At 35.0% G+C, this 72089-nt stretch overlaps 3 protein-coding genes across 4 annotated transcripts in view; 2 read left to right on the forward strand and 1 right to left on the reverse strand.

Annotated features, from left to right (window-relative positions):
- Window positions 1–8811: 8811 nt before the first annotated feature.
- LOC121419217 (protein DEFECTIVE IN EXINE FORMATION 1-like) lies at window positions 8812–49368 on the reverse strand. Its single transcript, XM_041613576.1, has 13 exons — window positions 49336–49368; window positions 46406–46631; window positions 45600–45707; window positions 33516–33617; window positions 30316–30443; window positions 15960–16068; window positions 15046–15228; window positions 14199–14395; window positions 13507–13633; window positions 11968–12252; window positions 11129–11251; window positions 10100–10260; window positions 8812–9062 (listed from the first exon to the last, which is right to left on the reverse strand). Exons 2-13 carry the CDS (start codon window positions 46475–46477, stop codon window positions 8924–8926), a joined length of 1734 nt encoding a protein of 577 aa, XP_041469510.1. The 5' UTR covers window positions 46478–46631; window positions 49336–49368; the 3' UTR covers window positions 8812–8923.
- A 367-nt stretch (window positions 49369–49735) lies between these two features.
- On the forward strand, window positions 49736–60091 carry LOC121419216. Of its 2 annotated transcripts, none has more exons than XM_041613575.1 (2): window positions 49736–49942; window positions 55594–60091. In XM_041613575.1, the coding sequence occupies exon 2, from the start codon at window positions 55598–55600 to the stop codon at window positions 57113–57115; it is 1518 nt and encodes a 505-aa protein (XP_041469509.1). In that variant the 5' UTR covers window positions 49736–49942; window positions 55594–55597; the 3' UTR covers window positions 57116–60091. The 2 variants fall into 2 exon arrangements, with proteins under 2 accessions (XP_041469509.1, XP_041469508.1); XM_041613574.1 differs by lacking the exon at window positions 49736–49942 and adding an exon at window positions 55254–55455.
- Window positions 60092–67235: 7144 nt separating this feature from the next.
- LOC121419218 (aarF domain-containing protein kinase 1-like) overlaps window positions 67236–72089 on the forward strand; it is a 16034-nt gene continuing 11180 nt past the window's right edge. The window contains exon 1 of the mRNA XM_041613577.1: window positions 67236–67251. The gene's annotated coding sequence lies outside the window, so the exon portion shown is untranslated. The remainder of the gene's footprint in view (window positions 67252–72089) is intronic.

The following is a 72089-nucleotide window of genomic DNA, read 5'->3' on the forward strand; positions in this document are numbered from 1 at the left end:
ATGTGACAGTTGATGTTCAAGTGTATTGCTCGCACTTAGCATCCACTTAACGAGCTACTTATACCCCCTGCGGAGGCCGAGATGAAGGGGGTGTCAGACCTTTTACTTCAAATTTATTTAGTGACTCACACTACATGTTGCATGATACGAGGGTCACATAGGTCACTCTCACTTTACTTTTCTCATTATCTACAAATAGTGCATTCATGACAGTGTCTTTATATAATTGTATTGATGAGATTACTAGAATTTAAACAAATTACTGTTGTTTGATATTAATGTTTTCAATAAACGAGATTACTTGAGGTTTTAAGTTATATTAAGTATGTGAAGTCACATGTGTTTAATTCTAATTGGGCGTGGATGCTTTGTTCGATGATAAATCATAGCCAAAAGCACAAAGAATGATTTGATTCAACTTTAAGTCCTCATAACCCCTTTCTTTTGTACCCCCTTCTCCTTTCTGTCCTTCTCTTTCTTTCATATTTCTTTCTCGTTTTTTCTATACATCATAGAAATATCGTTTGCTACATTCCTCGAGGGCAAGTGAGAAAAAACTGGTTACATGTTAGCTATCTTCTTAGAAACTTCACATCTCAACAAGATAGGGGGTGTGACAGTTGTCTATCATGTCGTTCCCATGGCAACATCAAAGTACAACGATGTGATGAGAAGCAGAGTCATTTTGAAATATCCCTTTTTCGATCTTCTTTCTTTGATGATTGTACTCTCGCTTCGGACAGCAATGAATATATTAAAGAATGCCGGTGGTTGTGTGCAAGCTCGCTAACTTACATTTGGCTGCAAGCACTTAGATCGCTGAGAAGTGATGAAAATACGAAGATGGTGAAGAGAAAATAAACAAAAGTAGGGCTGGATCTCATACTAACTTGAGTAGTAGCAAACATCACATGCTGACTGAACGCCTCCATCTACTTGAAGCTGTCCGATACAATCTTAACAAGATTTATTAGTTTCTTCTTTCCTGTCTATATGGTGTAGGCCTACTTTTTTCCACTTCGCGTTTGAAAGGTTCTAACTTTTAATTTTCGCTCCCCTTAATTCTTCTCTCTTATACATTTCTTTTCGTTGTTGTCTAGTTTTTATTATTTTATCATTCCTAAGATTTGAAAGTGAAAGCTTTCACAATCGAACGATTTTGTAAGAGAGTAAGACAAAACATAACTATTCTGTATACTTATTTCCAAGAAAAAATATTAATTATCATCAATATCATAAGTTATCATTAACATCTTTGTCGTATTGAATTATATAACTATACTTATCATTGTTATCATCATTTTATAACAATACTTATCGTATATCGATGTAATTATAATCATTGACCTTGGGGGAACATTGAATATATTACCCGCAATATTAGCCCGAGTCTTTAGACGAGGGCAATATGGTTCTGCGGGCAATATATTTGATGTTCCCCTCAGGCAAGTCAATATCATCATTACACCATCATTATCATTGTCAATATTATCAATATCATTATCATCACCATCATCATCATCTCCTTCTTCATTATTATGTATTTATTTATTCATTCATTCGTTAAATAATTAATTTATTTATTCATTCATTCATTTGTTTATTTATTCATTTATTTATTTAGTTATTCATTCACTTATTGATGCACTCATAAGTCGTTTTATTGCATCATAGTATCACTCGCGGCCAACAAGCCGAATTTAACCCATTATACCTCTTTCCCACTGTCGTGCATCCGTTACGATTGACATTTCGAAGCTGATCGGAAAACATTTGAGCTGTCTAATTTTTTTCTCTACAATCACAACGATTGCCATGAGAGACTTCAAGATCTGGTAAGATCTGCCACGATCAATATGATTATTCTACAACTTTAGATCACAGTTTCAATCGTTGCAAGAATTGAGAGAGTGGGTACTAGGTATCACATAAAACACTTCAATATGCAATTTAAAAAAAACATTCACAAAAAATTTACTTCTTAAGAAACGATAAAAACAACAAATAGAAATGTTGTTTATCATGGTGGAGACGCATGTCTTAAATTATGACATGCATCTTCATCACGACAAACAAATAGTGGAAATACATTTAAAATACATGCTGCCAAATAACATTCAGAATACTGATCAACCAGGAAGAAGCTCGGTAGAAAGGGAGAAAGAGAACTGAGATTGAGAAAGAGAACAGAAAGGATAGCTATAGTGGCGATAGAGAAGATAGAAAGAGAGAGATATAGTGTGTGTGTGTGTGTGGGTGGGTGTGTGTGTGGGTGTGTGAGGTCTGGTGGGGTGTGTGAGGGTGGGTGTGGGTGTGTGTGTGTGAGTAAGTGAAAATGTGAATACTCATACTAAGCATGCTAAGAACCAGGCAGATCGTTTTAAATACGTATACATAACTGGAATGAAATGGCCGCGTCGAAATAAAACAAATCAAATTACAAATATATACATGGCTTTAGTGATACAAGGCATTAGAAATTTACTTTTTAAAATTGTACATGGTAAAATAACCATTAAATCAAAAATTCATATATGAGTGGCAAGATTCTTATTATTTCCATTATTATTATTATAAACACCATCATAAGCACAATGATCATCATCATTCTAACCATTGTCATCATCATAATCACAATCATATCAATGTTATTACTCTCATCGATATTAATATTGCATTCATCTATAACCATTCTTCTTCAACAAACTGATCTTTGGCAGTGTTGCTGATAGCGCTCTGTCTACGAGTCGACCCCCACGACGCCATCATCCTCGGCCACTACGGGCGGCGTGAAAACCACTCCACACCTGCCTATACCAGCTGCTCAGATATTATATGAACAAAAATGGATAAAAGGTGGTCAAATTATAGCTCGCTTCTTCGCACTGTTTAAAGGAATTAACATGCATATAATTAGGGACCAGTAAGTTTATAATACTTAAAATCTTCTTTTATGGAAGTACTTGTATGGGATTGATGGCAAGTTAAAATCATAACACTAAAATCTTCTGAATTTTGGAGGCTGTTCAGATTTGCTTGGCACGATTGAAATAAAGAAACTCAAATCTTCTTATAATATGGGAGTTATGCTAGTCCAGATTTAGTTAGCAACCAGTGAAGTTCATTTTGTGTTAATCTTCTTAAATGCATAGAAATTACAAGCTCTTGTGATAGTACCAGCAGATAAGATACTTTAGTGAATCTGCATCGTTAAGGACGCAAAGTTGATATGTTAACCATAGGCTCAGCTGAAATGCGTTTAATTCCTTGGTTTTCAGGAGAAAACAAATGGTTAAGATTTCCGGCTTTGCATCTTCTTTGTTTCAAGGCCCTATTGGTTGCACATTTGCAGGCCAGCGACCCATTCTCGAGGTGAAGGCACAATTGGAACGTATTTTTTGAAAGGAAAGTTTTGAGTTTAGATGACAGAAAACAACCGATAAAAATGTTCATTTAGATATTCTCCTAAAAGAAAACTCAAAATTGTCACGGTTATATGGAAACAAAAGATAGGATATGCACGCGCAAGTGTTATATAGGCGCTTTTGATATCCAATGTATGTTTTTAAATGTAAACGTTACAATCACTTTCTCTTAGTTCGAAGTCTCCAGCTACACTTGTTAATTTTCTAACGGAAAAATCAAGAAATCAAGAAACAACAAAAACAACAGGCATTTATATAGGGTCATCTATCTATACAGAAAAAAGATAATTCGAGACGCACTAATTTCAAACTCGAGCTGCCTTCCAGCGCTCAGTGTGCATTCAAGGTATTAATCCTGCCATGTACCCATTCACCTGACTGAAACAATGAAAATATATAAAACAGTAAACTAATAACACTAAAAATACAATGATATTACAAGTAAGAAATGACAACACACACTCATTAATTCAAATCATGAAGGGAATATAGATGAGCTATGACAATTAAGATGTGTCATGACTCGAGAGGAATAGGAATGTAGTATTTGTTTGTTGTTGTTGTGATTATTCTTAAAACGGTGATGGTTGTAGTCATACGGAAGTGATATCGCTCCATCTTTGATTACTTCTTATAGAAGATATATGAAATGATCATCACTCGACTATAGTAACGAGAATGACAACACGTTGCCATTCAATTATAGCCAGGTGTAGATGGTGAATGTTGATAGTCAACGTCTGGAACAGAGCAAGCAAGATAGAGGAATACTGGCGTATGATAGGAGGGGCGGTAAGGGAGACCGAGTTGTCGATATGGTGCGTTGTTCCGGATAATTTGCATGTGAGCTAAGCGAGCGAGCAAAAAAATCTGGCGTGTGACAAAGTCAAAGCATTCAGATGTCAATAGAAATGTCGATGAAATTTATCATGTTTAAAAGAAAAGAAAAGTAAAAATACAAATGATTTATCTAAAATATACCACTTTTGTAACGGGGGGAGCAGCCTATTGAAACCCTAACCAGTGCGCCATTGTGTGGCGAATGATGCTTGGAGAATTCACTCGGAAACAAAATGAAATATGATGATGAGGCGCATTTTGCAACTCTATCGTATCAGTTTATGTATTTTATTTCTAATTCGATTTATGATTTTTCAATGTTTTTGTGAATGCATAATAACAAGCGCGTGGGCAGGATAGGGGGCTTAGGTGTTACTAGCTGCATCTTTTGTCTCTTCGTCTTTCCCAAGATGACACTCTATAACAAAGAAGAAACCCTCGTGACACCAGTAGAGAAGATTTAAAGATCATAGCAGGAGTAGTATTCATGGTTATAAGAGATTGTTCAGGTCTTAACGGTTTAGGAGAAAGTGGCTAAAATGGCAAGATGTAGCTTTCTTTACACATCGAGACCCCTAAGTTCTTTTGTGATATAGATTATCATCTTGTAATCCATGCAGATTAGTAACAGGTTGTTACATCGCAAATCTTCTTCCATCGTTTTCAGCCCATTTTAAAAACCCATCAAGATGACAGAAACATAAAAGGTAAGTCAACTCATACCAAAGAGAAAGAAAAGGAATAAGAGTCTTTTTTAAATATCGTCCCTTTTCAATGATTATCCTCTGCGCTATGTTTCTTTTCATGAAATATTTGCTCGTTAACAAAAGATTCTTTGGTTTTTCGTTATTCAAACATTCACCGCAATTGCACCAATATGGCATCGGGTATTCACCACAACCATTTACCTTTGAAGAATGCATCTGCTTAAATTTTGGAAAAAGTTTGACAGCATAGATTTTCAGTAGTCCAACCGCACCCAAAGCCTTGAAAAGCGGATTGTAATGAGCCAGATTTTTTTTTAATCTTGGTATGATTACAATATTTCTCATAAGGTTTCAATTTTTAAGCCCTCTTTTGATTCATAGTAAAATCGGACAAAGGATTAAGGCAACACGATTTGATAAGGCAAATTAATATATACGCTAAGAGGAATTGGATATACAGATACAGGAGTGGTTAAATGAAGAGTACAACCAACTTGGTTGATACCTCGTTCACACTGTCGTGTGATCCTTTACGAAAGCCTCGATTGGCCTTTCGTAAATGATCGCGAACATTTTTGGACCATTCAAAATTCTTCTACGATCAATACGATTGCCACGACTGATCTGTATGATCTGATAAGATCACTACGATTGCTCCACGAGTAAGACCACTGTTTGAACCGTGGCGCAAATCGTGACTGTGAGAACTATGTATCACCAACTGTAAATATTACCACGATCTTTAATGGCTCTCAAGTAATTTTAATGAAATGTTGAATATTTACAAAAAAAAAGAATGATACTACTCCTTACTACGCACTGACTACGGATCAGAAGAAAACATACAATGGCTAACAAGTCTGTAATAACGAAAGTGGGGTATTCGAGAAAAAAAAATGAACTGCAATAGGGAAGTTTTAAATTCCCAAAACTTTCATGAGATTTATGGTTGGGAATTGTAGACATTTGATCAAGAGATTAATAATTCGTGGCATGACCCTTAAGGGCACACATGAGTAATACAGACCCCCATTCACTCACGTGTTATATCATAGCTCATCAAAAAATCATTAAAAATCAATCCCTCGATAGATTTTGCTTTAATTCACTGACATTAGTCACAATTAACAGTGCATTAAGACTTGATATGTTAATCAGGTACTTGACCAGCTCAATCAAAAGTTAAATGGCCTGAAATAAGACTAACCATAATTTCGGCCAGTTCATCGCCAGAAAAACCAGAACTGCATTGTGGGTAATAATGATTAAAATGAAATACAAAAATGCAGTCTAGCCTTCCCACACGCCTTGATTATGAAAGAGTATGAACATAGCATTATGTCTATCGTTTTTCTTTTGTTATACAAACATTTGATCTATTTTTAATGAATTATTTTAATCAACAAAGTCATGTGATCTTTACTTACGCCTGTCCGGCATGCATTGCGCGCAGATGAATTACACTCGTGTGCCCTTAAGATATCCCGCGGTTATATCATTTTAGGCGTTTGAACTTTTCGACGATCGATTGTACAGATTTTCCGCGGGTTTTACTCGAGATAAAATGATTGAAAATATAAAAGTACATGGATGGTAGCTCCAATTATCATTCACGGAATGCCATATAATTTAATATACTGGTATGATTGGAGTAATGTTGTTCTCACCCATATTCACCATTTTATTTTAACGTAAACCCAGGGAACTTTGTTCTGAAAATTAATACTATAAGACTTTGATATATCACCTCTATTAAGCATCATCTTTATTGATTTTGAGGGAATACTGTGTGTAACAAATGAATTAATATTTGTGTAAGCACTCTGAAGAATATAAGCTTTGTTCGCCTATCGTGTGTACAGGAAACGGCGGTATACGATGTTCGTAACGATACAGCTTTCGACTACAGATGGCGCAGGTACGATTTCAAGTGGGATTGGATAAACCATGATCGGGAACAATAGAATAGAATTTGACTGGGCGCACAACACGGGTTATGTGTTCATAATTTGAATCTTGAAGCAGAAAAATTACAATCTTTCTTCACACCTATGCTCCCGATTTTACTGAAATCGAATGTTCATTAGTGATAAACTTTCCTCCAAGACTGCAAAACAGTCAAGTCAAGTAAAATCACAATAAATTTCTCCAACATCACACAATCTGACATCCCCCATCAACAATCAAAACGCACACATGCAACCTGACGCAAATACACAAATGTATCCACAGACTCATACCACGCCCATACAAACTGATCGAAATAAAACCAGTGCGATTAAAAAAAAAGGTTAGAATACCACTAACACTGCAATGAGAGAAACAGAATTGGAATATTTAAAACTTATATATTAATCATCTGAATTAAATCAGAAGGGAAAACATGACAGTTGTATTGCAATGAAGCAATTCAATATAACAGAGAACAAACACTACAAATGAAAGTGACTTATTTTAGACGCCAATCTTCTGTATTATATCTGCAATTAGAGGAATCCACAAGTGAGAATGAAGGGCTGGTATAATTATTCCAAACTATTCATATTCTCTTTGTTTCTTTTTTTTATACCATACTCAGAATACAATCCCAAAACCACACACACAAACTACATTAAGAAATTATGTCATATTTGATTTTTTCTATAACTGAGTTTATTATTTTTTGGGGCAAGGGTAGGGAATTGTTAACTTGAATAAATGTGTTATCAAACAAATCAGGCTTTCAAATAAAACAAACAAAAGTCCTTTATACAAAATTGCAATTTTTATTTCAAAATACATTGCACTCAACATAAAACAAAAATGTATGAAATATTCAATTATATTAAAAAACTGCAAAATCCATACTTCATGGGTATTAGTGCTTTACAATAAATATAATACTGTTCTCGTTCATATCATTCAGAGTCTACACCAGGATATAGTATGTTTCACTATGTAAATCTGCTGGATTTGTTTATATAGAAATTGAAAACTACATTTTTGGACACCTTATTGTATAAGGAATACGAATAACAATGTTTACATTTGCACTGATCCCTACATGGCCGACATCTTGGATTTTACAAAATAGTCACCAAAATAGGGTTTTCAATGATATCTCAGCTCTTGTTAAATAACCTAGAATCATATTTAGGCATCTAAACCACAATTTCCAAGGTCAAGGAATCTAGTGGTATCAAATTCATCAACCTAATTTGTGAGAGATAATCTTACTCAATTATTTCCAATAAACCCTCAATATGGGAATTCTGGTTTCAAGCTTCTTTAAACATTCTCAGAATATTGTTATAAATGAATACCCCATTCAACCAGTTCAAGCTATTTACTATCGGTGGAACTTTATAGATAAAGCCTGATAATTACTTCTTGCAATAATCAGTAAATGTTTGTTAAGATATCATACACTATGTCAAGAGCACTGCTGATAATGCTAGTTTCTTGTTTTGTATTCATTAGGGGGAAACCAAGGCCAACAAACACACAAGCTGAATGGAGGACTGACGTCTAAAATTGATTGCAATAATTATTACGGAAATCAATCACAAAATTAATTGTAAAATCAATAGTTGTGTTTTTGTGTTGTAAGGCTTCATTATCCTGCATTATTTACTTGTGTCATTTATTCAAGGAATTCAAGGATAATTTTTTTGTATAATGTACTATATATTTTTCTTACTTCAATGTTATTAAGGCATCCAAATCACACTGGAAATGGTAGTGAAGCTACTTAATTAGCCATACTGGACAAAAACATATGTAAATTAAACATATATCTTGTCTGAAAATTCTTCATTTCATCTTCATAAAATAATTTCATCTTCATAAAATGATTTCATCTTCATAAAATGATTTCATCTGGTACAGTATATTTCAGAAACCATCTCAATAAACCTACAATGTACTAGATAATTATACAATGAAATCAACTTATACTAGGTAGACTGACTGTTACCTCTCCTTGGATATATGAGATGTTGGAAGAAGATCTACTTCTGGATATCCATAGAGGATGAGAAGAAGAATCGCCATGGCAATGGTTGGAATCACCAGTAACCATTGGATGTCATCAGTAACCTTGGTATTAAAACTAAATTGACAGAAGAATTGCAAAGTAGAAGAAAAACAAAATCAATATTGATGAGCATTAACATGAAGAGTGGAGTGACAGTTATAACAAACAAGAAAGGAAAAGATATCTTGCTTATTTTTGTAAGTGAGCTTTTCTTAATAGTCTTATGACATCATAACAAACTTGAAAGAACATACTTTGTCTCCTTTCACCCTTTTTCACATAAACTAGTTTAGTTTGACTGCACTTGCTGAATGAAGAATTTATCCACTGTTGCCAACCTCATATCAATCCATGTGTTCAAAATCAGAATTAGTTTCTTTGGTTTATTTGACTACCTCAGGCAAAAAGAAAACAAAATTTGCCAGGGTTCTATTTTGCACAAATATGTAAAAGAGACTTAGTAAGAGATCCTTGGTTAAGTGCTAAAGCAGACATTGTGCATGCAATATATTTCTAACCTCAAAAAATTGTTGAATCTTAAGCCCAGCACACATTATGCAATGTGGATGCACTATGATCCCATTGCAACAAGCTGCAAATCGCATCTCAGTGCAATTGCATCACAGGCCAGCACACACATTGCAACAACTCTGCGAACTCCATGGCACCTCCTCTTTTATGCATACGTTGTCAGCGCTGCAGCAGCGCAGCACATCAATTTGGTTGTGACGTCTACGGCAAATCTGATTCGCTCAAATTATCAAAGTCGCAGAAGAATCACAGGAAGATTTGACATGTCAAATGTATGAGATTAGGTCTGTTATTCTTCTGCAACAATTTCAGCGCATTGCAGGTTGGTACACACTGTGATTCTGTTGCAATCAGATCTTAATGCAATCACACTGCACAGTGTGGGCTGGGCTTAAGAGAAAAGTAACCTGTTTAAACTAAAACAAGGACTATACTCTAAGGCTTGACAAAATTAAATCACTCTGGATATTCCAATTGAAATTGATTCAATTAGCATGAATAGGCTACATATTGGGATTACCAAAACGTATTTTCTAGTATGTGACTATTTTACAGACATAATCTGAAAATGAGAATCCTACCTGACAGGGAATGAGTCAACAAAGATGTGACCATGTTGGTTGATCAAATGAATTTCAACTAATACTGTAGTAGGATGATTAGGTGTTGCTACATTGAGGGAATATAAACCAGGCTGAGAATAGGTTGTACCAGGATGAAGGCAAATTGAACCAGCAAAAACCTACAAAATAAAGATAAATCACAGTTACAACATTTACCGTATTTACACGCTTCATCAGCTTTTTTGTTATGTGTAAACGCGATTAACTTGCATCGGCTCTCGGTGCAGAATCAGCAATTTGCAACACCAAAGTAGTAGGTTCAGAACCGCGAGCAAATGCAGAATTGGCTTTTTCTACGTGTAAACAGAAAGCCAATTCTGCATCGTCAATTGGTGCGCATTTCATTTACTTTACCATTGTGACGTACTTGTACGTGCACGGATCTAGCGTTGTCTTTATTATGACGTATAATGTTGGTGCGCAGATCATTTCAGACTTTTGCCACGCGAGCCAATTCTGCACCTTGAGCTGTGACAGCGTGTAAACGCGGTGCAAGATAAACCAAAAGCCGGTGCACGTGTAAACACGGTAATTATCACAAATTCATTTTCATGTCTAACATAACATTCTAAAATGTTCAGATCTCTTTCTTTGTACAATGAAACTTGAAAGTGCCATTCACTGTTTTATTTTTTTATATTTTATTGTGTTTTTTTTGGGGGGGGGAGATATTATTATGTGCAAATCTAAAGGATTGATAAACACAAGATATCATCAGAGAAACCATCAAGACAGACAGTTAACACTTTCATATTCAATTTGCATGAGTATTTTCAAAATGTACACGAGGGAGAAATATCCTCAAAGTATTTTCATATTTGATTAAAAGATTTGAGAATTGGTGTCTCAAAATATCAATATGAAGTGAATGTGTCAACAAAGTAAGAATAGATTTTATCAGTTATTTCAATGTCTCCCCTTAGAAACATTACATTTACCCTAACAAATCAACGATCTACCGTATATGATGAAAAAATATCAAATTACCTGAATTACATATGAATTATCTCCACTTGATTTGTTTTCATCTTCGATGTGAAAATCTATGATGAAACTTGTACCACTGATGTAAGATTTCTGCTTAGTCTCTCTCCTCACAAATACACCATACTAAAATAAAGAAATGTGTTAAAAGATGTGCTTATTTACTTCCGTTTCATTATCTATTAACTCATTATGTCTTCCTTTATTAAATAACTTATTGTAAATAATGAATGAATATACTTCTTTCTTTCTTTATTCATTTGATTATTCATTCATAACACCTAAAATTGTACAGCTTATTCTGCATCACAAGTCCTGCATTTTAGAACTGGTGTTTTCAAACCAAAGAAAATTTACAACATTCCTCCTTGTTTACCAATTGTGGTTAAGAAATTCATTCATTCCGTGTTGATTTCAAGTACATATCTTCATTATAGCCATGTACATTACACCACACTTGTACATTACGCACCTGCTTGGGTTAATTTCAGTATGACATTTCCTGTGTAATTAACTACATGCCAATCAAGTTGTATAATAACCCATCTCCCTCTTCTATCACTTTCAGAAAAGATTAAGATTTGATAAAACTGTTCTGCTTTTGTACAACTACATGTTATGCAAGAGCAACTGTATTGACACTTTTTTCTTTTAAAAATAACTCAAATTGGAATAAGTTTTGATTGGATACTACAGAATAGTGCTTGGCTAACAGAAAATGAACGACATCTTCAAGATTAAATATTAAGTTTCTTAGTTTTTAAGAATGGTGAGATATATGAATGATAATAGATATTCAAGTTACATGAAAAACAATATCCAAGCCAAGAACCATGCGTTACCTTTGCCTCTTTGTACGCAAATTTGTCATCACTTGTTGTATCCATCCATGTGAGGTCTTCCAGACCCTCGCTATCTATCTCTTGGTTTTGGGTAGACAGGAGCATGATACTACCATGGGTGGTGGCAGCTATCATCTCTACACCAGGCATTGATGGAATCATGTCTGCCATATGTACAGAGGTCAGTGAACTTTCACCAAGTGCAATAGTCTCAATACATGGACCTTCTTCACCATTATGTGATGGGGATATAATGTACAAGTTGCCATCATATCCTACAGTTATCTGTATAGATTAGAAGAAAGAAAAACATTAAAAATTCTTAATCAATAAAATCAGTGTTCCATTTAAAAAAAATCATAGTGTTGATCAATAAATAAAAAAAGTGTAAATTATACTTGAAAAGCAATTCTAAGCAAGGAAGTAATTTTTCCCCAATTTTGAGTTTTACGTAATGTGCTCAAAATAAATCATCATGAGGCAAATCTTTATCAAGATAAAATACAGTTGACTTCTTGGAATTATCTCAATTATCACCTTATTAATAATTTACCATTAGCATCCCTTAAAACATGCAAATACAGAGTTACTCTTATAGCACACATACATCATGAGTCACAGAAACTTGACTAAAATTCTTTCATTCTCATGAAAAAACATATTTCCCACACTTATATATCAAGACTTCAAGAACAATCATTGAAACCAGACATGAGAAATAAAAAGAATATGGCTTAAACCACAACATATTTTGATACAGTAATTTCACTAGAACCACAACTCTCTTTATTTCCTTCTAAATATCTTTTACTCAGAGGTGCCAACATTGCTTCCGTGACGGCATGATCAATATCTTAGAAACGTTTTCAAAGAAAACAAATTGCACAAGTTTTAAAGTCATTCCTTGCATTGTCATATCAAAATCTCACAACATTCCATACTTCATAGTAGTTTCTATTGTGAAGTTCATTGATAACTATTTTCTAAAACAAGTGTCTGTTTTATTGAATTGGCAGTGTTGAAAACAAATGTTTTATTGAATTGCAACTGAAAACAATACATAGACAGAGAAAGGTTAATATAATTATCTACGAGACAGACAACAAAAACCACCACAAGATGATCATGTGACAATCTGTGAGTTAAGACTCATTGTATTTGTTCATAAACTATTATTTCTGTTACAATAACCTTTCAATTACTGTTTATGAACACATGCTACTGGTTCAAAGTACCTTTCTACCAGAATTGTGAATTATCTAATCTAATCCATTATCAAAACTAGTATTTCACACGTATTTCACTGCGATAAACCATAAGCAATGAAATCTGTCCGATACTCTTCAATATGGGGGGTGGTGCAACAATTAAAGCCCCATCTATTTTTTGTCTGGGGGGGCATAACAATTGTGTAGATTTATACAGGCCTGCTAATTTCTCTGTTTATATACAATCTCATTGAAAATTTTCAGACAAAATGTCAGGACTGAATTTCATAAAGCAGTGAGGTAGAGAATAGGAATCAATCCAAACACTTACCACAACTGGATGTCGAGATGACTTTATGAGACTGGTGATTACAATATTTGATACAAGTCTGCTTCCTACGTACACAGGCCAATGTTGTAAATGGGTACCAGTCTTGCCTGATAATGCCCAAACATTCCTTTTAGGGTTAGTAGAATAAAACATAAATTTAAATAACATTTGCAACAATGCTGCTTGCATTAAAGTAACATGGGTCTAAGAACAGATGGTTGGTTTACACTATATTATGTGTGATTTCTTACCATAATCAACAATATTAAAAGTCAAGAACACCTAACACAGTTAACTTGAATGGATAATGAAAAATCAACTCATTTTCAATTAAAGGAAATTTCATCTTATTGCATTTCATTCTTTCTGAAAGTGAAGTAACATCAAAAAGGAATAAAGTTTAACAAATATTACAAACTACAAAAGTTACAATTAAGAAAATATTTTAATTCAATTCAAAGCAACCTTTAAGTTTCCATGAACCCACAGATTATTAAAAGCAACCATTATATAAAAACAAAGTACAAATGTAGTTAAGGTAAAATTTACAGCAAAAATGTCCAAAGTAAAAAAAAAATTCCCACATTATTTCTGAAGCATGAAACTATCTCTCAAGAAATGCTTGGTGAATCTTTGTATTGCTAGCAAGAATCATTTCTACTGCACAGAAAGAAAGGTGTTTGCATTCCTACCCATCACTTGTAGGTATGATAACATCCATCACGCCATCACCATCAAGATCAACCAATCTGGATCCAGGCATGGAACCACCTGATATCTTGGAAGACCACACTTTGTTACCATGGCGACTGACACATGTGACATCACCAGAAGTCTGGAGGACAATCATCTCCAAGATGCCATCACTGTCCAGGTCATCAACAGTGATCTGTTTCAAAGTTTGTATAAATTCATGAAAATATGTCAGGACTCGTGGTATTACCTCATTACCGTTTTATGAACCCTTTTATGGAGGAAATGATTAAATTATTGGAATAATATTACAAGAATGGTAAGTGACATCACATGATGAAGTTGTTCTAGATTCCATTTTTGTTTATTTGAATCAATAAACCTGTGGCAATACTTGGATGATTGAGTGATAGAAGCAAGACTTTAATCAGTCATATATAAATTGTTTTCTTTGACAATTTTATGACTTGGGAGTAACATTTGATCAATAAAACTTGCAGGTCATTGAGTCAAACTGAAAAGATAATGGCCATCTCATGAGGTGTGATACTAGTTGCATTTAACATGTTATTAAACAAAAGGATGGATTATGCTTTGGGAATAACATTTCCTTTTCAAAAACTTATCAAAATAAAAAAAAATCCACTCCTTATCACGACTAATACATCATGTCTCTGCAAATCTCAACATCGCCTAATTTCTGCACATACAATACAAACTTTCAAAGCCTATATAAATAAACTATTAAACATATTCTATCTAGCTCTACGAGATCTAACTTTGTACAATACATTAAAACAATTTCTTATACTTTAAATTTCATTAAATGAATCATAAACAACTGACCTGTCCCATGATGGCTCCCCCCTCTAGCTGTAGAGGGAAACCTGATCTTGCCTGTCCCTTGATATCGACAACGTGCAGTAGACCTGATGTGGTTGCAATGATGACCTCTGTTGGTCCATGACGATTGTCCAGGTCAACGATGGTGGGAGGATATAACAGATAGGCTGGGAATGGATCTGATTGCTGGCAAGGATAGAAAGCAATCATATGGGTTCAGTATCCTTGGCTATGTACTTTCCACATAGAGTTCTCTCAATGTGATTTTTTTTTCATACCAATAGTGCAGTACTTACAGGTTCATCATTGGCCTGAACTTACACAGGAGGTTTATCTAAAACCATTGATCATGTAAGAAACTTTCCTGGATTTTCCAATGTACAACTACACACAATCCTGACTGTTCATATCTTTTCTTTTGACATCAACATGAATTATATCTTATTCTTATCTTAGTCCACTTTCACTTTGTTTGATAAACTGTTCTAAGAAATAAATTTTCATTCTAAATTCAAGCCTGCCTTTTATCAATCATTACACTCATTAAAAAACCTGAATATTTTTGTCTCAGTCTAGAACCAAATATTTTCTATTATCACCAAAATGTAAATGTGCTGATCTTTTCTAATTCATTTTCAACCATTAACCTTATCATGGGTAATTATTTCCATAATTTAGGTCTTTATGTGCAGTGATGTCTGGTGACCAGACACAATAGTAAAGTAGTCAACATCTTTAGACTTGCAAATAGGGGGGGGGGGGGACACCATCAATATTTTTTAATTATAATATTCACTTTAACAGTGAACATATGATAACCTTCACCATATGATAATGAATCTATTGTTTGATAATCAAAACAAGTGAAAAATACACTGATACAGATATGAAAGTAGAACTAAGTGATTCTCACTGACCTTTGATAAGTGTAATGGTATTTCTTTGATAAGATGACCACTGGTCATGTTGAGAATGACCAATCCACTGACCACTAGGTCCAAGATACTTTCACCTGATTCCACATCCCTGGATAAATAAAAAACAAACAAAAAACCCAGGGTTTTATTAAATTTCTTCATATGAAAAGAAAACACATGCATAAAGAATCAATACTAGTGATTTACAATTATTATTGTATGTTTCATTACAATGTAAATGTACAAGGGCTTAAAGGGGTACACTGGGCTGTAAGTAATAATTATACCTACAGAAATAGAGTAGGCCTACAATTCAACAAGAAAAGCGCTGAATATTTCATCAAAATCTGATAAGAAATAACAAAGTTATAGAATTCAAAAGTTTTAGCAATATTTTGTAAAAACAGTTATGTGCATTCATGCAATAGGTCGGCTGATGACATCATGTCCTGACTTTCCCTTTTCTTAATATTATTACATGAAATTAAAATTTTATCAAAAAATTCATACATGTGTTTGTAAAACACATCTCCCATAATGTAATAGAATATGTTGCAGGAATGAGTATCTTACACATTAAATCAGTAGTCAATCTAATTCATTTCATTCTTGGAGTATAAAATGAATAAATGTAATATCAATAGAAAATAATCATCAGCTTCTTCAATTAATATTCATGAAGATGTGCATAGAACACTTCACTGAAATAATGTAAAACTTTAAATGTTGTAACTTTTTCATTAATTTTCTGATTTTGATAAAATTGTCAGTATCTTGTTTATCACTTTTAGCTTTATCTCTTCAAATTATATTATTTTCAGTCTGGAACATCCCTTTGGATTAAAACACTATGTCTTGTTAATATTTGAATACAAGTCCCTCCCTGTAATTGTACATTATAAATTCTCAAACTACAAATCATGCATGGAATGAAGATACATAAATAAATCTGAACAATGTGAAATAAATAACAGCAAAAAAAATTGTAAGCAAAAATAAGAGGATATATACATGGTTTATCTTATAACCCTGCAAAGAGAATTACACCCTGTAAATTTAGACACTTATTTCATCTAACATACATGAACTTGACCAAGGTAAATGAGCTAAAGCTGGAGTAAAAATAAAATCCCTGTTGAGGTTTAAGTTTGATTAATAAAGGAAATATCACACCTAACTTCAGAATCTTATATCCTCTTCTTAGAATTTCCTTAAACATCAGAAAAAAGTTTTTTTTTCATATATTAACACCAAGGGTATAATCATTTTTCCCCCAATGACTTGCATGATTGCATCTATGCATTTCTTCTTGACCATACCAATGTCGCTTCAAACTCAAAACCTCATCCCAGTTTAGCTTCTCCTGGGTTACAAGTACCCTGACTGATATTTCACTGATCAATAACATGTTTTTCCAACTATTATCACTACCATACTGGCATCCAGGATATGAGTACATTACCAAAAGACCCCAATGGTTCCTGTTTACTCTTTAGATGGACAGTGTGATAAATTTTAGAAAATATCTAATAATACTAATAAGAACAAAAATAACTGCAATACTACAACCAAGGTAAAAGTTCAAACTTGAATTGAATCAAGATTTATAGTGAACTTTTTGATGTAGACAAGATTACGATTAACCTGGGGGGCGTTTCATCAATATTTTTGTCCGACAGGTTGTCAGATCTGACAACTTTCCTGGATTCTGATTGGTTGAGAAGCACTGTTACTATAGTAACTGTCGGGTAAAACAGGATTTGTCGGATAAAACGTCTGACAAGTCCTTTCATGAAACGCTCCACCAGAAGACACAAACCTGGAAAGAGTTTCATAAATTTTTTTGTCTGATATTAAGTTGTCAGGTCTGACAGCTTTCCTTGGTTTTGATTGGCTGAAAAGCACTGTTACTATAGTGACTGTTGGATAAAACAAGATTTGTCGGATAAAATGTCTGACTGTAAGTCCTTTCATGAAACGCTCCTCAGGAAAGCATACAGACATGTACGTCTACAGCAAAGACCATTGTAAGTTCTTAAGTCAGCATATAACACAGAAAAGTAAAATTTTTAATTCAGAAATTGACTTGCTTTATATGCAAAAAGGGCATTTTCCATTTAAATTTGTAATCTAAATTCTATAAATGCAATTTAACAATTTAAATGAGATAAGAACACCTTCATACACATTTTTTCTGTACATTCATTATCCATATTATCAATTAAAATCATGATTTTCTTAATACATTATTACACTAAAGCTTTTTGAAAATCAAAATGAATTAGCTGATGACTGAGCATCTGTGAGCAAACAAATTCAAAGATATAGAGGGGAGGTATTTGAGTGAACACTAAAAATGCATTTTTGTCTTCTTCCTTCAAATAGTGTTAATACTTAGTCAGCCCTCCTGTGTGCTTGGAAAATCTTGTATACAGCACTCTAAAGATAAATACTGAATCAAAGACGTCAATAATAAAACAATATACCAGTGCCAACCGATAAAAGTTTACACTGTACAGACGGAAATACGATCAATGTAAGCTTTCATTCAGAAGACATGCAGTAAAATTATTGAAATATTGAATTATAAATGAACTGTGCATGCAGGAAGTTAGCAGTTTCCTTTGCACTCTTCATACATCCTGGAAAAAAGGTTGGATACTAAGAAATCAGTCACTCATATCAGGTATTAGAACAATCATTTTTGCAAACATACATGTTTATTTTTCTTCCATTATCAGACTTTCACTTAAAATTTTAAGAGTACAAAAGATGGGATAGCATCAACTCTTTCTTAAATTCAGGAAAAACTATGGAGGGGTAAATTGGGTATGAATCTATATGAATCTATTACTCAGCCTTTTTATTAACTGAAATCTAAGCAGTTATTAGGACTTGGGTAGCATTCTTTGCAAGCATGCTCATTGTAGAAGTCACTTTCAAAATGGCTTTTCAGAGTATGTGTATCAGGGGTGGGGGCATAATTTAGAGGAAAATATATCATGTGGTTACAGGTGATTTGTTTGAACATGTACTATTTATGCTTTTGTTATTGATCATTTAAATATTTTGGACAATTAACAAGTCCAAGCTTGATCCCATCTCTGGGCTGTCATCAGGGTGATGAATCATGTGATTTACACACAAAATGCAGTCAGGTGATCTAATTACTGCTGTATCACTGCAGGTTCAAAGTTGAAAAGGATTGATTAAGATAATGTAGAATTTGGTTATTATTGTATTGTCTATATACTACAATAAAGTTTTCTCACACAAGGAAAAAAAAGAATGACAGGCTTATCAAATTTCACAGGTAATTTTGCTCACATCTACTTCCCTTAGAAAGTGCTACACACTTAACTTTTTAAGGACACAAAGGCATTGTACTATTTTATACAATGAAATTCATTGACATTGAAGCAAGTGATATTTTAAAGTCAATCTGATATTTCTGCAAAAGAAAAATAACACATTTTAATTTCAAAATATATTTCCTAAATCAAATTTTAACATTTTCTTATAAAATCAAAGATTCTGAATATCACAAGTAGGGGAAGGCGGGGTAAGTTGTGACAGTTTTTGCTTTTTGCATGTTAGAATTGATATGATTAATAATCTTTTTTTTTTTTTTTTTTTTTTTTTTTAACCCTTCCACAGGGTTCCTTTATTGAAATCATTATAATACATATTTTCAAACAATACATAATTGAATGATTAACACAGTATATGACACACAAGTTAAATATGTACATTACAATATTCCATGAAATTGTCATATTATTTATAAAAAACGAAAAATCAAAATGCAAATGATAGAAAAAAAATTCATACAAGATATATACCCACACACACAGACACACACACACACATATATATACATATATGTGCCTGCGTGCGTGCGTGTGTTTTAGAATGTTATCTGAGAGATTCAATGTAATAAAATGAAAGATGACCACCTTTTTATGAATTTCTTCTCTTTCAGATTTGTTTTATATATATACTTTTCCATACTATAATAAGATTTTATTTCAGACAAAATATGGTCGAAAACTGGAAGACAATGTTTGCATTTTGCTGCAAAAATTTGTTTTCTAACTATTATCAAAATACAATTAAGAGCTCCATTATTGTTTCCGTAAAAACCGAATAATTTATTCTGATTTAAAATTTTGATGTGCAAATTGTTACGAGAAAACCAGATTTCGAGTTGAGACCATATTTCGTTTGTGTGGGCACAAAAACAAAAAGTATGCATAATAGTTTCTTCATTATTATTACAAAAAGTGCATAAGTTATCTGTAACTAATTTAAATCGCAACAAAGCATCTTTCATATAAATAATTCTATTCATTATTTTGAACTGAAACCACCTCATGTTGACATCTGCAGTAGAATAAAAGGGTAACTGATAGTAAAACCTCCATATGGTGTTGTCAAAGTCAAACATCTGTTTCCATTTTATGAGACTTTTGCAATGCTTCAACTTATACTTCAAAAAAATATTGTAAATGTGAGCACAACCTTTTTTAAATTTTATTATCAAAAGCAGTGCTTCTGGAATGATAGGTTCCATAGATTTTGGTATTACATGTTTATTGAAACTGTATCTAATGGCGTTGCATAGGCCATAATATTGAAGAAAATTTACTTGTATATTGTATTTGCGTTGAAAATCAAAATATGAGAGAAATTTTCCATCTGTTCCTAAAATATCATTAACAAAACGCACCCCATTAACACACCAAGACCTGAAAAATATTACATTATCATTCATTTTAATTTTTGGATTATTCCAAAGGGCTTGACATGCAACGTCATCAACAAGAAGGCGGGTAAGATCTGAAAAGGCAAACAATACCTGTGCCCAAAATGGGTTATTTATTGACATGGCAAGTGATTTATAATGCTCAGCCCCCATGAATAATTGAAAAGATGTATGTGCTGTAGGCAAAAATGACTGAAACATATGAAAAGTAAAATTTTCAGAACAAGAAATAAACCTTCTTATCCATGAAATTTTTAATGACTTGGAATGGATAAAAATATCAGTCATCCTAACACCACCCTCACTATACGTTTGACACATTTGTTTTCTACTTATTTTATCAGGTTTGCCTTCCCATATAAATTCGTAAAAACATCGGTGAATATCATTCATAATTTCTATTTTTGGTTCTGGAAAAGATAAAAACAAGTAATTTAATTTCGGTATTAATATAGATTTAACAATGGTTACCCGCCCCAAGGGAGTCAAAGATCTTTTTCGCCATACCGCCATCTGACGTTTTATTTCTTTAAACTTTTCCTGATAATTGTAATCAACCATTTTTGATAGTTCAACAGAAAAGTCTATGCCTAGGTACATAAAATACCCTTCCGAAATCCAGTTGAGTTTGTACTCGTGTAAAATCTCTTTTTTAAAAGTTCTATTCTTCCCTATCCATATCACCTGGGTTTTAGTTATGTTAATTTTAAGGTTGGATATTTTTTCAAATTCATCAAGTGTATCAAGGGCACATTTTAAATCCTGTTCTGAACCATTGAGTGTCAAAAGGGTATCATCTGCATATTGTAACACTTTAAGTGTTTTCCCATTAATATGCATTCCCTCCAGTTTGTCTGAGTGTCGAATTAAAATACCAAGAACCTCACTAACTAACAAAAAAAGATAGGGAGATAAAGGATCCCCTTGACGACACCCTCTTCCTATATTAAATCTATTTGTACAATGCCCGTTAACTGACACACAAGAGGTTGCGTCTGTATAGAATAGTTTTATCCACCTTTTAATCGAAGGACCAAAGCGAAAAAAATCCAGAACATTGAAAAGAAAATTATGTGATACAGAATCGAAAGCTTTTTCAAAATCAACAACGAGAAGCATGCCAGCTATATCATGTAATTCACTGTAAAGTAATGTGTCATACAATAAACGGATGTTTTCTCCTATGAAGCGACCATTCAAAAACCCTGTTTGGTTTTGATGTATTAAAAAAGACAGAACACCTTTGAGTCTGTTTGCTATACAACTGGATGCTATTTTATAGACAACATTTAATAGGGAGATAGGTCGCCAATTTCGTAACAAGTGTCTGGGTTTATTTCCTTTCGGGATTAAAGTAATTATTCCCATTTTTTGTGAATTAGACATATGTCCTGAAAAATACGCATAATTCAATGATCTTACTAAAAAAAGTTTAATGTCTTCCCAAAAATAACGATAAAATTCTACTGTAAAACCATCCTGACCGGGCGATTTACTATTTTTCATGAGCTTTAAAACAGAAAAGACCTCATCAACATTTAAAGGACCCTCCAATAAGGACGACATTTGAGGGGACAACTTTGGAATGCCAGGAAAATTTAACAATAATTCCAAGTTGCTAGCGTTGGTTTCTTTTTCCGCATAAAGATTAGAGTAAAAGTTAAATATTTCATTGATTATGTCACTTTGCATTTCTAAATTATCACCATTTTCAGTGGATAACTGACGTATTTCTTTATTAATGTAATTTTGTTTTTCTAAATTTAAAAAGAATTTAGAAGGCTTTTCACCATACTCCATCCACTTAATCCGAGATCGAATCGCAACCCCTTCATTAGTTTTTAATCGGAATGTTTCTAGTTCTGATTTAGCTTTTTCAATTTGATCCAAAATAGATATCTTATCATCGTGAATCACTAGTTTTCTTTCCAGCTCTTCAATTTTCTTTTCTAAGTCTTTTTCTCTGTTTATATTTTGTTTTTTTACAAAGGAAGCATGTGATATTGCTTCTCCCCGTATTATCATCATTAAAGTTTCGAAAAATAACTGATCGTTTATAGTGAATTCACACTCACCTACTATTCGATTATTTGCATCAAAATTTACTTCGTCTTTCGCATAAAACACAATCGTATCTTTTATTACTGTTTTAGTATTAGAAACAAAGTCATCATTTTTCAATAGTGAATTGTTGAATTTCCAAAAACCAGGACCTCTTTTAATCTTATTCAAGTTGAGAGTCAGAAAAACTAAAGAATGATCTGTGCGATAACCGGAGAAAATGCCAACTTTCTGAACAAGTGAAAGGAGTTCAGAGGAAATCAAAAAGAAGTCTAATCTACTCTGTTTAAAGGGGGTGGATTGTCGCCATGTATAATATCTTTTATCTGGAAATCTAACTCTCCAAGGGTCGCATAAATCCAAATCAGTTTTCATGTAGTCTACTTGCTCTTTTGCTCGTGGGTTATTTATATGCAAGTAGTTATAGGTATCAAATGTAAAATCTTGAACTAAATTCCAGTCTCCACAAATTACCGTATGTGGATTATCGAAGTCTATTATGTTTTGTTGGATCTCTGAAAAAAATACTGGGTTGTCTAAATTAAGGCCATACAACGATACAAGAGTAATATTATGTTCATACAGTAACATATCTAAAACCACATAGTTGCCTAAGTTATCTACTTTTAATCTATTTATATCAACAGGGAGGGTTTTCTTAAAAAGAATAGCTACCCCTCTGGAGTTGGAAGTATTGAAAGAAAAGAAGCATTTACCTTCCCATTCCTTACGAATTTCATTCTCTATTTCAGGAACAAAATGTGTATCTTGAATACAACAAATATCATATTTCTTGGATTTCAAGTAAAATAAAACATCTTGCCTTTTGCGGTTATCTCTTAGACCGCGACAGTTCATGGAAATAAAAGTGACATTACCCTGCGTCATATGCATAGTAAGATAATGATAATGAAGAGGAAACACCTGTGGAAGATTTATTTTTTTGTACACAAACAACAACGATACAAACACAATACGACAAAAACATGACGAACACATATACACATGACAAAACACATAGACAGGTGGACGCCCTACGACGCATGGAGCCGGGTGACGCGAGCGGCGAGCAGCCAATCCACCTCCTTTTCCGGATCAGTTTATTAGATGAATCCGTAAAAAAAAAAAAAAAGAAAAGCCCCAAAATAAGATCACTACTACCTATGGGCTCGATCCTATAAGAGGGCCTAAGATTGGAAAGAATATAAAGGCCTATATTTCTTTTTCATTCTCGAAGATAGCAAAAAGGAATATAATCTAAGTTCATTTCGGACTATATAGGCCTATATAAAAAAAAAAGGTTATACATGAATTTTATAAATAAAGGCATGAGTTCCTTATTAATGCAGATTTTCCATTAATTAATTTTATTAAGTAATCCTACGTCTAGCTTTTTTCAAAGACCTGACACAATAAACACTAAATTTCCGTGTAACAAATGTATTATGAGCCAATCCGACTGAAGGGCTACAGTAGCTTATGACTGTTATTTTGAATGTGTCATTACTATAGCCTTAGTCTGAAAATTGTGCGAATGTAAATGTATTCATATCCTAAATGTTTTAGTCAGACTCACCATTGAAATAAATTTTACATTGTATTTGTTGTTTGAAATGAGTGGTAAGATATTGGATACAGTAACATTGTATCGTACGAGTGTTAAATTTAGTGTTTACCCCTCTTTCTCTGATGTAGGATTATATTCTCTCATATTTTGTAAATTTTGTAAATTTATGAGATTAATGTCAGTTTTAAAAGATACAAAAATGATAACTTTCGGCCTTTTTGGTGTTTTCTGCACACCACCTTCCTTATAGGAATAATAATGATTCGAATGCAAACAAAGTATGGAGGCTACACGTATTTATGAAATAACTCAAGTGTTCTTAAGACTATTTTGCCTACGGTACAAATGAGCTTTTAAGAAAGAAAAATAATGTTTGTATACACTTAATTTATCGTCTACCTCAAACATATCGTAAAGCTGACGTGTATAATCAGTTCCTGGTCAGCTAAGCAATTCCAATAAAAATGATTAAGGAACAAAATGACAATTAATTGAATGTATTAACATGTATTTTCCTTATTTCATTAATACCTTATTCACAGTAAGCTTTGTCAACTGAGATGGCAGGTATTAAGCTCATGGTTTACTGCATAAATGATATATATTACATTAGTCCTGTTTTTTTTAATTGGCTTGTTTTTTCCATAAAAAAGACGAAAATAAATGCTTGTTTTTAAAAATTGTCTTCAATCTTAGAAGACCATAAAACACATCCTTTATCCTCCACACATTAATTATATTTTCTATAATCACAGTCATTGTGGTCTATTTGGTTACATGGCCTCACTAACATGAATATTAATAAGTTTAAAAACCAACAAAACCATGATAGTATCATACATAGAGAAGATTCATAAAACAATCATAACGAAATTGAAGTATCAATGAATACTCTGAGTCAGGGTTACAGCAGGGGTATTTATTTCCTTTTCATGATTTAATCTGTTATAACGACAGTGAGACATATAACATTTTGGGTGAATTTGTATTATTTTTGTTATGTCATTTTATGACACAAGAGGCTTTGTCATCAGTTCAGTTTTATTGAAGGATTGATAATATATTTTTCAGTTCTAAAACAAAACATTTTGAGGCACGATTCCAAAGATTCTTTTCAGCAATTCGGTTCTCCAAAAGGGTGTAAGACCCTTCCTTTTCTACACATTCATTCATTAAGTCATAGACCCATCATCCAAAGATAATGGGTCCATGATTATATTCACAACTTTCCGTCAATATAAACTGATTATTCCATTACATGAAAAGGAAATACAACAGTCCTAATACACTACCTACATAGCCTCACTAACCTTGAAATTAATATGTTACAATACCAGAAAAACAATGAAGGTTTCATGAAGGTTCTCATTTAATATCACTTGTCGAAATAAGTACCTTGCCTCTTCTGAAATATTTTCCACCTATATTTAACTTTCTATCCCCACACTGAAAGTCATCGTGACCTTTGAAAAAAACGATGTCAAATGGCTCAACTTGCCCCATATATGGGGTAAGTTTGAGCCACCTTCTGGGGTAAGTTGAGCCACAAAAACTTATGTACAAAATGTATGAAGGGAGAACCAGCATGTCAATATTTTGTTTAAAGTCTTTTCATTTGCTAATTCTCTATAAATACTAACATCCTTTAAAAGGAAAAGAGCAGCCATGTAAATTTGCTCCTTTCAGCCAGCATTTCAATCGCTTTTTTTATGGTTTGTTTGTTTTTTAAGATACATTACCATAGGAATTACCATTGCTCAACTTGCCCCATGCTGTTTGGCTCAACTTACCCCAGTCCGAACTCAGTGCAATAATTTTGTATCCACATATTTATTATGCATCCATCATATAAAAGACTATGACAAGAATGAATATCTATACCTGGACTAATAATGTTGTTATCATGTCTTTATTATATTTAAAGACGTGTGTGTTTATAAAGCACTTATCTATTTCACACCCTTTTTTACTTTTTTGGATGAAATTCATATTTTTCCCTCTAAAAAACTACTTTTTGTTTCAAAGTTGAAAACAATATGGTGGGGTTAGGGGTTATGCTATGGGTCATCAATACATGACACCACCACAATGTCTGACTCATTCATTATTGGCCTGGGGCTGGTGGCTCAACTTGCCCCTATGCTCAACTTACCCCGCCTTCCCCTACTGTACTCACTCAGATGCAGTTGCTTTATTATTGCTTCATGTGTACTTGCTCTTAGATCAATGCTGTTGAAGTTAAAGCATTAGCTTCATGTTTAATATTTGAATTTCACTTTTAGTCTGGAGGCTTCTAAATACATGTACCGGGTATGTATTTGTCTGGTTTGAAAACTGGAAAGGAGACTAAACATGTCTATTTGCCCATTTATCACAACAATCTATTTAATTTCACCATTTTATAAAAAAGTCAAACTCACAACAGTCGCTGTGAGCAATACTTGTGAGAGAGTCTTTAAATCAAGGTAAATTCCTATCATCAATTTACGTCGTTACATGGTGTAAGAAAGCCAAACATGAAATAACAAACCATCATAGAAAAATAATAATAAGCTGAAAATTACAAACAGTTAGGCACAAGCATTCATTGAGCAGTAGAAAAGGTCAAAAGTAAAGACTGGCCTTTTTGCTGAATACAGAGCAAATACTATTTTTTCACTTGGTTATACCAGAATGATTAGGAATACAAAATTACAACAACTGGTGGTCATCTGTTTGATTTTATTCAATAGAAACATTTTCTGAGAATGTCAACAAACTTTCCCCCTTTAAAATGATATACCTAGGCTTAACCCATTAAATTCCCATTTTAGGCATAAAGTTCTTTGTCTGAATTCCCACAGTCAAGTTCTCTATAAACTGTGCCACATACATCACCAAGAGAAATGGTTTGGCTGTTAGTTGATTTCCTGAACACAAACTCCTGTTAATCAAAAACCTGTCAGTAGCATCATTAGAAACTAATCTAGTAACATTAGCTAGGAGCATGAATCATCTGAATGTCTGTTTGTCTGACACAATAGAGAGATAAACGTATTCAACGATTCCAGGGTATTGATAATACGCTGGCTTTTAACAATAAAAAATATGGAATTTTCCCATTTATTTTTTCTATTGCAACCATATGCAATCGAAAATTATACTGTTCGGTATAAAAAAATTGATGAAATAAAGCCAGAATGTCATTTTCACTATTGAGCATAGTAACTTTAACACCAATCTTCATACATAAATCAAACAATGTTTTTACAGAGAATCGTTAAACAGTATTGCCCGCGCAGGTATATTATTATTAACTATCAAGAATTCGGGAATAACTTGCCCGTAGAAACAGAAAAGATGCGGTTTATTGATAACCGCATTGCGCAAAATAGTTTCTTATATCTCTCACAACAACCTCCCAGGTGGTTATTGCTGTGTTAATCCTTTTTGAACGTGAGTTAATCGGCTTATTCGCGCTGTAGAAACAGGTTGGTGTTAGGGCGATACAGTTTTTCGATTCCCGATATGAAAACAATTTTACGATTCTCTGTAGAAACACGCCAAAAGAACTTATGTCCCAAATTCTATTGATCAGTTCTTATTAAGTCTATTGTGACTTTATAATCCTTATCTTAAATGTTTGAAGAAAGCATTCAACCTTCTCTTCAATGTCAGAAATAAATGCAATAATGTTCAATAAGCCAGTTTTGTAGTTCCATTTTGTGCATGATCATTAGAAGATCATTCGGACTAAAAGTGACAAGGTGGTTTATAACTAATGAGATAAGCACCAACTTTGATGTCTTGATTATTCATATATTCTTTTGAATTTTGTTTTTCACTAGATCCACAAAAAACATCAATGCATCAACTAGCAACTGGTATTTCACAATAGGCCAAGTAAATTGTTATAGCAACTTGTTGATGTATCCAAAGTAAAATGCAACAAATACTTTCATAGAGTGTTCATTGGTGTGCTATTCTAGTCACCTTGTCTATGACACAATTCAGGCATCCTGCTATGTAAGGCATGCTTACATATCTTGCTTTGAAATCTGCCTATCATAATATAAAAGCTGGAAGGTCATTTTACCAAAATTGCCCAGAAGGTATTACCGGACTGTCCTATTGAGCCTACATTGTAGGTTTATAACTTTCACATAAAGAAATATGTAACCATAATCATTATCAAGACTACAGGATAAATAAATAAGCCTACAAAATACCATAGCTTATCCTATCGTTCAATCACTTCTGACCCTAGAAGGTATTGAAAAAAAATCATATGCTTTCTTGTTCACTGCTTGCCTTAGTTGCAAAATGTGATTTAAAAAGTTGAAGGATAATATAAGTAGGAAATTTCAAATAAAAAATGATAAAATAAAAACAAAACAAACCCAAATGCATATATAAATCATTAGTGAAATAGAACCAAAATATAAATCAAGCAAATTCTGCTGACAAGAGGAATTCAATTCATTAGGTCAGTGATTTGTCTCTCATCCTCCTCTTCCGAACCATTTATCTTATATTTAGGAGACAAGATGATTGAGGAAATTGAGAGAAATTTAGAGAGGATTGAAGGCTAAAATGCCTTGAACAATGTGAGGAAATTAGGGGATATATAGGATGGTCATTGCCCTTGAGTCAGTAATGGATCTCAATGAGTGAGTGCTACCCTAGATGGGATATTTTTCATTATACCTTATGATTCATTCACCTAAAAGCAAGAGGTAAAATTTAACACTGTTGAAAAATTTAACACTCAATAAGAATCAGTTTATGAGTAAACATGGTGAGACAAACCACCTCCTAACTACTAACATTCAAGCTTTAAGTCTCAAAGCATTGTCCAAAGTTGAATAAACTCATGAAATCATAATCATGAAAATCTGGATAAAAGATATTTTTAAAAACCTTTAAAAAGTTGGTTGGTCCGCATATTTTTTCTGCTATCTTTTTCTTCAGCAACATTTTTTTAAAGACTCATATTGCATCAACTTTGCACACAAAAAATGTTGCTGAGCACTGTTGAAACATGTCTGAGCAAGCCATTAGGGTGATTCCTTCTCGACATACGTTCTCTATGCTTGAGAGGGCCCCTTCTACACTTGATAAGAACAGGTGTAAATGAAGAGATTACAGGTAGAGTTTGAGGGTGAAGGAAAGTACGTCAGACACTGTTGGTGTAAGGCAATAGCAATATCCTGACTTACACAGACTACAGGTGTACAAGATAGAGTTCCTAATGAAAACATTAGCAGGGTATTGTCTGAATAAATATGGCTCCAGAACAAAGGGTTTAAGAATCGGTCATTCCAACAAGTTCTTTCAAGTTCAGAGTCAAACTCAGAAATGATAGGATGAAGTGAGAACTATACACACACAAAGAAAATAAACAAAGGAAACATGATCAGGAGTCTGTTGCAGAAAGAGTTTCGCTTTAGTGGATAAGTATCCAGATTTTGAACCACAAGGATCAGGGTTCTAATCCCATTGCAGCACTCGTATCCTTTGGCAAGGCATTTATCTACATTTGCCTCTCTCCAATCAGATGTAGTAAATGATAACCCCGTAGGAAGAAATTCCTTGAATGCTCAAGCGCCTGTAAGAGTAGCCATACTACAGCCAAGGTAACATTATGCAGCGCTTAGAAACATTTTATTAAGCGCTATATACATGTAGATGTTGCATATTATCATTTTATCATTAATAAACAAATCTCAAAACATCAAGCCTAAGTCCCGAATACCCTTTTGGAAATAAAGTTGTGAATGATTCTCAGGAAGGCAATTGATTGTAACTATTTCTGCAACAGGCTCCAGGACTCCTGCTCCTAGAAACTGAAACATAGAAAGCTATGATTCATATTTATAATCAATTGTAATTACTGTACATAGTTTGCCATACACTATCAATTACACAATTGATTGTATATTTTGTGTTGTAGGACCCAGAAGTCATTAAAACTTTTCAGTTACCTTGGTGACTCAAGCTCTTCATAATACGACACAGGAAGTGCAAGTTCCTCCTTTCTGCCATCTCCATCGAGGTCTGCAAGCCTTGGTGTGGCCAGGATGTGAGCGTCACAGGCAATAAAGTTGTTGGTCTGCGCATAGAGATAGAGAGCGAGAGAGGAGGAAATACATGGTGATAAAGAACAAATTAATGAGAGAGAGAGAGAGAGTAGGAGGTAAATAAAATCCCAACAAAACACAAGCACTCACGGTTTCACATCCCACAGTAACTTGTTGATACCAAGCCAACAGGCTTACATGTGATCATGTTCATCCAAAGTAAACAGGAATATATTCTCACTCGGAATAATTCCAAGAGGAACAAGCTTGGGTAAGTACTACTTTCTCTTCCTTAACTCTAGTAATGTTCTTGAGTAACATTCATAACATTTTCTAACAGCTATAAAGGAATAGTCAGTCATTGCAAGGTATATGTAGCACTCTTCTAACAATCTTAGTTATTTTATTTAACAGTGGAAAATATGAATAACCATGGTTTCATTATGCTTCAAACTTTCAAAGCTGAAGTGAATGATAGATATCAGTCACAAACTTAAGACAACACAAAGAACACGGAGGATTATAATTGATTTGTAGTTGTTGGTAGGCGACACAGTTTGGAAATTTGGATTACTAACAGATGCTAGCATCAAAATAGAATTAACTAAATATAATATTTCATTCATATCTACCTTTAATAAAATAATTATCCTTTCTACATTGATGAGTAAATTGCACATAAGTGTCAAAACCATATAAATATATGTCGTAATATATTTGTGCAGATGTTGTGTTTAGACGTAAGATTATTTTCATGAACTTTATACTACATGTATAAAAGCCTTTATTTTCTTATATTCTGCTGATTTTCATTATGGTTATTACATTAATGATGCCAAGGAAAATGGCTGATTCATCTGTTTTATTCTATTCATAACTGAGTGAATATGAATCTGTATATTATTAGAATTGAAAGGAAACAAGTGGGATATATAGACGCAGACAGTATTTATCACAGCAAGGTCTTCTTCAATTCCCTGTGTGAAATCTTGAGGCCCTTCCCCCTCTCCACAACTATAAAGCTCATGTAGTAGTATATGGATAAGTTTCCCAATACAATCTTTCTTTTTATCAATTATTACATACCCACTAGGTTTCTACATTCTTCATCATCTTGTTTGCTTGTGGCTCCAAAAGTTTCAAAAACTTTGGGGAAAGATCCTTTGCTAATGAGTGCCCCATACTGTGTAACAGACTTCCTGAAGACATCAAAAAGTGTATCTCTGTTGAGTCTTTCATACATGTTCTAAAAACCTTTCTTTTTATTTCTTAATTTCTTTTATGCACCTTGCGCACTTTAGAGAGTAAAATTGGTGCATTATAATTCATATATAGCGTGGAGCATTGTGGCCCAGTGGATTGGTCTTCTGACTTTGAAACAGAGGGTCGTGAATTCGAATCCCAGCCATGGCATAATTTCCTTCAGCAAGAAATTTATCCACATTGTGCTGCACTCAACCCGGGTGAGGTGAATGGGTATCCGGCAGGATTAATTCCTTGAATGCACTGAGCGCTGAAAGGCAGCTCGAGCTAAAACCGGGGTAATAATAATAAACAATGCGCCTTGTAATAGATTATTTTTAGATAGATATCGCTAAATAAATGCCTCTTATTATTATTTTCATTATCTTACCAAAGATATAGAAGATAATCTCTCATTCTAGTCACGATTTTTTTGCAGTATGTTGATGTATTCATGAAATGGTCAGTTCCTCAGTTTTGACCTGTGGCGATTCATACACGATATCTCTCATCAGTTTTACAAGAGCATGCATGCCAGGATTTTCATCTTTAGCCATGTTGGTCAAGATAACATACGGGCCCAGCCTATTTTTACCTTATGTTTGCTTGAATCAGTCATTTCAAATAACTTCACAGTATCAAGTTGTGCCTTTGTTTTGCTGCACAAAGCTACAAATAAGATAAACTGTGACAAACTGGTTTTACAGTTGGACTAAGTCCTTACATTTGAATTTTGATAAAGATTTTATTCTTTAGTCCAAGCCCAAATAAATGCAATCTGAATTGAGCAATGCTACAAGAAAAAGCAAAACTTTCATTTCAACATTTTTCTTTGAAGGATTGTTAAAATAATCAATTGCATGTTTTCATTCAAACATGCCCGAACATAACCATAAACATGGTAAGGATTATTTGTTTCAGTAATGGGAGCATACATCCTTTTTCAACATGTGGAACAAAGATTATGCCACAGGATTAGAGTTGAAATCAGACTCCACTGATGATGCTCTTGCAAAGACACATGTTATCCATGCAGAAAAGCTGGGAACATCATTCATGAGGTTGTCATTTCTAAAATTGGATTTCCTGGAAATGCACAAACTACCACCTTTAAAAAAAATAATCAACATCAGAAAACATATATCTCAGACTATAATGTAAGACACAACAAAGAATATATTTATCTGCGACAGAGTTGAAAATAAAATAAATTAGGGCCAAAGTCTTTCCATGATTACAGTTACCAGTTAAAATAAATGAGTGGCCAATATCATATGATTTTACTTAAAAATACATCTTTACAAATAGTCTAGAGTCCCTGAATTCTATCCCACATCATTGCATATGCCTTCACAATGGATAATCTAAAGTTGGTCTAAAGCATGTCCTCTGTAATGTACTGTAGCATCATTTAAACACTGACTTAAAATCACCCAGTGGTCACTCATTTGATCTTAGCCAAGCTTAATTCAATGTGCTCAGAAAAACTGCATAACTGCGAAATAAAACCTTCATAAATTCATATAGATGAGGAATGGTTTCATCAGCATATTTTGCAAAAGTGTAAACCGAGGGTAGCCAAAGTATAAATAACTTCAGGGCAACAAATATAATTATGTCATTCATGGAATCAATTCTCAAAGGTATTTTACCGATACAAGGCTTTGAAAGTGAAAACAAAAGTACCTTTCTAAAAGACAATTTTCAAACATGCTTCACTGCCATGTGTAAATGGATATGTGATAACGAGTAGTATCTACATGTATATTCAGAGTATCAAAGCAATATATTACCAGGAACTATAATATGATCTCCATATCTTGGAAAGCAAGTGGAAACTATAAGTGAAATAATATACTTACTTGATAACCACCCTCGCTCAATGTTCTCACAAACCCAGATATAGTAGCATCAATCCTGGATTGTTCCTTGAACCATTGCTTGGGTACCATAAGGGGAGGGATCTTTGAACATAGAAAATACACATTAAATTTTAACATCTTGACGAATGAATACTTCATAATATCATATCTAAAAGAATACATTTAATTATTCTTCCAGTTATCAAATTAATCACTTTCTTCTTTCTAGAAAGTGTGTGAAATGTGTGTACAAAGGACAAAATGAGTTTGCTTTTCAACAAATCAACCTTCTCAATTCCATCTAAAGATCATAAAGTAATCATACAACAAGTACATGAAAGCAGTATATTGGCATTGAAGAACCATTGACCTATAATAATTTAGTCTTTATTTAGGTTTCAATAGTATTAATCTACAGTCAAATTACATCAGAACAGTACTTGTGAATCTACCACAGGTTTATGAAATTAGGAATATATTCTCTAACCATGACCAAATCAAGTAGGCCTGTACTTATGCAAGAGACAATTAGTATTGATAAAACTTCTGCATGGAGTTGTCCTTAATTTAGCTACCTTATTCTTGGAGTGGATTTTGCTTATCAAGCTGTCCTCGTAAACCAGTATGTAGATGTAATAATTATGGCAGCAGGCAAGAGCAATTTAGAAGAGTTTTAGTTTCCATCTTCTTATAAACTTACATACTCCAAAATGATTTGATAAATGATAAACTTGTAAAAAAGTTGTAGTCTTGAAAAGAAAACAAGCAAGTTATTTTAGTGCTTTATTTTATTTTTGTTGTAATCTACTTTGATTACTTGTTAACATTGTGATTGCATAATTCTTTTTATTAAGAAAAGACATACATATGCAATATATATCTATTTAAAGGTATTGTTTAACTTTGTGAGCAGCCGATTTAAAAAATTCTCAAACCAAGATGAAACATGTGTACAGGTGCATGTATTAAAATCATGAAAACATTAAAGCAATATGACTCCTTTATAAATCAAAGTTTTTCACCCTAATATCAAGCTGGTTTTATTTTTCTAATTTAAATAAAAAGAAGAAAAATTGTGAAAGAAAGAGCATTAGTCAGAAAAAGCAAAGTCATGTACTGCTTGCAGTATTTTATTTTTTTTAATCTGAAAGAGAGGGATGGTGTCATGTATTTCTTTGGTCAATATCGTTTTATTCAAAACAAGTCATCATAGATTTGGGCTTTACATAATGTTTTAATATATTTTCTTTATTGGGAATTGTAGGGAATGTAAGCTGATTAAGGCAATAGGTTGAAGCTTGTTATCATCCTTTCCAAAAGGTGACAAGTGAAATGAGTCCAAGGGAGGAGCAAGCATGACCTTCCTTTCCATTGATGAAATTAGATGAATCATAAAGAGTGCTAGACCCTGAATGAATATGTTCTCTTAAAGAAGGTGTGATACTTTGATGACCTCCTGGGTTGGGCTCTTTTAGTAAAAGATGCATGAGCGTTGAAGTCCTCAAGCAATTTCAGTGTGAAAATCACCAGATGATGATCTTCAACCAAAATTAAAGTACTTTATATGGTGGTATTTTTGTGTTCATAATTTTGTGACTTGTTGACTTCGAGATTGCTGCACACACTCGACACTGTCTTCATAACAATGAACAAGGAGAATTGCACATTGTACTTGTATAGTGCCACATGCGTTCATTTCTGTTTCTCAAGCTGATGTATAAGTAAAATCTGGCGACAAGTTTGAAAAAAGGGTTATTTAAATGTCACCGTTTCACAGCTTAAGTCATAAAAAACCTGCATCATGATCAGCATGTCATAATTTGATTTAAGCAATTATATATTCACAAAATAAAATATGAATTTTATTAGATTTCTTTTTCAAATAATGGGTTCTAATGTGTATTTTGTTCAGCACAATTAATTTCCCCTCTGAAAGCCCTCTCATCATATGACTCATGATCATATGATTTTAAACAAAAATTAAATGTTGGGAACTGTATTTCAAGCTGTTAGGGTATTATGCATTACTTTCAAAGCATGCCAAAAATATTTGGAAGTTGTTAAATTGTCTCAACAGCTATTTGCAAAAGTCATGAAATTAAGAAGACACGGTGAGCAATCCTGTTTGTTATAGAAAGTTTAAAATCTAATGTGAATTATTGTAAATAGAGAAGTGGCCATGAACATGAATTTTAAGTAAAATCTAATTATCAACATATCACATTGTTAGAGATATTACAAATTCATTTGAAATATATGTTAGGTAATTAAAAGTTTTATAAATGTCTTCATAATGAACATGATGTAAAATTACTCTCTCCCATTACAAAATAAAAGCAGTGACGTACAGCGTAGGATTATTTATTGATTTATTCACTCATGGTGATCATTTCTTGAACAGTTTTCAGATATTATCATTAACTGTGCATAATTGACATATCATACTTGACATGAATCATGTTTAACTTGTGAATATATTTTCCTAAAAGCTTATCCTCATAAACACTTCCTATTTTTAGTGAAATCAAGACTGGATTTATAGATCATTTATAAATACTTCCATAAATAAATTACAGTTTGATCATAATTGCAACTAAAAAGATTTGGGTCTTGCTCAGAGATATTTAGGAAAATTTACATCCTGCATGCCAGAAATAATTGGCAATTCAAAAAAAAAAAACATTGTACCACAAAAGCCTATAAATATTGCTCAAGTTATTAATCAATAAGGCAGTTGATTTGTAAGCCTATACAAAAAGTGAGAGAAAGAGAGAGAGAACGAGAGAAGTTGCAGAATACATGTATATTGTGGCTTTAATTCTAAGTACCAAATGACTAGGACAAGTTTCCATATCAGGCCAAATACATTTCCAGGCCAAATACATTTCCAGGGAAGTGAGGAGAATATGCATAACCTTAATTTCTCCATCTTAAAAATCTTTGGAAGTTACGATCAGTTTCACCGACAGTAAAATAGGAGCACAGTCTATGGTAATAGTACATGTACCTGATGTTGCTTGAATTGGGTGTAACAAAAACTTGATAATCACATATTTGTCTATTTTTATTTGCAATCAAGAGACAAAATATGCTCAAGATTCTAATTAAATATTTCCTAATAACCAATATACTTCAAAATTACAAATAATGACCTGAAAGTGTTCCAATTATCTTACCATCAATTATCACTATTATGGTCTTGCATATATCCAATAGGCATTCAAACACTTCATAAAGAAGTCTATCATGTAATATAAAAGAGGGCTTGTGGTCCTTGCATGAGCATGTCAATCCAAGATACAATCTTTAATTGGGTCATCTATGCAATATTCTATGATGATCTACAAGAGTGCTTTGAGTGGGCTAGGGGAAGTTTGTTTCCACTTAGGAGCTTTATATATTAACTATATTGTATAATGGAAAAAAATTAATAATACAAAAGCTGTTTTACATCAATTCTTATCTACTTAATTCCAGCATCAATGTTCCTGATTATAATCTTCATTCATATAGAGTATTCCTATTTTAAGAGTACTCATACATTGCGAATTTAATTCTTTGAAAATGGACCATGGTTGGGAATTTCTAATTAATATTTCTCATTCCTCCATCAACTACTCATTAAGGTGTGTTCAGCAAGCGCTGCAATGCTCAAATACATTTAATGCTCAGACATAGAAAGTGACAACTGCTCCACTTGCAAGTTTCAAATGAATCCACATCATTTTATGCATCAACTATCAAATAGAATTTGTCAAACACCGTTGAGATATTAGATTTTTTGTTAATTTTTAAAGAACTTCATTGGTCTAAAGTGCATTTATATCATCTATTGATTTTGACCATAAAACGTTGCTGAGATTTGTCCCCATTGCTAGTGTGAACAATCCTTTCCCATGGGAAAGGTGCCAGACTCAATGATAGGATAATACTTAATTAAGCCAAACAAGGTTAAACCTCTCTAATTAATAAGCTACTGCACTATTGAAATGTAACCTATGTTCTGTAACAAGTGATTATTAAGCTAAAATGTTTCACACACTAGGTGGTTTCAGACCGCCTCGAAGTTCTCTGACCGGGAAATTTACCCCGATCAGAAAATACCAGGTATTTTGGTAATGTGAAAGCAAACTACGCGTAATTTCCCCGAAAGAAAATACCCACTAAATAGTAGGTACTTGGCGAAATTACGAGAACTTTCGCGGGGATTTTTCCAAGGTCGCAGGTATTTTGGCGATGTGAAAGCAATTTACGGGAACTTTTAGCCCAGCGTGTCGTTGGGCGTCGTTGAGCCCGGGAGCTGTGGGTGGCTGCTGGGCTAGTGATTTTGAATCTCGCGCCTTGCCTGCTTATCAGACCATACTGCGCATGCTCGTAACTTCAGGAACTTATCCCGAAGGGTATGTTTCGGGGCGGTGTGAATGCAGGAATAATTAACGGGTATTTTTTAGCATAAAAATGTTCTCGTAATTTAACGGGGATTCTTGTGATCGAGGCGGTTTGAAACCACCTAATGTCAAAGTAGTGCCCATCTAAAAAAAAATCCCTTCAACATACTGGGAGTTCTAATATACCAGGCTTTGAGAAAATACATGACGAGGTAATCATTTGACCAAGGTTGGACTGGTATTTGAATGATAAAGCTACCCCAGAAAATATTGTGCAAAACTATTCTTATCACTGAGCAACAACTGACCAATCATTTACTTAGAATACTCATGAATATTCAGAGAAGGGATACTAGTTAAATAATCACATTTGCTTGCGCAATTATAGCATCTAACAAAATGGCTTGAACAACAGTTTCTGATACAACATAAGAGACCTAGCTTTTAAGGGAACCACACAAAACTCAAACACAAGTTTAAAACACACTCCATTTAAACTGAGTTGCATTGGTTTATGGAGTCGCATTGATTGCAATTCTTTCTTCATTCGGTCCCAGCGATGTCCTTGAATTAACCATCAAATTCATGAAATGAATAGGATTTCTTTAAGCACCATGAAAATTTTGTATCCAAAAATAATAATTTCATCAAATCCATTCAATAGTAGTGTTCTTTTTAAAGTTGAATTAAGAAGAGGATTCCAAATATTGAGATATTTACATTAATAGCAACCTTACAACCCCCCAAACACTAAGAGGTGATTCGACCCCCCATTTTCCTTTTTCAAAATAGTGAATTTGAACGATTTATCCCTACTCATTTTCCCCGAGTTCGCTCCTGCAATGCCTACGGAGACGGGTGTTCTTTGTCTGTGACGTCACCGGGGGTATAGTAAACAAGGCAGCTCGTTTTGTGTATCATGCACGTACGTCTTCATATTTACCTTGGTGCCAAAACTTCATTTTATCGCTATTGATTATGTATGTGAATGATATTGAAAGGAAGTAATAATTATTCAAAGACATATAGTCAATAATATGTCCCTACATTGTTAAAACTGTTCTTCTTTGTAGCGATTTTTAGACGATTTTAATGCCTTGTTTTCGTTCGGGACTGTGTCCGTGGTCAAACAAGTCATAATGGAATAAACTGCAGTTGAAGTTGTATCTGCGAGCCGGAGAACTTGCAAAGAGGAAATGATTAAAAGTATAATTTATGGCCGTACTATTATTCCAAATATGTAAATTTTCTCAGAATGGTACCATAGACCCTAAAGGAATAATTTCAAGGCGAATAATATGAAATTTGATCGAGACCTTCTCACCAGTCGATAACGTAGCAGACGTGTTATCATGACATATTTATCCGCGTGTGACGCGGCTCTTGCAAAAACAGTTGGTTGCGGAATTGCTTTGTGCCGACCAGCCGCCCGCTCCAGTGCAGCTAGCTGTCGAGCTACCGGTACCGTATACCTTTCTTGCTGTCTTCAACTCACTTGCGAATTGCGTTTGTATGTGTGACGGTGACCTCTAGCGTAATTAAATATAGATTTCAAACAACTCGGAAGGCCGAGAAGAATAGTACGTACGTTTGATTTAAGATTGTTCTGTGGAATGAGCTATGAGTGGAAATGATCCAGAGTATATAAAAATGGAGTCAAAGACAAAAGGAAAGAAAAAAGACGCCAGGGGATCACTGCATGGTCATGAACTGCGGGTCGACAGTACATACCAGACGACTACAGACCCCACTACAGTGCACTCAATGCCTGGCTGTGTTGTGTGTATTGTATAGGCGTGTAGCACGCACAGAGCTGAGCTAGCCGCCGGAATTACTTTCCAGCTACTCACTTGATTGAACATCGTGATAAAATCCAATGAGAAATAGTGAAAATTTCATTCAATAAGTCACTGTTTGCAATCTTACATCATGATTTAAGAGTTCATGATAATTATTCATACTGTTTTTTATACAGGGAAAGTAAAGATTTGTACATATGATTCCTCTTTGTTTGATTTGAGTTGCTTTGAAAAAAAAATTAAAAATCATCTTTCTCTCTCTGCATAGCATTTCTGTATTACACCCCAGCACCTCTTATCCTAAATTCCCCCAGTGACGTCACACTCAGAGTGATTTTTCTGTACACTCGTCTCTCGGGCTCTGACAGGTGGCTAATTTCATAGACTTTCAAAGCAAAATATCGAGAAGGCAGAGGATTTTTAAAAATATGTCTCAGACAATAACACAGTAATAGCACGAGAACTTAAGCCTGTCAACCTAACAAGTTGTTTAAACTTTTTGTAATATTTTAAACATTTTAAATATGTTTAACAGGTTTAAACAGTATAGAGTGATGGGCTTAATCAACGTGCTTAGATTTTTGACAGCGTTTTTACAGTGAAACAAGAATAGATTGTACTGACAATCCAAACATTTCTTTAAACACTTTTTGGAAATGCAAGACAACGTAATGTCTTTGATGAGGTTATTCATGTTTTAAAATTATGAACATTATCATAATTTCTGTTGGGATTCCTGTTAACATGAGCAAGATACCCTTTATGCCAGCCATGTTATGTTTTTGTGATGTCAATGAGAGATGGCTTACAGAAATTACTCTTGCCCATTTACAAATGCACAGTTCTAACAACTGTTGGACAGAGATGAAAAAAAATCTATACCTTTTTAATCCCCCTAATATCATTTGAAGTGTAATTCTGGCAGGAGGCCATTGCCTTCATGGTGTAAGGCCATGTACAAGTTACTAGTATAACAGTGTATTTCTATCAGTGGGAGTGGCAATTCAGTTCTCATTTCAATCATTGCATGTGAATCATTGGAAGGAGGCGTAGCTACAAACTTCTTACAGTTCCCAAGAGATGTATCCAACCTCCTTCATCAAGGCCAAGCTGGCTAGCTCAGGTGTTACGTTCACTCACGTTGAGTAAGATTAGATTGCTAAGGCAACTAACATCGTATTGAACTTGTTTTAAAGAGCCAATTACAAGGCTTTAATGTACAGAGTACTTGTTATTTGTATTTTAGCATTCAAGGAATAAGGCAAACTTGATGGTAACCGGGGGGGGGAGGGGGGGGACTGTCAGAAACTATTACTTAATACAGGAATACAGGGAGAATATAATCAATATTAAAATTACTGTCGGGCCAGTAACTTTTCAGAAATAGCCAGATTTACTTTTCTTGTCAGACTAGTAAAAAAATATCTCAAACTGATACAAATGATATTTTCTCCTGATTTGTAAATTCTAACAAGTGGAATGCCTCTGGCCATCTCACCTGCATCACGCGGTTCAATGTAGCAGCAGTGCTGACGTTGAATACTACTCTAACTCGCACAAGATGTTCAGTGATACATGGTTACTCTTATGTCCACTTTTTATGAACTAGACCAATAAACTAGATATGATGGTTATTCAACAAAAAACCCAACATGGCCAAAGTTCATTGACCTTACATGACCTTTGACCTTGATCATGTGACCTTAAACTCGAACAGGATGTTCAGTGATACTTGATTACTCTTATGTACAAGTTTCATGAATCAGATCCATAAACTTTCAAAGTTATGATGGTAATTCAACAGATACACCCAATTCGGCCAAAGTTCATTGACCTTTGACCTTGGTCATGTGACCTGAAATGCCCACAGGATGTTCAGTGATACTTGATTACTCTAATGTCCAAGTTTAATGAACTAGACCAATAAACTTTCAAAGTTATGATGGTAATTCAACAGATACCCCCGATTCGGCCAAAGTTCATTGACCCTAAATGACCTTTGACCTTAATCATGAGACCTGAAACTTGCACAAAATTTTCAGTGATGCTTGATTACTATTATGTCCAAGTTTCATGAATCAGATCCATAAACTTTCAAAGTTATGATGGGAATTCAACAGATATCCCCAATTCAGCCAAAGTTCATTGACCCTAAATGACCTTTGACCTTGGTCATGTGACGTGAAACTCATGCAGGATGTTCAGTGATACTTGATTAACCTTATGTCCAAGTTTCATGAACTAGGTCCATATATTTTCTAAGTTATGATGACATTTCAAAAACTTAACCTCAGGTTAAGATTTCGATGTTGATTCCTCCAACATGGTCTAAGTTCATTGACCCTAAATGACCTTTGACCTTGGTCATGTGACATGAAACTCTAATAGGATGTTCAGTAATACTTGATTAACCTTATGGCCAAGTTTTATTAACTAGGTCCATATACTTTCTAAGTTATGACGTCATTTCAAAAACTTAACCTCAGGTTAAGATTTGATGTTGACGCCGCCGCCGCCATCGGAAAAGCGGCGCCTATAGTCTCACTTTGCTTCGCAGGCGACACAAAAATGGCTCTGGTGTCTTAACAAGTGGAATGCCTCTGGCTGTCTCACCTGCATCACGCGATTCAACATAGCAGCAGTGCTGACTTTGAAAACTACTATTACTCACACAATATGTTCAGTGATACTTGGTTACTCTTATTTCCACGTTTTATGAATTAGACCAATACACTTACAGTGAGGATGAAATTCTACAAATACCCCCAATGCGGCCAAAGTTCATTGATCTTACATGACCTTTGACCTTGATCATGTGACCTGAAACTTGCACAGGATATCCAGTGATACTTGATTACTCTTATGTCCAAGTTTCAAAAGTCAGATCAATAAACTTGCAAAGTTATGATGGTAATTCAACAGATACCCCCATTATGGCCAAAGTTCATTGACCTTTGACCCTGGTCATGTGACCTGAACTAGACCAACATACTTTCAAAGTTATGATGGTAATTCAACAAATACCCCCATTATGGCCAAAGTTCATTGACCTTTGACCTTGGTCATGTGACCTAAAATGCGCACAGGAAGTTCAGTAATACATGATTACTCTTATGTCCAAGTTTTATGAACTAGACCAACATACTTTCAAAGTTATGATGGTAATTCAACAAATACCCCCAATTCGGCCAAAGTTCATTGACTCTAAATGACCTTTGACCTTGATCAAGTGACCTGAAACTTGCACAGGATGTTCAGTGATACTTGATTACTATTATGTCCAAGTTTCTTGAATCAGTTCCAAAAACTTTTAAAGTTTTGATTGTAATTCAACAGATACCCCCAAATCGGCCAAAGTTCATTGACCCTAAATGACCTTTAGTTTGACCTAGGTCATGTGACGTGAAACTCATGCAGGATGTTTGGTGATACTTGATTAACCTTATGTCCAAGTTTCATGAACTAGGTCCATATATTTTCTAAGTTATGATGACATTTCAAAAACTTAACCTCAGGTTAAGATTTTAATGTTGATTCCCCCAACATGGTCTAAGTTCATTGACCCTAAATGACCTTTGACCTTGGTCATGTGACATGAAACTCTAATAGGATCTTCAGTAATACTTGATTAACCTATGGCCAAGTTTCATGAACTAGGCCCATATACTTTCTAAGTTATGACATCATTTCAAAAACTTAACCTCAGGTTAAGATTTGATGTTGACGCCGCCGCCACCATCAAAAGCGGCGCCTATAGTCTCACTTTGCTGCATGTATGCAGGTGAGACAAAAATGGGTATCTACTTGTCCAACATGAAGAGGTCGGCCAAGTAGAAAAAAACAGGTTAGTGTGGATCTCTGCAATCAGTTATAACAGTTGTTAGGTACATGTACCACAGCTTTAAGATTCATCTGGTTGTAACACACAAAGATAGATCTATGTTTTCAGGAAGTACAAGATATCAAACGGAAGTAAACAGTGTTTACTCAGCTTTTTAATTCTTTTGGATGTAATCAAGGAGAGCTTTGGCTGGTCTGCTGTACAAACCCTTCACTCGAGTTAAGGGTCTGAATGTGCAGCCTACTCATGCCTTTTGCACTGAAGGCCTCCTAAATTGAAACACCAAGTTTTATATACTGGTATGCTTGTCTTTGCTTGAAGACACACTTGTTGATCAAAGTTTCAATCTGGGCCTTTGCCTGCAGAAAGCTTCCGCAGCCCTGCATATAAGACTCTGCCCCAATCAAGCTCACCGCTCAGAACAGCTGAGTAGTTCATGACGGGCACACACACTGGAATGGGAATTCACAAATTTGAGGGTCTCCGGAATGGGAAAAAATAGGAATTTCTATGGCTTTCTGTATTGGTGATGCTCTGGAAAAGAAATCTAGGCTAAAAATGGGGGTCTCAACCATGACACATACATATCATACATTTATGCTTAGTACCCCCCCCCCACCCCTGATTAATCCCCTTGTTTCATTACCATTAAAGCCAAAGTAAATTTCATTAGACCTATATCTTGCTGAATCTACAAGACAGAAAAGTACCAAACACACCTTATAATGATCTTGTACTCGGATAATGCTCAATATTTCATAATGAACCCCTACTTTTGCCCATCTTATTTTCTATTAATTGTTATCTCAACTATCTACCTTTCTTTGTCCTTCAAATACCGAACAGCATTTGGTGTTTTCAATATAACATTATTAGTTCTAGTTATTTGAATTTGAAAATAATCTGTCTCTAAGTTACTGGAGAAGGCTGTTTCTTAATATTGATGTTTCCTGCAAGTTTATCATTTCACCACTATCCTGCAAGTCATACACACTACACATTTACTATTAATGCATGGTATAATGGTACTACACATATAATAGCCCAAACGTTGAATGTGAGACCATGTAATAAGAGTCATCCTTTGAAGTGGATGATGTTCTATGATATCCACACTAAATGTCATCAAAATAATTTGAAAGTTAAAAAAATTACTCTTTTCACCTTTCCCACAGTTGTAATATCACTTTAATGAACTTTTGAAACCATGCCATTTATAAATCAATTTGGTTAAATTCACAGAAGGAAGGAAAAGGGATTGAGATCCTATTTGATGTATTTCTTTCAGGAATCACTAGAGTGAAACACTACAGAGGAAACACAGCATGAGGGCAGTAGGTAAAATAGGTTGAGGTTCTATTCAAGGTAACATACAGGCGATCGAAAATGAAATGAATATTGCAATTCAGATAAGTATAATATAACCATAATTTGTTTAAAGTCACATTTCCCTTAGAGAAATGGCTATGATTTCATCAAGTAATAGCTAATTCAAATGTCTATTTTTCTTCTCTACAATACAAAAAACATCTATAATTTTGGTCAGAAAAAAGAAAAAATGACTTGTTATGTTATTAAATTATGAGATTTATTGACTATCAATACTGATTACTCCATTAGTTTTAAAAGGGCACTTTGAAATAAGTTTGCAATAAGATGCCAACTTAAATTGTACTGCAGAATACCTAGAGCAAACCAAGAGGAGAAATGAAGATATTCTGCACAAAGCACTTTAAAAACTTTTATGTCAGAAATTATATTTTGTGATGAAGCTTATAGAATTTTACGAGGGCTTTTGCAACATATGTTTACTTGTAGGGGCTGTTTTGTAATAGGGAGGGGGAAATCATTCATTGCTTATGAAATATATGATCAGGGGCCTATTGCTCAAACAACTACAATTAAAGTCCCAACTGCATACTTCTGTTTGGTCGAATGTTTGAAACTTGAAAATCAGTTCAAATTTCCAATTTATATTTTGGGGTTTCATAAAAATTGAAACTCAAACTCTTTTTTCTTCTTTTTTTTCAAACTTAAAGTATAACTAAGGATGTACCTGCACTGTTTTGTCTGGAAGAAACGTCCCATCTATCTTAAAGTAGTTAATCTCTCCATCAGTAGTAAACACTACAACTTCTGGCACGCCATCACTATCGACATCATACTAAATAAAACAGAGAAGGACATTAATTCCATAATTTAAATGTATGTTATGTATATATATACTGTATATATCTTGAAAACCATGAAAGTTTAGACATTAAAAGGAAATACATGTAAATAACATCAAGGTGCTGGTGCAGAAATTGAGTTGGGTTACATGGATTGACGCGCACATCCGATCTGATTGTAGTCTATGCCACCAGGCTTTTTTTTTTTCTTTTTGGAGAGTCTATATAAAGTAGAATGTACATGTGACTAAAATGGAACTTAGAACAAATCTAAAATATCTACACATACATACCTACTTCATTCAAGATTATTTGGTAGATGAAACATATACGCTAGAAGGGTAGAGCTTTTGTCATGAAATTCATCTCTCATATGTGACAAGTCTTTCCTTTTTTACATTGAAACATCAAACTGGTATGGCACACAGTGGCAACAATCTGTTGGGTGCATGTGCCAAAGTCTTGAATAGTCTAATTTATCATTCATGTGTTCTCACATAAAAGTATTTGTTGCACTTTGTCATGTGCAGCAAATATCTGAACTTTGAACACATTCATAATGGAATCTAACAAATTCAGATGAATACCTCCTGTGGCATTGCTTACAATTATGAAGAATAAACACCTTTACAGTAACATAACATTGTCTAGTCAACCCTGAATTCAACAGTAAACAAATACCAATACATACCAACATGGGGCTTGAGTGTACTGTGCTGTTTGGGAAGTGATAAGGCCACTGTGATCTGGAATGTGGTTTCATGTTCTCCCCGTCGACAACATCAATAGTCCCATCAAATGTTGTTGAAATGATATCAAGAGTGCCATCAGCATCAATGTCTGCTACCAACGGTGAACTAATGATGGGACTATTGCCAACATGATGACTTTGTAGTATGTCAACATCAAAGTGACAGCTAGAACAAAGAATATACAGAGTCAGTTCATAAAAATGTACTTGAAAAATGCTGTTTAAAAACAAAATTTGGTACATACAATATCTATTTTCAGTATTTATAATATTAGCCCTATGCATCAAGATAGGTACTGTATTCCTTAATTGTTTGGTAAATATATTTCAAATTTGATGTTTGGGTTGAACACAATGCATGGTTTGATACATTGAGTTTGATTTTATATTCTGTATTTATTTAAGAAGCGAAGGTACATATACTACTGCAGTAAAATCATTAATCATTAATGAACTTCAAAATCCATTGTTCGCCCACCCAAGACCAGTCATTGAAAGAGTGAGACCCATGGACACAGAAAAACCTTTTTTAACTTCACTCTAGCTGAGTGCACGCATTCTACATGGACTGTGTTCTTCGTAGGTAGGTGCGGCACAGGAATAGAATTTCAAAAATGCCAAAAATGTATAAAATCCCTGTTTTAATAAAATGTACAAATCTGGGACATCTGCACAAAGTAAGTGTATAGACTAGAGTGTCCTAGTGGATGTGGCCTGCCCTTGAATCCTCATTTAGGATGTACCAGGTGACATAGCTCTGTCAGTGAGAAACTTAGAATGCCTGTTACGGATAATATCGTAGATCCCACTGTGCGGGGTTAGAGTCACGCTCATGCCAAAACCCATCTAAAAAGCAACAACTGATGCTCGTGTATTTGTGCTAGCATGCTTTTGTAAAATGTGGAAAAAACAGTTTAAAAACACTGCATCCATCGGAAAGAATCTTTGCAAATTTAGGTCCCTTGTATAGGAGAGTTACAACATATGTTCATTAAAACCAAAAATACTATTCACCAAAGGGTTGGGTGTTCACCCTGTTATTGCACATGCCATTCCACGGCAAACCTCAATAGTACAATAATAGACCAGAAGGTTCTCCTGATGATAATGATGAAGTACATTCCATCATCTGGTTGTCTGCCCGGTGGGGTCACTCAATGTGACTTGGGGACCGCATGACTGTTACCAAAATCGCGGGAAAAGGGGTCAATTTCATGGAACGTCCGCGGATAGAACACTCCTCGAAGTAATGAAAATAAGGGTGCTCACCATCCTCGATCTGATGGAAATAGGGGTCAGGAAAAAGGGGAGAAACATGGTCACAGGAAGAAAAATCCCAGAACCTGTCGCCGATGTACCAGCCGCAGAGGGCGCGCTCAATTCAGAGTAGTAAATAAACAGAGTGATGAAACTGGGAGCGTGCTCTGATTGGTCAGATATTTCATGGAGCCCTAATTAGTTCCCTCTGGCAAATTTTCTGCTCTTGTGATCTTCTGCTACATGTAAGTGCATACCAAATGCCAAGATTAGAAATGACAGTGACATCACTTGTTCACTGCTACCACCCTGCCTGTGGTGAATCTACAGGTAGGACTATGGTATGCCAATGTTGTACAGAGCACACATTTCTAAAAATCATTAAAATATCACTTTTGTGACCAAAATTACTAATTTTCATACAGTTGCAATTTATTTGACATTAGTAACTTGGGAATAATTTTGTATTCACCAGAGCGCTCAAAAACTTGAATTTTGGCATATTTTTGTGTACGCCCTCTATTGGTGGAAAGTAATATGGCAAGAAAATTTTCATTTTTTGATCTCTATTTTTAATTAAGAAAAATATGATTTAAAGAATCAAATTGAAATAAGAGCCAAGTAGTATGAATAATAGGTGTAATGAAAACTGTCAGTGTAAAAAAATCAAGCATTTGCCCCAAAGAAAAAATAAGCCAAACATTGCCACCCTTATTTTGCCACACATGGAGATATAATTGAGAACAAGGTTATATTCACTTGTTCACTGCTACCATCTGGCCTGTGGAGAATCTACAGGTAGGACTATGGTATGCCAATGCTGTATAGAGCACACACTTTAAAAAATCATTAAAATATCACTTTTGTGACCAAAATTACTAATTTCCATACAGTTTTAATTTATTTATCATTAGTAATGTGGGAATAATTTTTGTATTCACCAGAGCGCTCAAAAACTTGAATTTTGGGCATATTTTTGTGTACGCCCTCTATTGGTGGAAAGTAATATGGCAAGAAAATTTTCATTTTTTGATCTCTATTTTTAATTAAGAAAAATGATATAAAGAATCAAATTTGAATAAGAGCCAAGCAGTATGAATTAACAGGTCTAATGGAAACTGTCAGTGTAAAAAAATCAAGCATTTGCCCCAAAGAAAAAGAGAAAATAAGCCAAACATTGCCACCCTTATTTTGTCACACATGGAGATATAACTGAGAACAAGGTTATATTATAACCTTGTTCATTGAATGAGTGGTTATATTATAACCTTGTTCATTGAATGAGTGCTTCTACCCACGTTTCGATCGGCCATTTTGTTACAATTCATAACAAAAATGGCCGATCGAGACAGGGGTAGGAGAGAACTTTTCATTTTTTGAGGTTCCAGTCTGTGCCCAGGCCAGGGCCCCAGATGTCAGGAAAACGTAAAACTGCCACTCGTTAGACCTTCATCCATACAATCATGGTAAGTGCATAGTCCTAATTTCTCTTTTCAAAATTCATTTTGACATTTGGAGAAATATTTAGACCATAAATCACGCTAGTCCCGTGAGTATGGTCAAATACACGGTAAGCCCCTGGGCTCCCTGGCTTGGGTTAACCATGGACCTACCACTGCACACACCGTCCAAAAACCGTGACCGGAAAAGCCTACCGGTTTCATAACAATTGTCATACACACACACAGATACCATACACAACCAACTTTCAACGGGAATCTTTCCTTAGTTCCTTATATGTATCCAAACAATAGAATATTCATCAAAATACATTACCTCTGCTTATCATTTGAATCACCCTCTGCTTTCAAACAACATCCGAGCAAAAAAAGATATAAAATTTTCCATAATATGAAAAACTGAGTTAATTTACGCATTTTTACTCAGTCCGGAGTTGTTTATAAGAGCAGCAGCAGACATACCCCCAATTAGCAACTTTAGCGCCATCTAGCGTTTGTAACATTATAATAAGCGCGCATCTAGATTGGAGCTTTATCGCGCTTCTCATGCTCGCTGTGTTTTATTTAAATCAGATTTAACTTTGAAAGAAATAGGCAGGAGTAACCAACTCTCCCCTTGGTTCTACCCTAGACATCTACTTAGTGCATGTTGATATTTCTTGTTGAAAGTCTTTGCAATATTACTGTGTGGAGAATGTAGATACGGGATAAGATTTAATACTTTTCTGGTACAGTAACGTTGAGAGTATGAAAAGAAGAGGTAAGTAGGCTCGAATTTGCTGGCATTCATTCTCTCTAGGCCTACATTTTTTTATGATCCTTTGCTTGCTATAGTTCCCCCTCTCCCTCCTCCTATCTGAAAACAAGGGACTAAGAGTTGTGAGAGAAACTAGGCCCAATGGCAAAAAAAATATTAAATCATAATTTACAATCATGTAGGATGGGGGTGGTGTGTCAGTTAAAAATGTTGACGCCTAGCTTCTGCGCCTTCTTTTACTTTAGTTTGATTACGCAAAAAATAATTGAAAATTGTTGTAAGTGTCATCTTCAATTTTGTTCTTTATAAGACTGGCATACACTTTGTACTAAAATTAATAGGCCTAGTATAACTTTTCTTGTTAACTTTTCCAAATGGCTGTTCAAATTGATTGTACGAAGTTCCGAACAAATGCACAACAACTGAGTGGCAATATTTTGTGAGTGGTGGTAGATAGACCTCTGTGGATGTTTAAAAGTTTAGGCATCTCCATCTTATAAAAATAAATGTGGTCACTCCTCCTTATAATAATTCTAATTCAATCATCCATTACAAAAAAAAAAACAGAACGGTCTAATTCAATAGGGCCTAGGCCTAATTGTTTCCATGAGATCATTCAACACAGTGGTTTACCACCCGTGAACTTGAATCAACCATGATCGAGAAGAAACTGATATCAGATTGCACAAAACTGTGACCCTTGGCTTTATGGGGTTCTTTGTTGCTATGTTCGTTCTTTACGACGTGCATCCTGTTTCTACCAGCAACAGAGTAGACTCGAGTAGGGAACAATGTCTTGACATTCTCTCACCGTCAGCCTCATGAATGACCTTGAACGAGATCTTCTGTGGTATACATGAGTCTTTATAATTATGAGCCCCAACTCGATAGATCTATCTCTTCTTCGTTTTCTTTGTTGTTATTCTTCTTTCTTACAATGTAAATCAATATAATATTTTTTCTTTCTTCCTTCTTTTTTTTCACGTTTCTTATTCTTCTTCCTCCTCCTCCTATTCTTATTTTCTTTTTCTTCGTCTTCTTCTTCTTCTTCTTTCTTATCTTCTTCAAGTTCTTCTTCTTCTTCTTCAAGTTCTTCTTCTTCAAGTTCTTCTTTTTCTTTGCTCTTTTCCAGCTTTTTTCTCGTTAACTCTTTTTTCTTAAGTTTTTCTCATCTTTTTCAAATATTTCAATGTTAAGGGGAAGTTCACCCTGGTGAAGAGTAATAAAGAATAATGAAAATTTGAGGAAAATCCTTTGTGCCAAAGTTAACAAGTTGCGAGAATTTCAAGCTTTTGATTTGTGACGTCATAAACGAGTAGCTGCCCATATGTTTTATAATAATAAATGCATAAATTTCATTTTTGAATGGTTCGTGATGGGTTTTTTTTATTTCTTCTTTCAAGGAGCGGGTTCGAAATGAATTTGTGTATTTATACCTACTGGAAAGTACAATAAAAACCGTTTTCAATTTTTTGAGGAAATTATATTAATGATTTTTTACCATACGATAATGTAAGAAAGCTGCTCGCATGTGACGTCAAAACTCAAATAAATTAACATTCTAATAACTTTTTCATGCATTCTTTGATGGACTCTCCTAAAACCTTCAATATTTCTATTATTATTATTATTTCTGCTATATTTTTACACTTTTTGTGAGGGTGAGCTTCCCCTTTAATGTGCCCGTAATTGTGTTTATATCTGATATTCCCAATGATGTTGATGTTTAATTAACCAGTTCATTTTGCTTCCGGGTCTAAATAAACATTGCTTGACCTTGGCCTTAATTAATTGGCCTGTGTCGTCTGCTGTCTGCATGTAGTTCAAGGAATAATTGTATATCCTTGTTTACAATGTTTACGGTCTGTTTGTTGACAAGTAAAGATTGAGGTTGTTCAAAGTTCGGACATTATATCGACATTGAATGCTCGTCATTATAATCATCAATCTTTGTATGACAATAGGCGATTTGCCAGAGGCCCTGTGAGACACACAATAGCCTCTTATAAATCACAGCCCTCTTGCTATTCTGTGTCTTCTCATTCATTAGTGGATGGAGAATCTTTGAAGAATCAACTGCCGATAGAATTTAGGTCGAGTTCGTGTGCAAATTAGCACCCTGCCATTTTTAGGCAAATAATGAGCCAAACAAATTCGAGGAGGAACACATGGCATATGGGGTAAAACTTCAAAAATCAAAATTGTGAATTTATTACAAAAAATATAATTTTTGTTTATAGATTTTGACATAATGTTTAGAAAAAGATACTTCGTCCTTTCTTCCTTAGTTTCTTTCCTTTTCCTTTCCTTCCTTTCCTATTTGTTTTTTCATAGTCGTGAAAATGTTGGGAGTCCATGGTCCTAAGCCCCTCCATCTGCTATAGTGCCATTCACATTGTTTCCTTTTTGAACGCTTTAATGCTAAATTTTGTATTTTCGAGACATTAATATATATATATATATACAGTGGCGTACCGTCGGTCACGGCATTGGGGGGGCACCAGCAAAAATTTCGGGTCACTTAGGGAGCGCGCGAAGCGCGCTCAGTTGTCAGGTATACTGACCTAATAGAGATATTTTAAGGACATGCAGTGCCATCAAACGGATATGTATCTCACTGATTAAATAATGCAAGCGCGAGCTGAAAATTTTTGATATTGAGGGCTAAAAATTGACATTATAAGCGAATTGTTTTGTAATCATGATACTTAACTGTCTCGTTAAACAAACAATGCGAGCGCGAAGCGCGAGCAAAATTTTTTGTATATACTGACCCTCAACAAGGAAATTTTAAGGATTATATTTTAGAATCCATTAAGAGTATAAATATCTCACCATAGTCATCTAATGCTATAGTGCCATCCTTTGCTGATTTTGTTAGAATTACATCTAAACACAGTCATGAAGCACCTTTTGTAGTCATGTAATCATGATTATCATACGTATCTTACTAATCAAATACTGCCAGCGAAAGCGCGAGCTGAAAATTTGGGAAATATAGACCTGAAGAGGGGCATTCTAAGGGTTGTTTGTAGGAATTCTCTAAGACCCTACGTATTTGACTAACCAAATGATGCGAGCGAGAAGCGCGAGCTGAAATTTTTGTATATATTGACCCCAAACATGGATATTTTAAGGACTATACAGTGCGTATCAAAAAAAGTTTACACTTAGAAAAAATCCTGTAAAATTATATATTTATAATATCATGACGATTTTTCCACATTTTAGCATTGGTACAGATCCATTTAAGCAAATGACGATATAACTGTCGAACAATATTTCCGCTTTAGTGAGCACCACCTACTTTTGAAAAGTTGGTGAAAAATGATTTGCGCAGAACTTTGAAATAAATATGCGAATAAAAGTAGACCTTAATCATGAAGGACACGTGGAAATTAGCTAGTAAAATTGATTCGAAGATATCTTTTACCTTTTTAAACTTGTTTCCTTACCCAAAACACTTCGAAGAGTGCATTGCGCCCCACCCCACTCCCCCACACACCGAGTCCATCGTGACGATATTTGCTTTACACTGAGCTGTGATTTTTATGAAATGGCTTAGGCTTGATTTTCATTTTGGTAATCATTGCAAAGCTTGGGAAAAGTATGGAGAAACAAGTATTAAATGAAAAAATGAAATGTAAACCAACTTTAAATGATAAAAACTTAGTGAAAAATGCTGAAGATGTCTGATTTATAAACTTTTGTTCAGATTCAGTTATGTCCTGAGATCCAGCTGGCACAAAAAGGGTAAAGGTTGTGCTTACTAATTGTTGAAATTTAAAATTTGGGCGGCAAAATTGTTACAAAATGCTTGAATGTATCTGTTTTATTTCAATTGACTAATAGTGCAAGGGAAATATTTGAGAAATGTGTTGCAGGGTAAGTTTGATTTCGCCCTTTCCCCTTGACACAGCGTGAAAACAAGCATTTCTGCGCAAACAGATTTCTGCGAGCTTCACAAAAATGGACAGTGCTCACTCAAGTGTAACATTCTGTCAAAAATTTTACTTTCATTGGATAGATGAGACCCAAACCCATAATTATATGTGAAAAAAATACCAACATGTTGTATACTTTTTAATTCCCAGGGCTTTTTCAAAGTGTAAACTTTTTTTGATACGCACTGTAGTTACGAATCCATTAAGTCTACATATCTCACCATAGTAATCTAATGCAAGTGCCAAGCGCTTGCTGATTTTGTTAGAATTACATCTAAACACATGGAGCACTTTTTGAAGTCATTGTAATCATGATTATCATAAGCATCTCACTAATGAAATACTGCGAGCGCGAAGCGCGAGCTAAAATTTTTTGATATTCAGATCAGAAAAATTGACATTTTAAGGACTGATTTTAGGAGTTCATGAAGAGCAGAAATCTCACCAATCCACTAATGCGAACGTTAGCACGGACAGGAAATGTTTTATATTAAGACCTTAAAATAGGGCAATAACTTTCAGTAGTCATAAAAAAGAAGAATATATTACTACTTAAAACAATAATAACTCTAATTGCGAGGAAATATATTATTTTGTTGTATATTGATTTGAAAACGGGAGGCTTTAGTACAGCAGTTTTATATATCTCGTTAAAAAGTCTATGTGAGCACCAGGAACAATGAAGATACAATTAAGCAAATAATGTTTCATAAAGTTGTGAAAAAATGCTTCTTATGTTATATAACATAATATAACACTATGATAAACAACAATTTCTTCTTTCCCCCACTACGTTTCTCTTCCTTTTTCCCTCTTTTTCTCCTTTTCCCCGTTTTTTTTTTTTTTGGCCAGCCGATTGGGGGGGCACGTGCCCCCCATGCCCCCCCCCCGGAGTTACGCCACTGTATATATATATGGGTCAACTCTATATATCCCTTAATTCAACTGAAAAAGTGGTCACCTTGCCACTGTTTATTAATTCTCATTTTGCCCACTATAACAAAGCTTTTACCATTAGAATATATAATCTAACAATGTCAGCAAGTTACAGGATGTAAGCGACACAACAGTTACAACGAATAACAAATTTGTGTACACGATAAAACTCAAAGATTACTAATAATGACAATTTGTCTTGTAGGAGATAAACTTCCTTGGTCTTGTCAATCGGATTAGATTGGGTTCTTATAGTAATCAGAACTATATTTTGATTTGTGGAGACCCTGGTGAAGACACATACCTTTGTAATTTATTCAGATTCCTGCACTGAACATGCGACCGCCAATCGAAAAGAAAAACAAAATTCAGCAAAACCATTTATGCATGTACAAATCAAGGAGCTTGCTTTTCAACTATTATACTATCGGATCTGGGCTACCCCCAAAAGCGATCCCTTTTGTTCGTCAGTTGTATTGTTGCGGGCAAAGGCTCAACTCATTTTGTGTAAGTCGATCAGAAGAGACGGATGGGGTCATGTAGATAAGGTAACATGGCAAGGCAGCTTTTGAGAAGGATGTAGGATCATTAATGTGATATAAAAATGACCAGGAGCCGAGGTTGCCCAACGACAAGGTAAAAAAGACTTGGTTTGTTTGAAAAGATTATACCACCAGAAGGTATACGACTGTAACTCTCGATACTCTGTAAGAGGTATTGATTTATATTCAGTCCTGTATAATACTTTCTCCTCCTTTTTTATCATGCCCACAGCTCAATGGCAGCCATACAATGGCCAACGGAAGACGGGAGGACTGAATCGATGAGATCTGATGACATAGGTGTGATCCAAAGGGATTGCAAATTCTACACGCTGCCTTCTCGTACAGGACGCCATTCGTCAGGGGACTCTTCTACAACTGGGTCTGATAGCGTTCCAAAGAACAACAACAGCGCAACACATTATGGAACATTGCAGCCAACGAAGAACAAAATAGAGCCTACCTCCCGACACAGCTTCAGATGCAGTGTCAAAAGAAAATCTCTGAGACTCCTGAAGACGTTAAAACCAAGTCCCTTAAAGATGAGCTCGAATACGAAACGGAGGAATTTGGATAATCTTGGGTTTTACGAGATACCTAACAACTCCCATGGGAACTGTTGTATCATTGACACTGATGACATCGACAAAGGTGAAGTAACTTTCTTCTCTTACAGTGATGATGGTTTGTCTTATACCAAAGAGGAGGTGCCGATATGTAGTGCTGGTTGTAAAAAACACAAGATTAGATGGGACCTTGGCTTCAAGGACGACATGGATCGTCACGATGAGGAGTACGACAGCGGAGGAGAGTTCAGTGAATGCGATGAGGAACAGGTAGAGGAAGTGCTTACTGATTATTCTATGAAGGAAGCCCCTGTTCATTTGAGCACTAATGGTCATCTTCCAGCAAACCATTCCTTTGAATTGATGTCGAATGAGGATTTTACCTCCTCGTTTGCTTACTGCGAAACAGAGCACCTCAACACGATAAGACGCAGTACCATCAAGAGAAAACCGAACAAATCGACTTCATCTTCAACCAGTCTAAGTAGTAACAACAGCAGAAAGAGTAGATTTGTCGCAAATGTTAATAGGAAAATTGCATCAAAGGCGTGGCCATTGAGATCTCTCTGGCAGTTTCTTACTCGAAAGAAGGACGACACATACCGGAATAGTTTGGAAGACTACGGTGAGACGATTGAGTCAGCCATGAAGTACATCAGGATTGCCTCGCATTTTGACGAAGCTTCTATAAGCCTTCGTCTAACTTTGCAGATTGTAGATGGGGCGTCATCTCTGTTACGTGAAGTCCAAACTGATTTAATCTCAACGGCGTTGAAGGCGTTTTTCACGATAGGTGACGACGACGTCGACGTTTCATGGGTGAGTGATGTCCCAAGAGAGATCCAGCGTCATGTCGCAGTCGGCGATGCTCGCGTTCACTTTGCAGTACCCGACATCAGGCATTGTGTTGCGTGTCTTCTGGTTTCTCCCGATGCTGCCACTTTACTTCGACGTCGAGAGAGTATTCTTTTGACGAGTATTGCAGAGGTGTTGGAGTGTCGAGAAGAGTGTGTAGTTGTCATGCAAACCAAACCTATTAAATGGGAATCTAACACGAAATACAAAACATCAAACGCTGTTTTGTCTTCTCCTTATCTTCATAGGTCATCGTCGTCGTCGCCGTCGGGTGATTTACGTGTATGTAGCTCGTTAGAGTGGATGACTTACATTCCATCTTTATATACATGAATGACATAACTGTGTACGTGAAATTCATCTTGCCAAAGGTGTGCAGTGTCTAGTATGATCAGCGTCTTCCAGAACGTTTTACATCGGACCTCAATTTTTTTTTTAAAGACATGTGACGCGATTCGCTTCCATTCGCGGTGTGCAATGACGGATGTAAATTTTATACTAAGCAATTTTGTAAATATTGGATTCCAGATGCCACTTTTGCCACTTGAAATCACAAGTTTGATTTGCTTGGCAATCGATATTATATATTCATGATCATAAAACAACCAGAATATTAGGATAAGACATAATTCACCTTGTAAACAAAAACATCATGCCTAGAAATGTAAGGATATAATCGATATACGCTGATTGAGATATTTTATCTAAGACTACGTGATTCATATTACGGAGAGACATTTACATAATAAAACTTGAATTAATAATGGTCATAATCTTGACTGATTTGATTCGAGTCAAATACAAATTATGTGAAGGATATTGGAATCAGGTTTATAAATTTGGACGAAATCGGATTCATCTTTCTTTACAAGCCGGTGTCATGTTTATGTCTAACACTTAGTTTTATCGTATAGATATATATTCTGACCAAAGTACAAAATATATTTTGATATTCAAACAAATGAAATGCTCTGATGAACTGCTGACTTAATAATGAATTTTAAGGTTTTATAGTTCATGGATAGTTCAATTGGGAATGGTTTGATTTATCATCAAAGTTCGTGACAGCAATTAAATTCTTTGCTCTTCAAAGTTTAGGAGAGAAACTTTAGGATGTAACTGATGCATGACATACGAACAACGAAATATAGGAAAATGATTTAGTTTTGTCTCTTACCTTTGATGTCAAGGGCTAAAGAAGATTTTTTTGAAGAGAATTCCTTTTTTTTTCATTCGGTAAATTCAAAGAAGAGTCACTATACTCTGTGATAAATAGAAAGAATTTTGCCATTGAATCGTTAAAAAAGACACAATGTATAATGCAGAAAATACGATTTTAATTTGATTATGGACAAAAGTTGGTCTATGCTAGCCTGAACCCGTATGAAGTTTTTAAGATTTGGTTGTTTAATATTCGACCTACTTGATTGAACATAAAATGTATCACTATCTTTGTGTAAACCTGCAAAATAATGGCAATTCGTTATTATTTCATTGAACACATCACTGTTCTAGTCGATTTAATTTTGGAGGAGGATAAATGGCAATAATTCATTTATTTAGTTTTTGTGCGCATGTCTGCCTCCCTGCATTGGCGCAGTATTGATGCTGGTTATTATGATTATCATTTAAGCAAACAATCTTTTTATTCTATATCTGATGTCTCATTATGATCCGATTTTCAATAATGATAGAAACGATTGTGACGAGAGTACACACTTTCGGAGTTTGGCTTACCTAATACCTGAAATTGTGAAAAAATTGTAATTATCAATCTCAAAGTAATTGAAAGGAAATAAGACCCATATCTCAGAAACTAAAATAAATTGCTGCCTAGAAGTTTAGTTATGAATAGAATAGGACTTGTACTTTCATTTCTGCAAAATCTCAAAATATATATTTTTGGGGGTGACCAAAATTGCCCGATACGACGGTTGGGATGAACGCCGACGAATATGTATGTACCTTTACTTTGCCCGCGGGCGGAGGGGGGGGGGCTGTCTCGATACTAAAGTGGCATAGAAGAATGGAGGCTCAAGCAGCTAGAGTACATCGACAACTTAAAAAGTGGTCTCTAAATGCAATTAACTCTTCATCCAAACCAAACCCATTGGCTTTATAATGTTCTGTTCCAAAATAGAGTAGGCCAATATGAGCCTGGGAGCCTGGGGACGGTTGCCATGGGGGTATAAGTGTTGTCTAATTGATTGTTTTCTGGAAGAAAATAATCCACATGGATCAGGGGATGAGAAAACTACATTTAACTCTTTGCTGACATTTATCCACTATAGACTCGCTTTACATGGTCTGATCATTGCTGAGATTTATCAAATTCTGTCCATGGAATGCCTTTTCTTTTCGGATGCACGCACCATTTAATCGGATAGAAATTCCACAAAAAGAAACAAACAACCTTGCTAACATTGTTCCAATGTCGAATTGAAATACGTGAACCAACCATTGGTCTTATAAAAGTTTATGATAATGATGACAAAGTAGGTAGTGGTGAGAAGTGGGAGGGGTGGGGAGGAGGGGTGCTTAACCCCCCCCCTCGAGAGTCCTTCGTTTCTTTGACATGATGTTGGGTTCTTGTGAGATAAATACAGACGGTCATAATATGCATAATCATATCTTATTGTGTGCTTGTGGGCAGACGTGTACACAAAGATTGTTTGGATCTTTTCAGTCGATGTTTTTACCTTGTATTGTGAAAAATCAGTGGAACGAACATGTAATTGGGCAATGTTTGAAATTTAGGTGGGTTGTATAGCATTGAGAATTAATCGTCCGCAATGCCTGTAGGTGTTGTGGGAACTTGCCAGAAATAATGTCTTTCAAAAGGTTTTGCCAACATATCCAAACAATCAACCTGCTCTCTTATTTGGAAGAGGAAACAATGTTCCAGCAATCGTGATGTTAGGTGAATACAAAAAAAATCATTCAATATGTGAAAATAGATATAATACCCATAAACGTTTGTCTCGAACCTGTTGATATTCAATATTATGCTGAAACTCCTTGTAAAGTTTCGATGTGGCAGTGATACGCCGAAGTTGTTTAATGTCTAAAGTACCAGCTTTTGGGTGAGAAATAATGATAATAATATCAATACACAATGATAATACCATAACCTCTTTTATATTTTGCTTTTAGTTATCCATTATGAAATCAAAGTACCCCATATGAGTTTCTCATGAACTCTTGACATGTAATTATTTTTTAATGCAAGTTAATTATTCCAGAGTATATCTTATTTATAATAAACTCATGAGTCTCCTGACATGGATGTGATGAATCATGCTACAAGAATTTCTTTTGTAATGTGTATTGATTTTTTTTTCATTCTACTTTGTAATTCCATGACACCATTTTGTATGGTAAGCTTACAGTGAACGGGGCAAGAGACCTTCTGTAAAGTATTATACAGCCGCGACTCAAGGAGTTGAATGGAAAAGATAGACAAGAGAATCCGTAGCAGTAAAGAAAAGAAAAGAGAGAATGTGAGAAAGGAGGGGGTTAGGAGAGGGGCACCATGAAGTTTATCCACATCCGCTTATTGTGTGGAGGTGTAAAGTCATCATTGTTCATGGGAAAAGATCATATGAAATTTGATATTAGCGAGTCCTGGAGAGAGAGCGTACCTGGGGTATATAGGTGAAGGGGAGAGAAATAAACGTGTACAATGAGTAGAAGATGATGAACGGGTGTTACAAGAAACACAATTGCAATCGATTGCAATGCATTGCAATCAATTGCTAATTAGGAAATGGAATCGAATCTATTTGTATTTTACTTACAGTTCAAGTAATATAATTGCGAGGCTTTTGATTTGTTCTGAAACCAAAATACTTGCCATTGATCGCGATTGACTTGTAACGTCCAATATGAGAGGGGTTTATGAGAAGAAACAGAATATCGATGCAGCTGCAAGTGCATAATCATCCAAAAGTCTTCAAGTAAATTAATTCTTTTTAATTTACGACCGAGATCAGTAAGTTTGATTCTTATTAATCAAGAGATAAGGCCTGCTAAAAATAGCGATGATTTGCTTTCACGGTAAATAATGAAAAGATTAATCCGATAAAATTATGTTTTATTCATTCATTTTTTTAAATTGAGATGGCTAAAAAGAAGTAAATGTAAATGACACATTTCACCTTTGTCATGCCCTTTAAAAAGGTATTTAAGGTATATTATAGTTATTTTAAAATATTTAAGATCCAATTAAACAGCAGAAATTTCATTAAAATATTTTGATTGCAAGAAGGGTCATACAAGATTTGATTTTTGCGGATCTTTATAAAGTAATGAATAGCATTATGAATAGCGAAATGAAAAGCGATGTCCTATTAATTTTAAACGGGTGATTCAATCTTAAGGCATGAGTAAAGAACAGGTTGTCTTGGGACACAAAGTGAGCAAATGAAGGACCACCCCTCCCATTTGTTAAATTTGGGAATTACAAGAAAACGATGTATTTCTCCTTTTTTTCTTCTTCTTTTTCTTCTTCTTCTTCTTCTTCCCTTCTCCATTAATTTATATTGCCCTATTTAAAAAAAAATTCTTTCCCAAATGCACGACAACAAGAGAGTACAACGAACGAGAAAAAAAATCAGCTCGATTGTTCCAAAAAAAGTAAGACCCAACCAGACGACGAGATAAGAAGAGAAGACGAGAAATCGGCAAGTCGACTTGTTTAGGACAAGAAGAGATTAATAACAAATTGTTAAAACTCGGGGGAAGTTGACATGATTGGGAAAAGAAGACAAGAAGCTGAGTTGTAAAACTTCCAGGCCCGGTTCAAGACTAAAACTTAATAGTTTTGGTAGTTTCTCGAAAATATGTGTGACAATAAGACATTTCAAAAATGGCATAATAGTGGGTAACATGATGGTCTTTAAATCAGGTGCGTTTCTATTGGGCTGATTTGGAACTCAAGCCCCCCCCCCTTCAAACAATTGACTGGCCAAGATCAATTCGTCATCTTGTCTTTTTGTCATAAGTCACAAGTTTCGATTTGCCGACTTTCAACATCTTTTCATCTTGGCCCGTTTTCTGAATTCGGGTTTAATTTAAACTTTGGTCTATAAAGTTGTGGATTAACTATAGATAGGCAATAATCATGATAGGTATTTCTACCAGTACATGTTCAATTGTCAGCTCATTTTACCGCGATATTCCTGGGGAGGGGGGCACTTAAATTGACGAGTGGATTATACAGTGGCGTAACTATGGGGGGCACGGGGGTACGTGCCCCCCCCCCCATTGGCTGGCAAAAAAAGGGGGAAAGGAGAAAAAGGAGAAAGAAAGAAAGAGAGATATAGTGGGGAAGGAGAGAGTATTGTACTTTATATATTATGTTATACTAGTATATTGTATGTATTATTATGTTATATTACGTAATAATTTTTTCTTTCATCAATTTATGTAGATTGGTTTAGGGCGAATTAGAGGGTTAATGATTGGTTGTGTGTTAATAATTCCTGGTGCTCGCATTGTCTGAGTAATATATATATACAGTGCGTCCCAGAAAAAACGAAACCGAGATTTAGCGATCATTTTTCATTACTTAATCATAAATAAAATATACAAATGACCTACCAATGTAAAGCTTAGAATCTCCTCTTTCATCTGATATTACTTAGATTATTTTTCATTCACGCATGAGTGAGCAAATACAATTTGAAGAAAGGATATCAAAAAATCATTTGGCGGGGGGTAACTGGGTTTCAAAAAGAAAACCACATTTTTGAAAGGTTCATTATCTCCTCTTTAATTTGATACCTAAATTACAGAAAATGGTCAAGAAATAACAAAGTTCTGGTCATTCGAAATAAGGCTTGAATTTCAATAATTTCATAAAATGAGAGGTTCTCCAGGCTGACTTTCAAACTTACTCGACACTCTGTTTTGTTGACGATCAGCCATGCATTAAATCTTTTGTTCACCATGCGAAAGCTTCTGTTCGAAACCGGTGAAAACACGTTTATCTCATGAAATTATGGAAATACAAGCCTCATTTCAAATCACCAGAACTTTTTAATTTCTTGACCATTTTCTGTAATTTAGGTACCAAATAAAAGAGCAGATATTGAACTTTACAGAAATGTGGTTATCTTTTTGAAACCCAGATACCCCCCGCCAAATGAGTTATTGGTATCCTTTCTTCAAATTGTTTTTGCTCACTCATGCGTGAATAAGAAATAACCTAAGTACTATCAGATGAAAGAGGAGATTCTAAGCTTTAAATTGGTAGGTCATTTGTCTATTCTATTTATGATTAAGTTATGATAAATGATCGCTAAATCTCTGTTTCGTTTATTCTGGGACGCACTGTATATATATATATATATATATATATATATATAGGCCTACAGGTGCGTCCCACAAAAAAAAAAGAAACCGAGGTTTAGCGATGATTTGTCATAACTTAATCACAAATAAAATAGACAAATGACCTATCATTGTGACGCTTAGAAACAATTCTTGTTTAGATTCATATCCTGTTCATATTCTTTATAAAGTGCTATGAATGTCCAGTTTTTAGGTTGGAAAATAAAAAAATTTCAGCTCGCGCTCGCATCTATTATTTAGTTGAATTCCTATTCTGTCCATGATTTTTAAAAAAGTGTTCAGAATGTCCAGTTTTTAGGTTGGAAAATCAAATATTTCAGGTCGCACTCGCATCTATTATTTAGTTCAATTCCTATTCTGTTCATGATTTGAAAAAGTGTTCCGAATGTCTAGTTTTTAGGTTGGAAAATCAAATACGTTCAGCTCGCGCTTAGCGCTCGCATAAATGGTTTAGGTAGGTTCGAATCTAGTTCATGATCACAAAAAATGTTCAGAATGTTCAATTTCCAGGTCACAATTTATGAAATATCAACATATTTGGGTTCGTGCTTCGCGCTCGCATTTTTTATTGAGGCCGTTCATCTTTAGTTAGGAATACCGCCCCTCTTCTAAATATATATGTGTGTGTGTGTGTGTGTGTGAGGGCGTGTGTGTTTGAGTTAGTTATTCTTTAGAACATAAAAACGTAAAACTCAATTGTGTCCCCCCCATACCTTCAAGGAGAGATTTTCACCCCGATGGATACCATGCGCGACAAAAAAAAAACACGTAAAAAGGATATCTTTTTCAAGATAAGGCACGTTACGTACGTAACGAAATAAGGGTGTAAAAAACACTAAGATAATGAAAAAAAGGATTGGCGCTAGGAAAGCTACGTACGCAGGTCAAATTTGCGAGGGTATAAAATAAGACTAAAATGTTTTGATGTACTAATTTTGCCCCCAACAGTCAACACTACGTGTTTAGAGTACGATTTGCGCGAGGTGTGGGAGGTGGGGCCGTAAAACCGACGACCGACGTCCATGGCGTCGCTGTACTTGTCTAGGGGTTCAATTCAGGGAATACGCGGGGAATAGTACTTGCCAAGTATGAAGATCGGGAATCGTTATGTTTCCATTACTTGTTAACGGCAAGGTTTCATACACCAATTTACTTGTTAAGGGGTGCATTTTCAGAATATGGAAAATGTTCGTTTAGGGTGCTTTTCGAGCCCGGGGAAGTAGGCACTTCCATTGACGAGTGGATACCATGCGCGACCATGGGGTCTTGAAAAGCACCCTAAACACGTACTTTAGTTTCCATATTCTGAAAATGCACCCCTTAACAAGTATTGGCGTGTGAAACCCTACCCTTAACAAGTATTGGAAACAAAAAGATACTCTTGGCAAGTATTCCCTGAAATGATCCCCTAAACAAGTACAGCGATATGTTATGCGCAGGGGCGTAGATAGCGGGGGGATGGGGGGATGCATCCCCCCCAGAATTTTAGGTGGGGGGATGGTGTGTACAATCATCCCCCAGGTTTCTGTGGGGGAAGAAGCAAAACTATACAGTAATAAAGCAATGAATGCTAGTTAAAATCAATCAATAATAATAGCAGTAATAATCATAACCCGGATCATAACGTACAGCAATGACAAACATGATCAAAATTGGACTTTTATTCAGAGTCAATCATCTTATATGCATTTACAACTTGCAAGTTTTAAGTAATAACAACTGTCTTGCGTCGTCATATACATTTAAGGATCGTTATTCAGAGTTTCACCAAGTACATTTCCTTATAATAATTATGTATTTGCAAAGGAGATAAGTTCAAAATATTTCATTACAGATTTAAGAAAGTGTCGCTTAATCACTCCCTTTCAGAGCAATTGCTTTCATAACACATTAACACTGTTCAAACGAATTAATAAGAAATTATCTATACACATACACTGACCCTTTTCCTGCTGGCCATGTCCTCAACAATCCGACAAATGACATTTCTCTTATGATCATCTTTACTCATTGTCATTAATCAAACAAAAGATTACTGCCATGAAAAATGTGCAAGGAAGTTTGTTTATTACTGGATGCCCTGTTTATTACTGAAAGCAAAGTGATTAAAAGACACATGAGATAATCCATGAGGCAGATCGTGTTATTTTATCTTTAACTCGTCTGCTTTGGCCCATGATATTTTGTTTTTATCGAGTACGTTATCTCCTTCATTCTTTATATTTATATATTAATTATATATATATATGTATATATAAATATATATAATATATATATATATATATATATATATATATATACATATATATATATATATATATATATATATATATATATATATATATATATATATATATATATATATATATATATATATACATATATATATATATATATATATATATATATATATATATATATATATATATATATATATATATATATAAAGTATGACCCAGCTAGGGATCATCCCCCCCCCCCCAGGTCTAAGGACCTGTCTACGCCACTGGTTATGCGTCGGGTCCATCGGCTTTACCTTTACACATCATTTGGTTTAGTACGGCCCCATCTCGCGCAAATCGGACTCTAAACACGTAGTGTTGGAGCAAAAGGACATCCTTTAACATTTTAATTTTGTTTTATCATCCCCGCAAATATTACCCTAAACACGTAGCTTTCCTAGCGAAATAGATACCCTTTTCCCTTATTTTTGTGTTTTTGATACCCTTATCACATTACGTACGTAACGTGCCCTATCTTGAAAAAGACATCCTTTTCACGTGTTTTGGGGGTCGCGCATGGTATCCACTCGTCAATGTAAGTGCCCCCCCCCCCGGGTTTTCGAGTCACGCATGGTATCCACCCGTCTTCTTCTTCCGTTGAGTATAGTCCTCTTTACAGAGTATAGTCGTACTAGCTTGCATGGGCGGAAATCCCAGAGGGGACAGGGGGACGTGTCCCCCTACTAAAAATAGTTAGGGGGACAAATATCAAATGTCCCCCTACTATTTCTGGTCTTTTACGATGGTAAGAAATTCACCATTCAAAATTGAAATAAAACATGTATCTTAGGAAGAGAAGACTAGCTTACTTTTGGGATGATATCCCTTTTTTTTCATTTCTAGTCGAAATGACCTGAAATTGGGGGGTGATAACCTTTTCTTTTTTCTTTTTTTCTTCTCACATTTTTTCTAGTCCCTTGTCCCCCCCCCCCTACCTTTTGGGAGAGATTTCCGCCCCTGCGTACTTTGAGGCCGCAATCACAAAAACACATGACATTTGGTGCAGTTGAACAAAACTAAACTCCGGGGGGGGGGGCACTTACATTGACGAGTGGATACCATGCGCGACCAAAGAAACACGTAAAAAAGGATGTCTTTTTCACGATAGGGCACGTTACGTACGTAACGTGATAAGGGTGTCAAAACACAATAATATATACTGATGAAAAAAGGGTATCTATTTCGCTCGGAAAATTACGTGTTTAGGGTCGAATATGCGGGGATGATTAAAATTAAAATGTTTTATTAAAGATGTCCTTTTGCCCCAACACTATGTGTTTAGAGGGGTTTAGAGTCCGATTTGCCCGAGGTGTAGAAGGTGGGGGTGTACTCAAAGGTAAAGCAGACGACCGAAGGTACCGTAACAATAAAACATTTCTGTACTTGTTTAGGGGTTCATTTCAGGGAATGTTTGCCAAGAGTATCGTTTTGTTTCCAATACTTGTGTTAAGGTTAGGGTTTCACACGCCAATACTTGTTAAGGGGTGCATTTTCAGAATATGGAAATTACGTGTTTAGGGTGCTTTCGAGACCCCATGGTCGCGCATGGTATCCACTCGTGAATGGAAGTGCCCCCCCCCCCCGGGACTAAACTATAGTGCAAGTAAAAAGATGTATCTCAACTGGAGAGCTAACGGAGGGAAAGTGGTTCCAGGTGGCTCCTGAAAGACTCGGTTGAAAGAGCCAAAACCGCTGTTGTAGGCAGGACATGGAAATGCCCCCCCCCCCCACCACCGGGCGGCGATTTTACGTAATTGCGTAATTTCAATACAACGTGCGAAAGCTAGTAGGCCTAGTACCGATCGATCGTGTAGGCCTAATCCAAATCGTACGGTAAGTGTTTGCCCAAAAAATCTGAATTATTTGGTAAAATAAGTAGCCTAATAGTTTTATTTGGAAATCTCTCTTGGCCCTATACTATACCAGTACTTTTTATAGACGAAGCAGATAGATCGGCCGGCCCTTTCACATTAGAACAGTTGGATCTCGATCTACAGTCCCACCTATTGGGTATTGCGTTAAATGTTTTTGTAATTTTTTTTAAGACTGTTCGCATGCTAGTACGTACTAGAAGTGTTAGTCTAGACAGCTGGGGCCCGTTTCTCAACACCTAGACAAGTTAGTCATATCTTTATCTACCAACCACAGAGTTAGATACAATCTTACTAAACCTGTTTTTCGAAAGGCTTCCTGATCCTAAGTCCTAACTAGTAAGTAATAATTACTATTAGTAACTAGAATACCTTGATATCAATACTATCATGACTATCGGTTAAAAGAGCAGACAAGACGCACTCATTTCCCGGTGGGGTCACTCAATATGACTTGGGGACCGCATGACCGTTACCAAAATCGCGGGAAAAGGGGTCAATTTCAAGGAACGTCCGCGGACAGAACACTCCTCGAAGTAGTGAAAATAGGGGTGCTCACTGTCCTCGATCTGATGGAAATAGGGGTCAGGAAAAAGGGGAGAATGATTACAGGAAGTAAAATCCGTCACCTAGTTACCAGCCGCAGAGGGCGCATGCTAGTCTTGAGGACGCAATGATGATGATTTTTTTAGATATGTCATATACTTCTTCATCATTGACGTCTTGACACTCTCTCCATAGTGTCTTCAGCGAAGGACCAAAACAAAGATGGATTCCCCCAAAAATCCATCTTTTTAAACCGAACTCACTAGAATTTTGTTAATTTTATTAATTCTTACACCTTCCTACGCCTAATGCGTAGGAAGGTTTTAAATATTACTTTAAAAAATGTAAAAAAAAATGAAGATTTCTTACATAACTGATGCCGCGTAGACCCCTCGTTCCACATGTAAACAACGGAAATACAATAGCGTCGACCCTTGAACCGCTTATGTATGACGTACTTCCGGAAAGCAATGCCGTCTTAACGAACAATTTAGAGATAAAAAATCTTATTTAACAAATATTAAAATTTATTTCGTGATCATAAATAATTAATGTATTTTTTTTTATTTTAAAAATAAAGTTCTTTTGGATTATTGTATCAGTATGACTTGGCTCTTGGTCATCTTTTACCCTTTTTACACAGGCTAAAATTACCCCGTACTATAGGTGGGGCTAAATTTCCATTTAGCCCCAACTATAGTACGGGGTTAAGCTTAGCCCACTTTCTTTTTACACAGCATTTTTGCAAAGTGGGCTAACCCCACCTATAGTACAGGATTATTTGGCCCTGCAAAAAAGCAGGGTTATCCCACCAATTGCGGTGCTAAGAGCGATAGTACGGGGTTAAGATCGCTAGTGTAAAACGAAAGTGGGCTAAGCTTAACCCCGTACTATAGGTGGGGCTAAATGGCAATTTGGCCCACACCTATAGTACGGGGTTAAGGAAATTGTACCGTGTGTAAAAAGTGTACGAGTGAAGTACTTGTACTACGAATGATCGACAAAAACCACTAGTCCGGGGTTAGCGAGTTTCGTGTGTGAAAAGCAAGCATTCCTTATCCGGGGTTAGCAATAACAATTTGGCATGTGTGAAAAGGAAAAAAATAGTACGGGGTTAAAGTAGACAACCGAAGAATCAAAAGTATTTTATGACTTTTTTTGGTCATCATTGTAAAGGGGAAGTATTACTAATCAGATATATAACTTCACCTTTTAAAATAGTGATTAGAGTTTGCAGAAATCAGCTCTCAAAAATGACTTATTTTCATGGCATATTTCTGCCTTCGTCCTCTGGCGAGCTCCAGCTTAGTGACGTCACACCACAAGCAGTGAGCAGCTGAGCTGACAGCAGCCCATTGAAGACGATCTTTCCAATCAGCGTTTTTTGCTCTTAGAATAGTTTATTCCTCTCAAGATTGGTCTTATTACATAGATAAAAGTTTGAATTTTCTGAACAGTAAAATGAAATGCACATTTAACATATTTTGGTAACCGATATTTAGCTTAGAAAAAATTATTTGTTTTCAAGAAATATACGTGAATAAACAAAGCATATTTTCACTTAGAAATCATGCTTGCACCACATTGATATTATTATCAATATAAAGCATAGACATTCGTCTTCACAACTGAATAAAAATTATGAAATTTAATTACGTAGCAAGTTCAGGAACCACAAAAAAACACGGCAATATATGATCGCGAAATGATTGGAATTGCAGTTGGATTGCCGAAGCATTGCGAGGCAACAGCAGCGAACGCACTTTGTTCATATATTGTTATGAACACGGTCCTTATAAAGACATGGTCTGTGGACAAATCTGTTCGCACGAAGTTTTTTTAATGAGTGCGGGGATCCTGGTTCGAAACTCTGATTTTTTTTTTGGTTCTGGATTTTTTTTTTTAATTATGTTCCTTCCCCATTCCTATCAGCTCTTTTTTCTCTTTTTATTTTCATGTGAGATTCTATTCAGTCCTGTATTTATTAAATCTTACTTAATTGCTGCTTTTGATTTTCAAGTTCTTGATTAGATTCTCTACTTATATTATTTGGGCAGCGACTCACTCACTCACTGACTGGAGTGGAGCAACACAATGACGACTGCAGTGGAAAAAATTGGTCTTTACAGTCCACAATTCAATAAAAACGGGCAAAGGAACACAGTTCTGATTCATGTTTGGTCTGAAGTTGTCGAAAACAGAAATTGAATATCACATTACATGAAGAAAACGGTAAATTCGGAAGATATTGAACAGGTCAGTAAGGTGATTCAGTGCATGATGCACAGAGAGATGATGAGCACGTCGATTGTGTGACGTCATTATTCTCGACCGTTTTCGGCTGCGTGATTGTCGGTCTGGGGGGCTGAGAAGGGTGTCTAATAATTTCATTTCTTGCATTTCCACGACATCTATAAGACTTTTTAGTGACATATTTGTGTATAAAAAGACAATACCTTTCCATCCATATATAATTTGTCTATAATCATCACTTTCGTGAATTTTCTTCGTGTGTCTACTTTAAGGATAGTACGGGGTTAGCGATAGTCCAGGGTTAAGAAAATCCTGTGTAAAAAGGGTATTTAAGGACTGAGCACTCTGACGCCTGTGTTGCAATTTCCTCTAATGAGGAAAGGGTGTTAAATGCCCTGTCCTTGAAATACGGTAAATAGGGGTAAATTTGCGAAATGGGCAAAAGTGTCTTACAATCTTATAATTAGGGGTGTTTCAAGGTACCATTTTACCGCAATTTTGTCCTTGTTTTGCGTGAAAATAGGGGGGTAAATTTTACAAAATGTCTTTGAAATTGACTGCAATAGGGGGTCACTTGCATTTGTGGTAACGGTCATACGTGTCCCCCTCTGCGGCTGAGTGACCCCACCGGGACTCATTCAATGAATGAGTGGTTATAATATAACCTTGTTCTCAGTTATATCGATCTCCATGTGTGGCAAAATAAGGGTGGCAATGTTTGGCTTATTTTCTCTTTTTCTTTGGGGCAAATGCTTGATTTTTTTACACTGACAGTTTCCATTACATCTATTATTCATACAACTTGGCTCTTATTTAAATTTGATTCTTTAAATCATTTTTTTCTTAATTAAAAATAGAGATCAAAAAATGAAAATTTTCTTGCCATATTACTTTCCACCAATAGAGGGCGTACACAAATATATGCCCAAAATTCAAGTTTTTGAGCGCTCTGGTGAATACAAAAATTATTCCCACATTACTAATGATAAATAAATTAAAACTATATGGAAATTAGTAATTTTGGTCACAAAAGTGATATTTTAATGATTTTTTAAAGTGTGTGCTCTGTACAACATTGGCATACCATAGTCCTACCTCTAGATTCCCCACAGGCAGGGTGGTAGCAGTGAACAAGTGACGAGACGTAGCCTTAGTCTTAGTCACAAAATAGCATAATTTTCAAAAAGAAAAATTATGACAAAATTGCAAACATTGTGATGAATTGGGAAATACATCTTTTCAAAATAGTAGCAGAGGTAAATTATGCATCATACATATTTAGGCCATGAAGACTGGAGCAATCAATTGCTGAGATAATTAAATTATGAATAATTCATTTCATGACTAAAAAATCACATGTGGACGTTGAGAAGGGTACCCCCAGGATATTCAGTTTTGATAGTTTACGAAAGTAAACCATAACAACTTTTTGTAAAATGATGATAATTATACGGTATCTTATGTTTCCAAACATCATCAAAATATAGTTTAACATAAAATTTTTTAATATTTCATACCGAAACATACGATTTGACGAATTTTATGCATCAACTAGAGATAGAATTTATCCAAATGTTAATAGGGGTCTGAGAACAACGAATACGAGTTCAGTTATGGATGGCCTGACGTGGTAGAATCTTTATCAATTAAATAATTTTACTCTTTCAAAATGAATGGTTTTGTGGTATTTTACCAACAGTTTTTATAGTTTCTTTGCATTACAATTATCATTGAATGCATTGTCCCTCTTGTTTTGTGATGTAATTTCAACCTCTATGATTGATCACGTAAGATTATAATTTTCGAATTTCAAGGCACTTTTGCATGTCATAGACTACCCACGTGATGCCACTACGTCACTAAGAAAGAAGTTGTGACAGGTTCAGAGTTGTCATAAATATTTAGTGAGGTTGTTGTACCAGAACTTGGCAAAGAGGGCTTCGTGAAACGGTTAGCGGACAAGTAGCTCACTATCTCCGATTTAGTCAAGAAGTTAGACGG

The sequence above is a fragment of the Lytechinus variegatus genome, chromosome 7, assembly GCF_018143015.1.
Source record: "Lytechinus variegatus isolate NC3 chromosome 7, Lvar_3.0, whole genome shotgun sequence".
In the NCBI taxonomy this organism is placed as follows: Eukaryota; Metazoa; Echinodermata; class Echinoidea; order Temnopleuroida; family Toxopneustidae; genus Lytechinus; species Lytechinus variegatus.

What these genes read in the sequence shown, in the direction of transcription:
- LOC121419217 (XM_041613576.1), bottom strand. Translation starts at nt 46,477, where the DNA reads ATGAAACCACATTCCAGATCACAGTGGCCTTATCACTTCCCAAACAGC. An exon ending in ATAATTCATATGTAATTCAG is followed by an intron (nt 10,261 to 11,128) that starts GTAATTTGATAT and finishes TTTATTTTGTAG; the next exon opens with GTTTTTGCTGGTTCAATTTG. An exon ending in GTTGACTCATTCCCTGTCAG is followed by an intron (nt 9,063 to 10,099) that starts GTAGGATTCTCA and finishes CTGTCAATTTAG; the next exon opens with TTTTAATACCAAGGTTACTG.
- LOC121419216 (XM_041613574.1), top strand. Translation starts at nt 55,424, where the DNA reads ATGACCAGGAGCCGAGGTTGCCCAACGACAAG. An exon ending in CGAGGTTGCCCAACGACAAG is followed by an intron (nt 55,456 to 55,593) that starts GTAAAAAAGACT and finishes TCATGCCCACAG; the next exon opens with CTCAATGGCAGCCATACAAT.